Here is a 72,089-nt window from a genome sequence, read left to right as displayed (position 1 = left end):
AATGGTAATGTAAAATTAATAGAATTACTTTGACCATGCTTTACTTGATCGCTTACTAATTATATTGTATTCTTTACTTTGAGTATAAATGTTTCCTTTATTTAACAATTATATTGTAATTCTTAACTATAATTTTTTCATGTTTTATATTATATATATGTATACATATTTCAGATAATATTAAAATGCTCACAAATATTAAACAAAATTTAAATAATGATCTACCTAAAGTGCAACTTCATAATATTTCACTTGTTGAAAATTTTCACGCCAAGGTTATAGACAGTACATACAGATCAGTTTACACAGAACATACAGATCAAACACATTCTTCACAAGAAACAGATACAATTAGGTTCAATAATACTTGTGATGATCTACATGTAGACTCTACGTTATGTAGTATGCATAGCGATATGAGAAATGATAACTTGCTTTCTGAAATGCAAGAAATAAATTTGTCACAAGATGTTCTTAATTTAGACTCATATATTTTTAATAATAATATAAATGTAAATTCAGATTATAATAATTCCATTTTAAATGTAACAAATAATGAGAACTTAACAAAAAAAGATGATATACATTTTACTCTAAATTCGACCGATGATATATCATCATTCAATGAACAGTTTAGTGATTCAGATTCAAACATAAATGAAAATACTAATCTAAATTTTCAAGGTTGGAATACAACCAAAAATATATTATCATCCAGATATATTGGACAACAATCTAATGAAACTATAAATTCAAGAAAAGAAAGCTCTTCACTTTCTATAAACTTAGAGGTTGGTAAGTTTTAGATTATGTTCAGATTTCTTTTGTTATTTCTAATAATATTTATTTAATATTAATTTAATTTTAATTTTACAGAAGAGTTGAAAAATGACGTCGGAAAAGAAGCATCTATTGATACGATAAGTAGTACAATAAATGATTTGACAGATTATGAATTAAATGATAGTGATAGTTTAGAAAGTGCAGAAACTGCAGAAATTAATAACAATAATTCGGCATCAACTTCAAATAATAATAGTACTTTCTATAAATCTTCCAACAATAACACAACAATAGATACTTCTTTTGATACTATAAAACTTAACGTAGAAGGATTTTCTGCTTGCGATGATGCTCATTTGTATGTTGAAAAATCGCGAGGCCCTAAAGGTCAAGGCAAAACAAATTTTTGTTTCTTTTGTTATAAAATGCAAACAAAAATAGCTCGACATTTAGAAAATGTACATAAAGATGAGGAAGAAGTAAAAAAGTTTAGGTTTCTGCCAAAGGGTAATGCAGAGCGTAAAAAATTGATAGATCATTTAAGAAGAAAAGGGAATTTTATATATAATATAGATCCGCAATTCAATAATGGAAATTTAATAACATGTAGACGACCACAAAAAAAATTAAAACGTGATGCTACAGACTTTGCACCATGTTGCAAGTGTAAAGGTTTCTTTGCCAAAAATAGCCTTAGACATCACTATAGAATTTGTGATCCGAAACAAAGACAAACTGTAAAATCAACATTAGCTCTAGCACGTAAAGAAGTTGGTCGAATTCATAAAGATGCTTGTCAACAATTACGAGAGCATGTCTTCCCAGTAATGAGGGAAGATGATATAGTAAGAATAATTAGATACGATTCCCTTATTATTAAATATGCTAATAAAATGTGCAAAAAATATAGTTTGCAACACCAGCATGATATGATAAGAGCTCATCTCAGACTTCTAGGTCGTTATTTAATTGCTTTGAAGAAAATTAATCCTGAAATTACGGATTTTGCATCACTTTACGATCCAAAATTTTATTCAGCAATCAGAGCGGTAGATATAGTTGCTGGCTTAAATGAAACGACATATATATACAGAGCTCCCACTGTTGCTTCCACACTTGGCACTTGTATAAAAAAGATAGGTCAAATTTTAGAAAGTGAATATATTAAAGAACATGATAAAGTAAAAAAAGAATATGTTCATGACTTTATGTCTCTTCTTGAAGAAGATTATGGCTGTACTGTAAATAAAGTTGTACTAGAAAGTCGAATTGCGAAAAAGCGTAATGAAAAAGTGATATTACCATTGAAAACTGATATTACTAAATTGAATAAATATATAACAAATTTACGCGAAGCATCATATAAGATATTACAACATAAATTTACATATAAAGCTTGGTTAACTTTAGCGAAAGCTACTCTTATTTACATTCAAATATTTAATCGTCGGAGAGCAGGTGAAACAGAACGATTATTAATAAGTGATCTTAAAAAATCAGAGAAAATTAATGAAAGTGATGAGCAGTATCGAAAATTACTTCCAGAAGACAAAGATGCTGCGGCGAAGTATAGACGCGTCATTATTCGTGGAAAACTCACAAGATTTGTTCCAATATTATTAGATTTTGAAATGCGTAAAAGTTTAAAAGTTATTTTAAAATTTCGAAAGAATGCAGGTGTTTCTTCTGAAAATCCGTATGTATTCGGAATTCCCGGATATCATAACAAACGTCATAAATATCTCAGAGCTTGTACGTTATTGCGTCAATTTGCTCATGAATGTGGTGCTAAACATGCAAAAACATTACGTGGTACTACTCTACGAAAACACATTGCAACAACATGTGCGAGCTTAGATTTACCAGAAAATAAAATAGATCGTTTTGCAAGTTTCATGGGACATCATGAGAAAATTCATAAAGAAATATATCGTCAACCTATAGCAGCGGTTGATATTTTAGATATGTCAAAAGTTTTAGAAAAAGGACTTGGTATGCATGATGAGAATAAGGAGAATTTGCATATGAATGCTTCAAGAAATATAAAACAAAAAGACAATATAAATAATTTGAAAATGTTACATAATTTTAGTGGCGAGGCTAATTTAGATTTATTAGAGGAAACTGAAAATGTTGAATATGGTAAGCAATTTTTTGTGCTAATATAATTTGTAAAATTTTTTTATTTATTTATCACAATTATGAAATTATTTTGAATGTTTTATATAGATCTTTTCATTTTAATTAATTTTTATTTAAATAAATTCTCTTATATAAAAATTAAATTAATCTTTCACATGCTTAATAAGTTTGATTGGATGTAATGTTTATATATTTCAAAATATTGTTGATGAATATATTCAATAATATATATGTGTTAAATTAATCTTTTATTAAGTAAATATTTTAGTGACACTTAATTTTATATATGTATACATATATATATCTAATTTATAGAAGTAATTAAATAATAGAATCTTAACTGTTTTTATATATAATATTAAATTAATGTTTTTTAGATTTTTAAATATCAAAAAATAAATATTTTAAAATAGATATTATGAATAAATATTTAACAAATAGAAAAAAAGAAAAAGCAGTTATAATTGTTACTAAACGGTGAAATATATAAATTTGTTTTCTGCCCTGTAGAGTACATTGAGCGCACAAAGTATGATGATGATTCTGATTGCGAGAATTATAATATTCATAATGATTACAGATATAATAAATCAGATGGTAAGTACATTTTTATTAATAAAATAATGTTTATTACTGAATGTACAATTATAAGATGTATAATTTCTATGAAAGTATCTCTACAAATATTATATATAAGCTTTAATTTGTTTATGTGCTAAATATTGATATATTAAATGCATATTAATCGCATGGCTTTATGTTAAAATGCAGTTCATATTAAAAAATTTGATTTAATAAAATATTTAATAAAATATGTTACATAAAAAATTGGTTTTTTATATATATTGTGTAAAAGTCTTATAACTTATAATATAAATACTAATTAATATTATGCTATATATTCATAATACAGCGAATTTTCAATTTAGAAATGTATCATTCGAAATAATTTATATTATACTTATTAATATTTCTAATAATATAATATAAATAATATAATTTATTATTCTATATTATATTATTAATAATTTTTAAAATTTTTAAGATTTGTTCTTGTAACTCAAAGTAATTATTTTGTAGCATCGTAGATAGATTAGAATAAAACATTCTTGTTTTTGAATTTTACAGGTAAAAAATGTGATAAGAGTAATAATAATAAATATCCAAAAGCAACGCACGAAGAAAATCAACAAAAATTTATTATCAATTCTAAAAAGAAAAAACGCTCGAGTAAGTATTACATTTTTCCTTGTAATAATACATTATATTTAAGCCTTACAAAGAATTATATAGAAAATTGTAATAAGTAATAGTATTGTAATAATAACTTTTTATTTAACTTTTGTTGTTTTCATTCTATTTTAGCATTATTGTTAATATATATTGTAATATATATGTTCTTAATTTGATTTTTAAACATTTTTATTATTTCTGTTCGCAATTTATATTCTAATTGTAGTTAATGCTGGTGTCGGCTACGCTCTTAACTAGGCGCGAGACACTACCGTGTCTCTTGATATTCTAATTTCTTTATAAATTTTATTATTTTTAGCATCTCCTTTTGGTAAAACGAGAAGATGCCGCTGGACTGAGAAAGAGAAAAATTTAGTGTTGACTGCTTTCCGAGAAGATATTGCTAAAAAAAGGTTACCATCTTTACTTCGCATAGAAAAATTTAAATCACAAAATAAAATTTTACATAAACGAAGTGCGGTAGTTATAAAAACTTGGATTCATAATCAATTTAAAAAAAAAGCAGAATTCTCGCTAAAGGCAGATGATAAAACAACAGATAATAAAAATAATGATATATGCAGAGAGAATATTAAATCAATTTTTGCTAGTTACATCAGTAGAAAAGCTATACCTAGTATAAACGAATGCATAATTGCATATAAATCTAAAGCTTTGCAAAAATTTTGTCCAACAGATATACAAGATATGATTCTTAGAGAAATACATTATGACTTTTAAAACGTTTTCTACTAGTGTAACTATAGTAATGTTAAACTGTTAAGCAATATTATAATCTAACCTATTGTGCATAAAATTTAACTACATGGATTGTTAAAAATATTATTTTTAATATTAACATTAACCTTTAAAAACCAAAACAGAAGCTTTAATATTTTATTTTTATTTTATATTTCTATATGGTTATATATGTTTGTTTCTATATAAGTTGAGATAAATTAAATTGGATATAAATATAAATACTTAGGTATCTATAAAACGTATTGATACAGTGCAACGCTGTTATATATTCTGTGATTAATAATATATTTTATATTTTATATATTAAAGTTAAGCACAATATTATTACTGAAGATAATTTAAGTAATTACTTTTTTATTTATTTTTGTCAAACTAATGGTTAGCATAAACAGTTATTATTTTAAGCCGATATATTATAAAAGCGCTTCAAAAATTTTGATAAAAAGTAATATTAGAAATATAAAATTGTGAAACGCGATTCAAACATTTTTAACTATGTAAGTTTTTCGTTTATGTAACATTTGAAGAGAATGTGATATATTAATTTTAAAGCATGCAAAACATATAAGATAGTTATATAACATATGGACAGAAGTCTAATAATTATTATTTTAACTCGATATATTATATGTGAAAGCGTTAATAATTTTCAAAATTGCATTTATATTGTGTTGCAATCTATATGTTAGCTATTTTATAAATATATAATTATATTTATATACATATTTTATATAATTATTAGCTTACTTTTCTTTTAAATTTTTTATGATCATATTTGTTTAACTAATTTACATTCTGAAAATGAATAATTTTTTTATCATAATTTTCCTGTTACAATTATTGCGCATGAAATTGAGAAGTATAATGTCTACAAATATATATATTTCTAAATATTAATATAAACTTTATTTTATGTATTAAATATTGATGTATTACACATGTATATTAATAGCATGGCTTTGATAAAATACAGTTTGTATTAAAATATTTGATTTAATAAATATTTAATGAATTAAATTATATAAAAAAACTTGTTTTTTATTTATAGCTTACAGAAATCTATAATTTATAATATAAATATTAATTAATATTATGCTACCTATAATACAGCGAATTTTCAATTTAAAAATTTATCGATAGAAATAATTTCTTTGTTCTTGGCAAATTTAGAATTTAAGATAAAACATTTCCATCTTTATTGATTATAATTTTAAGAAAAGTTAAAATATTGTATACAAGAATTCTTTTAATCTATTATAATTACATAAAAAAGAGACAATTATTTACTTGTGTGTGTGTGTGTGTGTGTGTGGGCGCGCGCGCGCGCGTGTGCGAAAGAGAGAGAGAGAGAGAGAGAGAGAGAGAGAGAGAGAGAGAGAGAGAGAGAGAGAGAGAGAGAGAGAGAGAGAGAGAGAGAGAGAGAGAGAGAGAGAGAGAGAGAGAGAGAGAGAGAGAGAGAGAGAGAGAGAAGAGATGTAAGTTATACAATAATAAGATAATCAGTTTTATTTTTTAAAAATAAATGCTATATACATTTTATTTATTATTCTTAGCGATTCAAAAGAAATAAGTTGCACACCGATTCCTTGCGCTCGGCTCTCATTGTCAGTTAGCCCGTTCTTTCTTACTTTAGACCTAAGCGGGTGTCACTTTTCGGGCGTTAGGTAAGGGACGGCAAGGATGCTGGTATCCCATGCCGACTCGCTGCCCCCCCCCCCCCCGCCCGAATGTATTTTCTAGGAGAGCACCAGCCTCGAAGGAATGATGCTCTCTCTCGCCGTCGTGTAGCCATCCCGGTTGCGGTGCAAGGGAACACTACCCTCCCGCCGCGCCCTCCCAAAAAGTTTGGGGTGCAGGGTCACGGCTCGAGAGTACCCGCTTGAGCCGCCACCCTCCGCTTCCGGAATGGCACTCCCTCGCTACTTTCTTTAGACCTGGATATAATCATTTTATATTTTTTGATATTTTCTAGTGTATTATCAGGCCCGACCTGGAAACAGTCAATACATATAGCCCGATGTATTCCAGGACCTTTTTCTAATGAACTGAATTAAATTAAGATTTAATATTATTAATAAAATTAATATAGATCGGGCTAATTGAGAGCCGAGCGCAAGAAATCGGTACGCAAATGTTTAAATATGAGAATGCGTGGTTTGAATTTTTCAATCCTTTAATATACGTTTCGGTCCCACATGATTGAACCCCCTTTAGCTTGTTAACATCTTTATTCTTTACGTCGACCTTTGACGGATCATGACAAATTTTATTTTCCCGCAGTCTGCCATATTTTGATTCTAACCATAAAGAATGTTGTATTGTTTGTCGGTCTCTCAATAACAATAGTGCATAACATCTACAACCTGACAAACAGTACGTCCTTTACTGTTGGAACTGGAATATGACGGACTACGGAAAAATAAAATTTGTGATGATCTGCCGAAGGACGACGTTAAAGATACTAAAACAAAGATCGGCAAATGCGTTAACGATTTCTGATTGGGTCCCGTTGCTTGGGGTATAACCGGAAGTGTGAGAGAGAAAGATAAATATAACTGATAAAGAAAGCCTAGCCGACCTAACCTGTTACCTGTCAAAAGATATGTGTGTAAGCCTTTTCTTAAATATATTGTGTTTTAATATTCATTGTTCACGATTATTAATTAAAAATATCAATAACTACAAATAAAAACTATATATGTATATTGTATTCTTGCATTTACAATCAAAATAAACCGCCATCGAAAACATCATATCCGATATCCGGTTTTACCTCGCGACGGCACATCTGCCGATCTGTGTTATAATATCTCTAGTCGACGTAGAGAATAAAGACGGTAACAAGCTGAAGAGGGTTCAATCATATGGGACCAAAATGTACAAAGAAAGTATTGAACAATTCAAACCACGCATTCTCATATTTAAACACTTGCGCACCGATTCCTTGCGTTCGGCTCTCAATTAGCCCGTTCTTTATTAATTTTTTAAATAATATTGAGCTCTAATTTAGTTTAATTTATTTAAAAAAAAGGTCCTGGAATACATCGGGCTATTATGTATTGACTGTTTCCAGGTCGGTCCTGGAAAATATCAAATAATATAAAATAATTATATCCAGGTCTAAAAAAAGAAAGTAGTTCTGGAATTGACCGGTTTATATTGTATTGACTGTTTCCAGGTCGGTCCTGGAATTACACGTATGACATAAAAATTTTTCAGGACGGACCTCAAAGTTACGAAAAGACCTGGAACTAATCAGTGGATATTTAAAATGGACCTGGAAAACGCCCTATGACATATATATATATATATATTTATATGTATGTCCAGAGGTAGTTTTCGAGACATTTTGTGCGCCGTAATGGCAGTTTCCAGGACTTTTGTTGGTTTCCAGGACTGTCCCGAAAAAAATTATATATCTAACGGCAGTTTTCAGGGCGTCCCGAAAACTGTCTTTGGACATATAAAGGAGCTGTCTTGAAATGTACCTCTTGATATATATTGTTTATATATATAAATTTATTTGTATAATAGTGTATTTCAGGACATATTAAGAAAATTTAGAAATTAATATGTACTGATGTATATATATTGTGAAATACAATATATATTTTCAAAGAAGGATCTCTAGTAACGATTCTAGTAAATATAATCTTTATATATAACTTCTTATTTAATATATACTTTAAAAATACATAAATTTATTTGTATAATGGTTCTTCTCAGGACATGTTAACAAAATTACGAAATTAATATGTACCGATGCATATATATAGTAAAATCACAATATATATTTTCAAAGAAGGATCGCTAATAACGATTGTAGTAAAATAAGCTTTATATATAATTTCTTATTTAATATATTTCAAAAATACATAAATTTATTTGTATAATGGTTCTTCTCAGGACATGTTAACAAAATTGCAAAATTAATATGTACCGATGCATAAATATCGTGAATCACAATATATATTTTCAAGAAAGGATCTCTATTAACAATTCTGGTAAATATAAGTTATATATATATGTATATATTTCTTATTTAATATATTCTCAAGTAAAATACTTAAGTCCTGAAAAGTGCCTTTTTATATCAATTGCAATATTAAAGACCGTTACTTCTTTCTGTAATGAAATATACATCAAAAGATACATAATATGTAATACATAACATAATAATGTTACATATAGGGTGACTCATTTTAATTTATAAATTAAATAATTCGGAAATGACTTTGAGTTAAAAAATTGAACACATAGGTGTTAAAGAAATTCGAAGGAGTCGTTAAAATATCGCAGAAAAAGAAGTAGGTAAAGGAGTCTTGGAGATTTGTAGGTCATGCTCCGACATACGTGAGATTTTAATTGCGAAAGAGTACAGTACAATTCTCAATTATTTACAGACAGCATACCATACGAAAAACATCGATGTGCAATTTTGAAGATATATTTATTTTGATACCATATTTTAAGATATACATTATGTGAGACAGTACATACATACATATAAATCCTTGAGTATAATTATTACAATTATAATTATATATATTAGCTATACAGATTGATTTCTTTAGAAAGTTATATGTTTATACACACAGTCCAATTTAATTGTAAGATTGATTAATTGATTAAAAACAAAATATTATAAAATTTTTATCTTGTGACACAGAAATGTATATATACATATAATACATATAATATATATAATACAACATGCTGCCTATAAGTATGACATGTTAAGCATTACATTTCTTGACGTATTCACTAACTGAATAGCAGTACAAGTGATCCTTCAATCTTCTAACACGTCAACAATATAAAATCGTTAATATTTCACAAATCTCTGCAAATAAATCAATGAGCGTTGATTATTCCATTACATATCACAAGATTCTATTAGCGGAGACTATAATATTAAACTCTCGCTTAAAAGATTCTCATGCTTTGTAATGGATTCCTCCTTGACAATCGGTGGAACTTGGATCGATGGTTTGCACATTATCATTCACCAATCGTTATCTTCTGCCAAAATGAAAATAAAATGTGAATATGTAATAATAGACAGCACAATGAAGATTAACTTTGTACTGCATTCTTACGTGTAATTGTCAGCATAATAATTCATGCTTCCTTCAATTAAGTTTCATAAACAGTAAGAAATAGACAATAGACAGTGCTTGAAAACTTTTAATACTGTAGTTGCACAATAGTTATTCCAGAACTGCTATCGCAGAGACACCATCCACATTATTTTTAACAAAGATTCCACTGTCAATAAAAAAATTCATTAACTAAACAATTATTAGGCATATGTTACATACTCTTGTATTATTTATAAACTATGAAAATATAACAAAAGTACTCACTTCTAATTATAATGTGTCATATTATTACATACATCCACTTGTCTCACGTCGATAAAACACTCGAGTTCTTTCATGTTAGCAAAAATCATATTGTAAAAAGGGCAAAATTCCGTAAACTTACAAATGTTTAATACTAAAAACACAAAATATGATATTAATACAGGGACATACGCGAGGTTAGGATATCTGTCATATTTGAAGTAAACATTGTAGAAAAACGCTCTATTAGGATATTTTTATTTAAATAAAAATAAATAAAAAAATAATTTATTTTTATTTAAATAATAATTTAAATAATTTATTTAAATAATAAAATATCCTAATAAAGGATTTTTCTACAACTCCTACTGCACATGTGACAGATATTCTAACCTCGTGTGTTCCTGTTTTAATGTCATATTTTGTGTTTTAGTATTAAACATTTGTAAGTTTACGGAATTTTTTGCCATTTTTACAATACGATTTTTGCTAACATGAAAGAACTCGAGTGTTTTATCGACGTGAGACAAGTGGATGTATGTAATAATATGACACATTATAATTAGAAGTGAGTACTTTTGTTATATTTTCACAGTTTATAAATAATACAAGAGTATATAACATATGCCTAATAATTGTTTAGTTAATAAATTTTTTTATTGATAGTGGAATCTTTGCTAGAAATATTGTGGATGGTGTCTCTGCGATAGCAGTTCTGGGATAACTATTGTGCAACTGCACTAACTACAGCATGAAATGTTTTCAAGCATTGCCTATTTCTTACTGTTTATGAAACTTAATTGAAGGAAGCCTGAATTATTATGCTGACAATTACACGGGTAAGAATGCAGTACAAAGCTAATCTTCATCGTGCTGTCTATTATTACATATTCACATTTCATTTTCATTTTGGCAGAAGATAACGATTGGTGAATGATAATGTGCAAACCATCGATCCAAGTTCCACCGATTGTCAAGGAGGAATCCATTACAAAGCATGAGAATCTTTTAAGCGAGAGTTTAATATTATAGTCTCCGCTAATAGAATCTTGTAATATGTAATGGAATAATCAACGCTCATTGATTTATTTGCAGAGATTTGTGAAATATACTACCGTAAACTATTTATTTCTTGGTTATCCTACCTTTATAATTTTTTTGCCAAATAATCCAAGAAATCAATTTTAAAAAATTACAAAAATGTCAATACAACAGACTCAGTTCTTTATTATTAGATCTATTAAAAATAATAATGTTCCAGAAGTTGCAATTGTATAAAATATTGCAAATTTAAGGATTAATCAGAAAGAGCATAATGGATGTCTGTGTTTTAGAACAATTATTTCAGTAATTAGTGTCGAAATTAATTACTGATTTATTTCTTTCTACAATCTGGTGGATTTAAATGTTATGTAAAAAGTAAAAAATAGAAGGATAAAACATTAAACGTGCAGATAATAGGAATTGTAAGAATATATATTTTATGTATAATCGCACAAAAGAGTATTCTTTTATATTTATTTAAATCGATTTAAAATATATTTAGTAAAATAATATGAATATGAGCATATATATATTGTATATATAATAACACAAATCTAATACTTAAACGTATAATAGCATATTGCACATGTAATCATGAATACATAATATCAATGAAAAAATAAAAATAAATGGCTTTGCGCAGTACTGCTTCTCTACATATAATATAAGTATATGAAGAAATAAAAATAAATGACTTTGTGCAGTGCGGCTTCTCTAACTTTCATTTTTATAAAATTCTCGCAACAACGTGTCAACTTTTAGTTCAATGTGTTGAAATAATTAAAATGAGGTATTCTACTTATTTTTGCATTTGCTTAAATACAAGTAATCTACGTATTATTTTTGAATAAAATATTAAAATACTGCTGATTTGACTGAATAAACATTCTCTGAATAAACATTTATGCATTTAGTGACGCTTAATTTTGCCAGATATATAGTTATGGATCCATGATTTAATTTGAGCAACAGATCGATTAACTAAGCACTTATTTTTTTCTTTTACATAGGAAATTTGTTTGTTAGATGGCAGCTTTGAAGTGGTAATTTTCTTTTGAAATTCTTTAATTATTGTATTACGTTCTTCTTCCGTCCAACGTCTTCTTTTTGTTGGACCAAATGGGGATGCTACAAAATAAATTAATCATCTGTCAGATGAATAACACTTCTAAAAAGCAATGATTTACTTAAATTTTATTTAAATTTCTATTTATTTATACTACTAATGGATTACTTTAAAATTCTCTTCAGAGTACTGACAAACTTTCATTAATAATAAAATATTAAAATTATAATTATAAGAATGAAAAGAAATAATAATACAAAAATAAAAAAATATAAAATAATATAAAAATAAAAAATATAAATAATATAAATAAATATAAATTTAAATTAAGCTAATATGTGTGGGATCACTATCATTTATCATTATTATTTTTTTAACTAAATATTGTTATTATGTACATTAACGTTGTATCAAAATGCATTATACTCGTACATAAAAGCTCAATATATATACTTTGACATAGCCATATGAAAACACAACACTAGATAATATTTAAGAGAATTCACTCTGATTTGATAAATTTATAAAAGTTGAATAAAATATGTAAAAGTGGGAAAATAAACTTACTACTGCGACGTTTCTTTATCTTTGGGGAATAAGTTTCGTCAGAATCATTGTCGTTATTCACAATTGCATGATTTTGACGCATAATTTTCCTTTTTACAGATTTTTGTTGTCCATCTGTTATGCAAATTTTAGGAATTTTGCTTCCTGTTTGTACTAAAGGAGGCTTACGTGAACTTATCATACATGTTTCGGCATCGCTTTCCGATTCTACACTCGAGGTATCTTTGTTTGTACCTTGCATCTCTTCTTCTTCTGTTAGTAATAATACAATATTATGATAATTATTATGTAAATATATATAAACCAATTCTTGAAACTATAAGGCTATTATGTGCCACAACCGTGGATGTTGATGCGTAGAAATTGAGTAAAGCAGAATGAACGCAATAATGAAACGTATCATTCTCAATTTGTGCCCATTTCAGTAAACAAAGTATGAATATATCATATTTATACTTGACATATTCATACTTTGACTTAATAGGATTCAAACGTAACGTTTTATTGTTGCATTCATTACTACTCCGCTCGATTTCTACGCAAAGACATCCATAATCGTGGTACACATTAGCCTTAATTTCCTAAATCTTGGTTTATAGGTACTTATTTTGTCCGATTTTTTCTTCTAATTAAATAGATATATTAAAAATACAGAAAAATTGAAAAAAGGAATACAATAATTAATATATATTATGAAAAGAACTTGTGTACATATATAATAATAAAATAAATAGTGCATATACCTAAATCACTATTATTCGATTGCTGTTGCTCATTTTCACCTAATGCTGCTTGAAGAAATTTCGTCATACGAACGATCTCTATAGCTGCTATTGACTGCCGATAGTGGCGTTTATGAATTTTCTCGTGATGTCCTATAAAGTTCGCCAAATCATCCACTTCATTTTCAGATAAATTCAACGTAATGCACGTTGTAGCAATATGTTTACGTAATTCAGTACCTCTTAATGAATGTGGTATTTGTGCACCACATTTTTTAGAAAAATATCGCATAAGGATACACGCTCTTAAATATTTGAAATGGCGTTTAGTGCTACTAGGTATGCCAAACACATATGGATTTTTTTCAGGAACATTTGCATCCTTTCGATGCTTCAAAATTAGTTCAATACATTGAACTAATTCAATGTCTAAAATCACAGGCACTGTGCGTCCCAATTTCCCACGAATTAAGAATCTTACGTATTTATCAGCAATACATATACATATATACAAATATACATATATACAAAAGTTATAGATTATTATTTTACATATTATTATTTTGCATTATATACCATATTTTGCGTAATTTAATTATACACAAAAATAATATTTATATATAAATAATAATTAATAACAATACTAATACTAATACTAATAATTATTATAAATAAATAATAGTAATACTAATTTTTACCTGCTGTAATGCCTAATGATTTGTATAAATCTAAATGAGTTTCTTTCGTTATACCTTTGCGAGTATGAAAATCTTCGATAGTAATCCGTTCTATTTCTCCTGCTCTTCTTCTATTAAAAACTTGTGCGGACGTAAGTGTAACTCTTGCAAGTTCTAGCCATGTTTCGTATTGAAATTTCTTCTGAAGTTTTGCGTATAATAATTTTCTTTCGCTATTTAGATATGAGTGTAACTTTTTTATATCTTCCATAGATGGAAGCGTAACTTTTTTCTGTCTTTTATTTTGTGTTATATTTTCTTCTACTGTTTTGTTTATAGATATCCCATAATCTTCTTGTACTAATTTCAAAAAGTTTTCTGTAGTATTTTGCTTTTCTATATCATTAGCTTTTATGCATTCTGTTATTAACAAATTACCAATTTGTTTTAAATTTGTCCCAATATTTGACGCAACTGATGGTGCACCGTATTTTCTATTAATATCATCAAAATGAGCTACTTTATTTACTGCTTTAAGACAATCATCATATATGGAAGGATTATATATATCAGAAAACTCTGTTACGTTAGAATTATACTCTTTCACTGCGATAAAAAACCTTCGTAATAATCGAAGTCTAGCACGTATCATATCTTGTTGGTGTTGATGATTATACTTGATACATAATTTGTTTGCATATGTTATTAATAATTTATCGTATTTAATACATTGTGTAACATTATCTTCCCTCAAAACTGGGAATAAAACTTTTCTTACTGTCTCACTTGCACATTCATGGATTCTTCCCATCACAGCACGTCCTAAAATTTGTACATTTCTGCCTTTGGATACACCTACACATTCCTTAAAATGATGCCTGATATTATTTTTAGTGAACCATCCTTTACACTTTGCGCAACTCGTAAAATCTTGTACTGTTTTGCAACTATTTTTGGCAGGCCTTCGACAAACAATTAATTCTCCCGTGTTTAAGGAAGGATCTGTATTGTATATGAAATTCCCTTTCTTCCTAATAGACTCTATAATTTTTTTTCTTTCTAAATTACCTGCAATAAGAATAATATTAGATAATGTATATTAATAAAAATTATAATATATTAATATATTAACAAAATAAATTAACAAGATTATTAATATTTATAAAAAATATACAATAAAATTTTATAGAATTCTACAGAATTAAAAAATATGATCACCTTTTGGTAATAATAAAAATTTTTTTACTTCAGGTTCCAATTTATGCACGTTTTCTAAATGACGTGCAATTTTACTCTGAAACTTTTTGCAATAGTAGCAAAAATTTTTTTTTTGAAGTCCCTTAGGTTGAGAGAATGGAACATATAAATTGTCTTCTCTACAACCAAATGTATTTATAGAAGAAAGGTCTATCAGTGACTCTGAAGAATTTTTATCATTAGCTGTAGAAACGTTATTGTGGATGCTTTCATGTTCTGTAGTTTCTTTGTCAATTGTAATTTCCGATGCTGAAGGTAGATATTCAGAAGTACTTGATATGTTTGTACAAGCAATGTTGTCATTAATATTTTCATCATCACAGGAAGTCATTATATTATTATCACTATCATTATAATTCATAGAAGTTTTGGCGTTAGTGAGATCATTTAAGATACTAGAATTATTATCATCGTCAAAGGGAAATATCATGACGTCATTGAGAACAACACCAGTTTCAGACACATTGGAATTGTTATTGTCACAGGAAAATGTCACATTATTATAACAATTATTACTATTCATAAAATTATTGATATTAATATCAGTATCTACATGACAGTTATTGTCATTATCACAAAAAAATATCACGTTATTATCAAAATCAGTGTCATTTGTAGAATTGTTGGCATTAATAGTACTATCTACTACATTATAATTTCTGTCATTACAGGAAAATGTAACGTTAAGTTTGGTAGCCTTTATTCTATTCTGCTTATTATCATTGGAAAATCTCATGGCATTATCACAACCAACATTTTTCTTAGGATTATTATTGACACAACTTTTATCATTTATTGCACTGTGATCATGTTCATTAGAAAATGTAACGTTCTCATCTAAATCAGTACCATTCGTAGAATTATTGGTATTAATAGTATTATCCACTATGCTATTACTTTTATTATTATCGCAGGAAAATAATATATTATTATCAGGATCATTATTATTCGTAGAATTATCGGTATTGATATCATTATTTACCGTTTTACAGCCACCGTTATCATAAGAAAATATCACATTATTATCAAAATTAATATTATTTGTAGAAGTAATGGCATTAGTAGTACTATCTATTATATCATTATCTTTGTCATTACCGCAGAGAAATAATATATTATTATCAAGATTATTATCATTCGTAGAATTATTTGTATTAATATTAGTAGTTACTGTTTTATATCTATTGCTATTATCATAAGAAGTAGTTAAATTAAGATTCATTGTCTTTACTGTACTATGCATATTATCATAGTCCTTCGAAAATATGGCCTTATCACAATCAGCATGTTTCTTAGGATTGACACAACTTTCATCATTTATTGCACTGTGATCATGTTCATTAGAAAATGTAACGTTTTCATCTAAATCAGTATCATTCGTAGAATTATTGGTATTAATAGTATTATCCACTATGCTATTACTTTTATTATTATCGCAGGAAAATAATATATTATTATCAGGATCATTATTATTTGCAGAATTATCAGTAATATCACTGATTATCGTTTTACATCCGTTGTCAGAAGGCACATGTTTTATAAGATTATTGACGTCAGTTTCACCATTTAATGCATTGTCGTCGTATCTATTATCAAGAAAAGATACTAAATTATTGTCAAAAGCAATAGCATTATTCAAACTGTTAGTATTAATATTCTTATTAGTATAATTCATATTGATAGCACAAGCATCTTGTGGTATTTCTGTAGTTCCTGCAAGGAAAAGTAATTACTGTAGAAAATAGAAATGCAATATATTGCATGTAATTTTAGAATTTTAAACTGTAATACTTACTGTTATTATCATTGACAACTAATTTTACATTCTCCAAAACAATACGTGGATTATTTGCATTTAAACTTTTAGCAATTGCAGAAAGATCGTCTTTATTTTCTGTAAAAATATATAAAGTAATTTAAATTATTTGGATACAATTAACCAGAAATAAACGCGTTTGATGCAAGAATTTAACTGAAAAGAAAATTAAAAAAGTGGTGCTGTGCAAAAACTTTTTTTTTTTTTTATATTAATATTAACCTGTCAAAAATCAAATAAATGAGTTATGTGCTTAATATGCACAATACTAGAGAACCGAGGTTCTCTACACAATACTATTGCGACGAAAACATTTTATATTACTTTAAATAAATATAGAGTGGTGATACTTACTATTCTGTGCAATTGTACGTATAATACATGTTTTTTTACGATTCCTATTAACTGGACATTTAACGTGTATTCTCCCGTGTTTTATATTTGTCACATGATATTTATGATAATTACAAAAGAATAATATATATTGTGACATTTTTCACTTAATGTGATTCAATGTACAAACTAAACGAAATAATTTTTATTAAAAGTAAACCGAAATCTTCTTAAACATATCAAGCATCTCATGCAATGTTGTCAAATTCGGAGGCGTAGTTCCTGCCAAATCACAGTAGAGAAGATACTAATCGAAAGCCGCGTATACATGAACTCGACGCTTCGTCTAATGGCTCTGGCAGACCAGCGCAATTTCGCGACACGCGACGCGCGATATCCAATGAGCGTACAGCTTTTCGAAAAAAGCCATAAGTTTCGGAAAAGCAAAAGAAGATAGATGTATGATTTTCTATCTCCTTCCCACCAAACCGGCAACGATATGATATTTGATATGTGTGACATGTTACAGCATTACATATTTATAGCTTTACATGTTTTTTTGCAGCTTTTTTGTATTATATATTTATATTACAATTGGAAGAAAATAAATTACTGTATTAAAGCAATACAGCTTTAAATAATATTATTTTTATTTAAGTATATACAAGGTGTCCCAGAGCACTTGTGCCAACGCTCGTGAGCAGATAGGGCACAGTAACTGAACAGAAAAGTCTTTATACCATTTTGCTAAATTCGCAATAATTATTGCGTTATTAATTAAAATATTTGAGCGAATGAGCGAATGGAAAGCGGTAGGCCGGAATTGGTGGGCATGTAAGATGACTTATTTGTTTACGTCGCTTAGTAACAAAAGCAGTATCTGAGCGAGCGGCAAGCAATCTCACCGCGCCGAGAAATATGATACTGCTTTTGTTACTAAGCGACATAAACAAATAAGCCATCCCACATGTTTACCGATTCCGGCCTACCGCTTTCCATCCGCTCATTCGCTCAGATATTATAATTAATAACTCAATAATTATTGTGAATTTAGCAAAATGGTATAAGACTTTTCTGTTCAGTTACTGTGCCCTATCTGCTCACGAGCATTGGCACAAGTGCTCTGGGACACCCTGTATATACTTAAATAAAAATAATATTATTTAAAGCTGTATTGCTTTAATACAGTAATTTATTTTCTTCCAATTGTAATATAAATATATAATACAAAAAAGCTATCGCTCACGAGCGTTGGCACAAGTGCTCTGAGACACCCTGTATATTATTTTATTTACTGCACATAAAAGTATTCGCATAAGATAATCAAAATTTTATTAAATTAATTAATTTGATTAACTCAATTTATTTAATTTTTTAAAACATTTTATATAATTTATACCAATATATTTTTTTATATAAAATATTAAATATTTATCTAAAGCACACTTTATAATTCTAGATTATAATATTTTTCAAACTCGGAATGGAAAAGAATTGATAAACCGCGTCCAGACTTGTATCGTATCACCGTATCGTATCGTGATCAAGCCGCGTATACATGAATTAGGCCCTGCGCACAATAGACAAAATATTAGGAATAAATATTAAATATTAGGAATAAGAATTATTTTAAAATAATAAAATAAAAAAACTCTGATATAAAAATACAAATTCGGGTATAAAGGGCTCTTATTAGCTTATTAACTCTTTTACTAGTCCTTTATATCCGAATTTGTATTTTTATATCAGTCTTTTCGAGTTTATTATTTTACAATCTAATATTTAATATTTATTCCTAATATTTTCTCTATTGTGCGCAGGGCCTTAGGCCGAGTTTCCACTGAGCGTGTCACGCGTCGCGTCAACGAGTTATAACCAATCAAAACATTCCATTGTAATAACATTATTCAGCGCTCAGTGGAAATTCGGCCTTAGCCGAAGCGTCGAGTTCATGTATACGCGGCTTTCGATTGATATCTTTTCTACTGATTTGGCGGGCCTGTGCCTTCCGAATTTGGCAACATTGCAAGAAATGCTTGATTAAAATTTCGGTTTATTTTCAATAAAAATCATTTCGTTTCGTTTAGTTTGTACATGATTGAATCACATTATGTGAAAAATGTCACAATATATATTATTCTTTTGTAATTATCATAAATATCATGTGACAAATATAAAACACGCGAAAATACGCGTTAAATATCCAGTTAATAGGAATCGTAAAAAAACATGTATTATACGTACAATTGCACAGAATATTAAGTATCACCATTCTATATTTATATAAAGTGATATAAAATGTTTTCAGCGTAATAGTATAGTGCATTGAGCATAACAGTACTATTTATTTGATTTTTGTGGTTAATATTAATATAAGTCGTAAAACTTTAAACGTAAAAGTTTTTGCACGACACCGCTTTTTTAGTTTTTCTTTCAGTTAAATTCTTGCATCAACGCATTAATTTCTGGTTAATTGCATCTAAATAATTAAAATTATTTTATTTATTTTTACAGAAAATAAAGATGACGATCATTTTGCAATTGCTAAAAGTTTAAATACAAATAATCCACACATTGTTTTGGAGAATATAAAATTAGTTGTCAATGATAACAACAGTAAGTATTACAGTTTAAAATTCTAAAATTACATGCAATATATTACATTTCTATTTTCTACAGTAATTACTTTTCCTTGCAGGAACTACAAAAATACCACAAGATGCTTGCGCTATCAATATGAATTATACTAATAAGAATATTAATACTAACAGTTTGAGTAATGCTGATTTTGACAATAATATAGTATCTTTTCTTAATAATAGACACGGCGACAATGCATTAAATGGTGAAACTGACATCAATAATCTTATGAAACATGTTGATTCTGATAATGTCATATTTTCAAAGGACTGTGATAATAAACATAGCGCAGTGAAGGCTGTGAATCTTAATATAATAGTTTCTTATGGTAATAGCAACATAATCAGTAACTACTAATAATTGTATCAATATTAATAATTGTACGAGTGACAATAATTCCAAAAATAATATATTAAATCCCTGCGATAATGATCATAATAGATAATACTACTAATGCCAATAATTCTACAAATAATACTGAATTTGATAATAAGGTGATATTTTCTTATGATAAGAGCAATGGCTGTGAAACGGTATAGATGGTGATATCAATACCACTAATTAATAATAATTAATATTTCTATGAATGATAATGATCCTTGTTCAGGCGGAATCACGCATTACAGGTTTAGTTGTCGGGAAAACTGTCTCGTAAAATCATGAGCTCAACTCGCGTTTAGTATTGTCCGCGTCAACCTTGTAATTCGATTCGAGCAATATCGAGAGACAAATAAAGCGAAAGCGATAAACAGGGCCACGCGTCCTCCAAAGAGAAGAATCGGATACAGAACCGTGCTAGAGCAAATCAGCTGACGTAAACATGCCGCGTATAGAAAAAAGGGGATCGGTTAAGACCGACGACAAAGGCCTCGCTCTGTTCGTTGTATACCTCTGCCGAAAACGGACACGACGCGCTTTTAGACAAGAGAACCGCTATTCCTGCTGTCGCTCACAGAACACGAATTCATCGTGAAAATTATCGCGCGCTATCTTTTAGAGTCGCTCGCTCTGAGATACTTCCGGTGACGACAGACTCGATCCGAAGTCGCTCGCTTCGGTTCACGCGTCATCGCGCCTAATTACAGATTGTATTTTTTTGTGTTTTTTTTAATAAACGTGTGTTTTTCTTTTCACTACACCTTCGATTTGTGCTTCACTCGTTCCTCACTCATCGCGCGAATATAATTTCGTCCACGACGAAACATTTTGGTCCTTCGAGCCGGATCGCTTATCCGGTGTTGTGCAAGTGCAGTAAACGAGTGAACAGTGGTTCTCAGTCGACACCATGAGTATGGATATGGACTACCTTATCCGCGCTCAAGACGAGTTGCAAGTTCGCATCGCAAACACGGTGGAAAATCTCAACAAATTGGGAAAGGCGAACATTACGGTCACAGCCATCGATGCGCGCCTCAAGAGATTGGAAGACTGCTGGGCGAAATTTGACCGGCAGCACGACGACCTCCGCTCTACGTTCTGGGAGAAGCTGAAGACGCACGATTACGTTACGGGAGACTTCGCGGGACACACTGAGGAAACCTACCTAAACCAGAAGACGCGACTCATGACTCTAAGGAACGCACTGCCTGTGCAAGCGACCGGAAGTGCAGCGACGGTTACCGAGCCGTCGTCCGTCCGACAGCGCACGACTCTCCCGCGCATTCAATTGCCGCAATTCTCCGGCAAATACGCCGACTGGCCGCCGTTCCGCGATCTCTTCCGATCGGTCATCGGGAAGGACACCAGCATTTCAGACGTGGAGAGACTGCACTACTTGAAGGCGTCCTTGAAGGGAGAAGCGGAGTTGCTCGTCCGCAATCTATCCACTATATCGGAGAATTACCGACGGGCCTGGAACATTCTCGTCGATCACTACGAGAACAAGAGAATTCTCGTGCGGTCGTATTTCTCGGCATTCACGACGCTGCCCAAGATGAAGGGCGAGTCGGCGAGCGAGTTGAAGCGCATCCTGCAGTGCGTGATCTCCACCGTCGGCGCGCTCGAGAGCATCGACCGGCCGATTTCAAATTGCGAGGACCTGTTCGTCCACCTGGTGGTGGAGCTCCTTGACTCGCGGTCGCGTCGAGACTGGGAGGACGTCATCGGGGGAACATCGGAACCAGCGTCATACGTCGAACTCAAGGGATTCCTGGAAAGACGGCTCCAAACCTTGGATGCCCTTCACCCTCAGAAGCCAGAGTCAACGCCGAACAAACCAGGGGACGGTGGCGCTCGATCTGCGCGATCTCACCACGCTCAGAAGCAGGAAGCGAGGCGCGGCAGATGCTCGCTATGCAAGAGAGACCACTTCTTAATGCTGTGCGACGGCTACCAGAAGAAGTCGGCGGAGGAGAGGAAGAAGCACGTTGAGACCACCCAGCTGTGCCTCAATTGCCTTGGCAGACATCAGGTGGGTGAATGCCAGTCGAAGAAGAATTGCTCGGTCTGCCGGGGCAGGCATCACACCTCGCTGCATGACGCCTGTCGCGGGGTCACTGCTACCTCGCACGTGGCACATCAGCCGCGCCTAGGAAGAGGAGCCGTTCTCCTCGCCACCGCGCGCGTTCGAGTCGCCGACAAGTTCGGCGGCTTGCATTCGGTACGGGCATTGATCGACCAGGGCTCGGAGGCTTCGATGATTTCCGAGGCGTTGACGCAGCGGTTGCGTCTGCACCGAAACTCAGCCGCAGTCACAGTCTTCGGCGTCGGCGGAACGCAGACGGGCACCACGAACGGGCGCGTATCCCTTCGAGTATTGCCTCGCGCCGCAGGGTCGCCGATGACCATATCGGCTCTAATTCTCCCGCGTCTCACTGTTTACACTGGAGTGACGACCATGAGGGAGGAGCCGTGGAATCACCTGCACTCGAGCTGGCCGATCCAGAGTTTCAAGCCACCGATCCGGTGGACCTTCTGCTCGGCGCAGACGTATACGCCGCTATTCTCGATTCCGGTGTCATCAAAGGAGGTCCGCGGGAGCCGGTCGCGCAACGCACGTCACTTGGGTGAATCCTCTCGGGCGCAATCGAGGACTCGAACGACAAGGCCGCTGCCCATAGCCATTCGTGCGTCGTCGACGAGACGCTGACAGACATGGTGAGGAGGTTTTGGGAGCAGGAGGAAATGCCGCGCAATCCGCCACCGTTAACATCAGCAGAACGGGAGTGCGAAGACTTGTTCGCGCGAACGCATTCACGGGATCAGCACGGGCGTTACGTAGTGCGACTCCCGTTGACCGACGACGCGACGGGTTTCACCGGGAGTCGAGTTTCCGCGATGCGGCTGCTCTCAGGCATGGAGGGCCGATTTGCGCGTGATCATCAATTACGTGATATGTATCGAGAGTTCATGCACGATTACGAGGGGCTCGGTCATATGTCGCCGATAGACTCGAGTGAAACTGCGCGACAGGCCGTGTGCTATCTCCCACACCACGGAGTCTTGAAGAGCGTCGATGGAAAGACTAAACTGCGCGTGGTTTTCAACGGTTCCTCGCCCTTGCCAACCGGTATCACCCTCAACAGTCAACTGAGCATAGGACCAAACCTACTGCCAACTCTACCAGACGTTTTGACGCGCTGGCGACGACACAAGTACGCCATGGCAACGGACATCGAGAAGATGTATAGGCAGATCCTCGTGCATCCTGCGGATCGCGATTTGCAGCGAATCGTCTGGTGACGCGACACGATAGAGCCGATCCAAGAATACCGGTTGAACACGGTCACATACGGATTGGCGTGCGCGCCATTCCTGGCGATCCGCTCGCTACGTCAACTAGCCGCAGACGAGGAAGAGCGTTACCCATTGGGATCAGCCGTGTTGCGCAGCGACGTCTACGTGGACGACATATTGGCCGGAGCTGATTCATTGCCAGAAGCACAGGAAGTCCAGCAGCAGTTAGTTGAGATCTGCAGGGCGGGCGGCTTCCCGCTGAAGAAATGGTCCGCGACTGACCCGGAGCTCCTCAAGGACGTCCCCGCAGCAGACCAAATGCGTGCCGATCTCCGAGCCTGGGACCCGCAAGAGAGTCATTCCATGCTCGGACTACAGTGGCATCCGGGCGTGGACCAATTTTCATTTGTCACCCGACAATCAAAGCCGCAACCGACCACGAAGAGGACAGTTCTGTCTGTCACGGCGCAGCTCTTCGATCCTCTGGGATGGATCGCACCAGTGGTCATTCGAGCGAAGATACTGATCCAGTCAGTCTGGCTTCAGGGACTCGACTGGGACACTCCGTTGACGACGAGATATGCGGAATTCTGGACGGCATTCAAAGCAGACCTCCGGAACCTTGAGAGTGTGCGGGTCCCGCGTTGGCTCGAACATGGCCCAGAGGACAACATTGAGCTCCACGGCTTCGCCGATACCTCAGAACGAGCGTTCGCCGCCGTGCTGTACATCCGAGCCGTCGGTCGCGACGGAACGGCCAGGGTCTCGTTGGTGGCCGCCAAATCCAAGGTCGCTCCAGTGAAACAGGTGTCACTGCCGAGACTAGAACTATGCGCAGCCGCTCTGTTGGCGACGCTTGCGGCACATCTTCAAGCCGCCATCGTGCTACCAATCGCGGGCACGCATCTCTGGTCCGATTCCACCGTGACCTTGTCATGGATTCAAGGACATCCATCGCGCTGGAAGACGTACGTGGCCAATCGTGTCGCGGAGATCCAACGCATCACATCAAAAGCGAGCTGGCATCACACGCCTGGAATCGACAACCCAGCTGACTGCGCATCGCGAGGCATCGCTCCGAGCGACCTGACGAAGCACGACCTGTGGTGGAAGGGGCCGCCGTGGCTGACAACGACGCCAGGCCCATGGCCCGCCGGTCCGGCATTGGAGACCACAGCGGAGTTACCGGAACAACGGACGAGCCACCACGCAGCGTCGCGACAACGTCCGGACGAGCCTGCTGACGAGGTACTCTTCCTTGCATCGCCTTTTGCGCATTTCAGCCTGGTGTAGAAGATGGCTGAATCCACGGCAAGTGCGAAGCCTCACCCTGTCCGCGGACGAACTGCGAGATGCCGAAGACGCATGGATCCGCGTCGTTCAGGCATGGGGATACCCAGACGATCTCGCCGCATTGGCAAGCAGTAAGGAACTAGCAAGAAGGAGCCCGCTTCTCAAGCTGAACCCCTTCATAGACGGCAAGGACATCTTGAGGATCGGAGGTCGACTGAGGAACGCCTGCCTCTCGTATGACGAGAAGCATCCAGCAATTCTGCCGAGTGAGTCTCAGCTGACGAGGCTCGTCATTAAGGCCAGCCATCACCGGACCCTGCACGGAGGCGTGCAGTCGACGCTGGGACTACTACGTCAGCGCTTCTGGATTCCGAGGGGAAGGACACGAGTCAAAGAGGTCATCCATCGCTGCGTGACGTGCACTCGATGGCGGGCGGCAGCGAGTCAGCCACTGATGGGTGATCTCCCCCGGCCTCGCGTGACTCCGTCGAGACCTTTCCAACATACCGGAATCGATTATGCTGGCCCGATATTCTTGAGGACCACCAAGGGGCGAGGTCACAAGAGTTACAAGGCGTTCATCGCAGTGTTTGTCTGCCTGAGTACCAAGGCCGTACACCTGGACGTGGCGTCCGACTATACGGCCGACGCGTTCCTCGCAGCGCTGCGCCGTTTCACCGCCCGCAGAGGGCTCTGTGAAGCAATGTACAGCGACTGTGGTACGAATTTTGTAGGGGCTGATCGGCAACTCCGAGCACTCTTCACCGCTAGCAACAGGGAGGGACGCCACATCGCCAATGAGATGACGAGCGACCGCATTCGATGGCGGTTCAACCCCCCGGCAGCTCCGCACTTCGGAGGACTGTGGGAGGCGGCAGTCAAGGCGCTCAAACGGCATCTCCGTCGGGTGCTTGGCGACACAACCTTGACATTTGAGGAAATGTCCACGCTGCTCGCTCAAGTGGAGGCATGCCTCAACTCTCGGCCTCTCACAGCATTGTCCGAAGACCCGGACGACATCACCGCCCTGACGCCGGGGCACCTTTTGATTGGGACCGCACTCAACGCTGTGCCGGAGCCGTCACTCTTGACGACCCCGGAGAACAGACTCACGCGGTGGCAGTTGGTGCAAAGGATGCGGGAGCACTTCTGGGAAAGATGGTCGCGAGAGTACCTGCACTCGCTAAATTTCCGCCCGAAGTGGTGGAAGTCCGACACCGCTCTCAAGGTCGGCCGACTCTGCGTGCTTCGCAACGAAGCATCACCGCCGAACAAGTGGCCATTAGCGCGCATCACCGCTACGCACCCCGGAGACGATGGCCACGTACGCGTCGTGACCGTGCGAACCGCGTCGTCGACCCTCACGCGACCCGTAAACCGCCTCATTCCGTTGCCGGTGAATGACGATCACGAGCCCAACGATAGCAAGGGATGCGAAGCATGAGACCTCGCTGTCAATTGCATGGTTGGAGTAAAATCAGTGTCTTATGTTCCGTAATTCGCGTCTCGTTATTTCAATTCATTGTCAGTCATCTCCCGTTCTCGCTACATTGTAATCGTAATTTTGTTTTTTTTCCGTTTCCCGAGTTTCGTTTGAATTGTTCCAAACGAGGCGGGCAGAATGTTCAGACGGAATCACGCATTACAGGTTTAGTTGTCGGGAAAACTGTCTCGTAAAATCATGAGCTCAACTCGCGTTTAGTATTGTCCGCGTCAACCTTGTAATTCGATTCGAGCAATATCGAGAGACAAATAAAGCGAAAGCGATAAACAGGGCCACGCGTCCTCCAAAGAGAAGAATCGGATACAGAACCGTGCTAGAGCAAATCAGCTGACGTAAACATGCCGCGTATAGAAAAAAGGGGATCGGTTAAGACCGACGACAAAGGCCTCGCTCTGTTCGTTGTATACCTCTGCCGAAAACGGACACGACGCGCTTTTAGACAAGAGAACCGCTATTCCTGCTGTCGCTCACAGAACGCGAATTCATCGTGAAAATTATCGCGCGCTATCTTTTAGAGTCGCTCGCTCTGAGATACTTCCGGTGACGACAGACTCGATCCGAAGTCGCTCGCTTCGGTTCACGCGTCATCGCGTCTAATTACAGATTGTATTTTTTTGTGTTTTTTTTTAATAAACGTATGTTTTCCTTTTCACTACACCTTCGATTTGTGCTTCACTCGTTCCTCTCTCATCGCGCGAATATAATTTCGTTCACGACGAAACAATCCTAATCGATATATCTTTTTCCTGCAATAATAATAACGATTATAACATAGTAGATAGTACTATTAATCTCAACAAATTTTTGAATAATACTGGTTTTGATAATAACGTAATATTTTCTTGTGATAATGCCAATAACTGCAATGTAGATAGTGATACTAATATCAATAATTTAAGAATAGTAATAATTCTTATAATGTGACATTTTCCTGTGACAATAACAATACCAATGTTTCTGAAACTATTGTTCTCAATACTGCTATATTTTCCTTTGACAATAATAATAATTTTAGTCTCTTATATAATCTCAGTAACGTCAAAACATCTATGATTTATAATGATAATGATAATAATATGTTTTTCTGTATGATGAATATATTATTAACAACTTTGCTTGTGTAAACATCAAATACTTACAAATATCTACTTTCAGTATGGGAAATTACAATTGACAAAGAAACTACTATTCTCTCAACTTAAGGGACTTCGAAAAAAGAATTTTTGCTACTATTGCTAAAAACTTCAGAGTTAAAGTGCACGTTATTATATTTATTTATAAAAGGTAAATAAATTAGAACCTAAAGTAAAAAAAATTTTATTATTATCAAAAAGTGATCATATTTAATTCTGTAGAATTCTAAAAAATTTTATTGTATATTTTTTGTAAATATTAATAATCTTGTTAATATGTCTTCTTAATATAATATTAATAATTTGTTATAATTTTTATTAATATACAATATTTAATATTATTTTTATTGTAGGTAATTTAGAAAGAAAAAAAATTATAGAATCTATTAGGAAGGAAGGGGATTTCATATATAATACAGATTCCTTCATAAACACGTGAGAATTAATTTATTAGAGGCTTGCCAAGAATAGTTGTAAAACAGTACCAGTTGCACAAGATGTAAAGGATGGTTTACTAAAAATAATATCAGAATGTTACACCCATTTAAAAAGCAAAAGAAAATTATTGTATGCAAAGCTTCAGGAGAAATTTATGCACAAAACATGGCTGAAATTTGTAAAAGTTACACTAACGTCCGCACAAGAACTTACATTTAATAGAAGAAAAACAGGAGAAATCGAACGTGTTACTATAGAAGATTTCCATACTCGCGAAGGTATAACAAAAATAACTCATTTAGATTTATACAAATCATTATACATAAATTTACAACAGGTATTAATTATTTTTTTATGTGTAAGTAATGCAAAATATAATATACAATGCAAAATAATAATCTATAACTTTTGTATATAGGTTGCTGAATAAATACGTAAGATTCTTAATTCGTGGGAAATCGGGACGCATAGTATCTGTAATTTTAGACATGGAATTAGTTTAATGTATTGAACTAATTTTGAAGCATTGAAAAGATGCAAATGTTTCTGAAAAAGAATTTATACATATTTGGCATCTAGGAGTATTAAGTGCTATTTCAAATACTGACCTTATGCGATATTTTTCTAAAAAAATGTGGTACACAAATACCGCATTCATTAAGGGGTACTGAATTACGTAAACACTGCTACAACGTGCATTACGTTGAATTTATCTGAAAATGAAGTGGATGATTTGGCGACATGGGGGACGTCACGAAAAAATTCATAAACGCTATTATCGGTAATCAATAGCAGCAGTAGAGATTATTTGTATGATGAAGTTTCTTCAAGCAGCATTAGATGAAAATGTGCAACAACAATCCAATAATAGTGATTCAAGTAAATGCACTATTTGTTTTCTTATTCTATATGTATTGTTTATTCTATATATATTATTCTATATGTTAATTATTCTATATATGTATTATTCTATATAAATTATTCTAAATTTACGAGTTTTTTTTATAAGATACGTTAATTATTGTATACTTTTTTTCATTTATCTGTAATTTTATTATATCTATTTAATCAGAAGAGAAAATTAGGCAAGACTACATAAACTGAAATTTACGAAATTAAGACTAATGTGTGTCACAACCACGATTGTCTATACATAAAAATCAAGCGAATTAGCAATAAATGCAACAATGAAACATTTCGTTACCAATTTGGATATTCTTAAGTCAAAATACATTGAATGTCAAATATAAATATGATATATTTATACTTTGTTGACTAAAAGTGGTCCAAATTGAGAACGATACATTTCATTATTGCGTTCATTCTGCTTTGCTCAATTTCTATGCAATAACACCGCGGTTGTGGCACATAGTAGCCTTAGTTTAAAAACGGTTTATATATATTTATATAACAATATATATATTTACATATAACAATTACATATATTTACATAAAAATTACATATATTTACATAAAAATTACATATATTTACATAATTATCATAATTTTATATTATTAAACAGAAGAAGAAGTGCAAAATATAAATAAAGATATCTCGAGTGTAGAATCAGAAAGCAATGCCAAAACATATGATAAGTTCACGTAAGCCTTTTTCAGTACAAACTGGAAGCAAATTTCCTAAAATTTGCATAACAGATAGGCTATAAAAATTTGTAAAAAGGATAATTATGCGTCAAAGTCATGCAGTTGCGAATAACGATATTGATTCTAATAAAACTTATTCCCCAAAGATAAAGAAACGTCGCAGTAGTAAGTTTATTTTCATTTCTACATATTTTATTTAGCTTTTACAAATTTATTAAATAATAGTGTATTCTCTTAAATATTATTTAATGTTGTGTTTTCATGTGATTATGTCAAAGTATATATATGTATAAAGCTTTTATATGTAATACATTTTACTACAATTTTAATATACATAATAACTATTTAATTTAAAAATGATTAATTAACATTGGTCCCACATTAGTTTAATTTAAATTTTCATTTATTTATATTATTTATATTTTTTATTTTTATATTATTCTATATCTTTTTATTTCTACATAGATTACTATTTTCATATATTCTTATAATTATAATTTTGATATTTTATTATTAAATTAAACATTTTTCAGTACTTTGAAGAGAATTTTAAAATAATCAGAAAAGTTACCCAGTGAGAAATGATGGTCGAATTGATGTCGATTCGACGTCGAATCAACGTCAATTTGGTCGAATTGATGTTGAATTGACGTCGATTCGACCAATCATTTCTCGCTGGGTAATATAAGTAAATGGAAATTTAAATAAGGTTCAAATGGACCATTACACACATTGTAGAAGTCTTATTAATTATAATAGATGATTAATTTATTTAGTAGCATCTCCATTTGGTTCAACAAAAGGACGTGGGATGGAAGAAGAATGTAATATAATAATTAAAGAATTTCAAAAGAAAATTATCACTTCACATTTAACTGCCATCTAACAAGGAAATTGCCTATGTAATAGAAAAAAATAAAAATTTGTATTGTTAGAAAAAAATATATATAAGTTCTTTGTTAATTGATCTGTTGCTCAAATTAAAATATGGATCCATAACTGTATATCTTCAAAATTAAGCATCACTAACAATAAGTGCATAAATGTTTATTCAGAAGTATTTTATTCAAAAATAATACGTGGATTACTTGTATTTAAGCAAATTCAAAAATAAGTAGCATACTTAATTTTAGTTATTTCGACACAATAAATGAAAAGTTAACTCGTTGTTTCAAGAATTTTATAAAAAAGAAAGTTAGAGATGCAGTATTGCGCAAAACCATTCATTTTTATTTTTTCATATACTGATATTATGTTTTCCTGATTACATGTATAATATGCTATTATATGTACTATTAGATGTATGTTATTACTCTTATGTATATATATATATATATATATATATATATATATATATATGCTTATATGCATTGCTATTTTTTATATATAATATACATATATATACAAATATGTACAAATATATTTTAAACTACTTTAAATAAATATAAAATAATACTCTTTTGTGCGATTATACATAAAAAATATATTTTTACAACTTCTATTATCTGTACGTTTAATGTTTTATCTTTCTGTATTTCTTACCTTTACATAATAACATTTAAATTCATTAGATCGTTGAAAGAAATAAATTAATAGTTATTTTTTGAGATAGATGTTGGGAATCACCAGTTAATAAAAATAATAATTAATAACAGTAGTAATACTATGAGAGTTCTAACCCATGGGGCTCCGAGGGGGGTGCGGGGCGCGGGGGGTTCTCCGCGGCGAGGGGTATGACGTCACGCGGGGCGGGGGTATCTCGTAGGCGCGGGGGCTGACGTCACGCGGGTGGAGGGGGATGTTTCGACAAAAGAGGGGGAGTTTTCTGAGTGCAATATTTGTAGATGGTATCTTTACGACTTTTTTATGAGGGTTCTTAGACATTTTCCCCAAAAAGGTATAGAACAAGCGCCAATGATTAACAATTTTGTACCCTCGTTAATATAATTTTATTACGGAAGCGCCGATGTCCGGCTGCTCGTCAACGGAGCGTTCTAGAATCCATTAAAACTATGTTTTTCATTTTATAGACATTTTATCATTAGGAAAGGAATGAAGATTTTAGGGCCGACGCTGCGACGAACATGTCTAAACGTGATTTAATAGGCCTCTACCTATTTGCGTTGACGTTCGGCAGCTTTGTACCCTCGCGGAAAATCTCACATAAAAACGAGAGCGAAACATTTTTCTTAATATTTTTTAAGGAAGAATGCAACGTATCGGCGCCAACGTTCGGCAGCTTGTGTCCTTACTCCTCTATCCATAAAACCGATATCTCGGGAAACTATCTTTTGAGATACGCCAAATGTTAGAAAAGAAGATAGAATTAGGTGAAATATATATAAGGAGGATGAGAGCGCGTCAAACCATAGTACGATTTGAAAGCGCATAGATGCAGCGGTGAAAAAAGTTTAGTGGTTACTTTCTTGTATTAGAAGTGTTAGTGGTATAATAGTGAATAAAAGAAATAATGGAAAACATCGAGCAGAACGAACGCGACCTGTTGGAGCGGTCCCATCAAATCACCACCTTGGGCGAATATTTTGAATGGGCGCTGCGCTGCGAGGACTTTATCAAACTGCTCGAAGAACGCAGTCGTGTCAAGCGTCCGCGACTCTCCATTGGATATAGACAATCTTTGGTTGCTAGAATCGCGCGACTCGAGGGTGCAAAGACTCGATTGCAGAGACAGTTTATACCCAGTGGTGGTAATTACAGTGGCGGTAATTACAGTGGCGATAATAACACGGGAAGACTCGTTTGGCGAGAGATTGATACCGCGTTCGAAAATCGGATACTGACAGGTGCGGTGATTAACGCAGACTATATCGAACCGCGACAATTTTTGGAAGACGCTAGTAGTGTAGTACTCGAGCAAGTGCAAGATGTTATAAAAATACACAACTGTGCAAAAGTAAATACCGTGTTCAACGGTGAATTTGTGACAGGTGATAAGCGCTCCAACAAAAGCATTAACACGCGAAATTATGAACTCTTTCGCACGTCCGATTTACACGAGTGGTATGAGCGGCATGTCATCGAATCCACATTGGCGTCTCTCGAAGAGTTTCAGGAACGTGATAGCGGATGGGCATTGTCACGAATCCTTGATCTTACGGTCAACGTCAACAAGTGCAATCCTATGCGCGCGGGGTGTTATCTAAACTTACCGCGAGAAATTGTGACAAAGAGAGCGGTGGTGAACGTGCGATCAACGGACAATGCATGTTTCGCATGGTCAGTGGTGGCCGCTCTGCATCCAGTTGCAAAATATAGTGAGAGAACATCGTCATATCCACACTATACGACAGTGCTAAATTTACAAAACATTGAGTTTCCGATGACGTTGAACCAAATTAAAAAGTTTGAACTGGCAAATAACATCTCAATCAACGTCTACGGCATTGAGAGGAAGAAGGAATTATCTATTCTTCCGATACAGCTCACCGATCGGAAGAGAGAAAAACATGTAAATATGCTGTATGTGGAGGAGGACGACAGCGTTGGGCATTTCGCGTATATAAAAAATCTATCTCGGCTTGTCAGCACGCAACTGAGCAAACACAATGGTCAAAAATATATCTGCGATCGGTATGTATATTTATTGCAAACTATATAATAATTTTAAATAAAATTGTAAATAAAATTGTAATTTTTTTTTCACAGATGCTTGCACTTCTTTAATTTGAGCGAAAAATTGGAGGCTCACATTGCGGACTGTCGAGAAATGAACGACTGCGCTATCCGATTACCAAGCGATAAAGACAAGTGGCTCGACTTCGACAACTACAACAGAAAGGAGCGATTTCCCTTCGTGGTGTACGCCGACTTGGAGTGTGTGCTGAAGAAGACGCCGGAACATGCGTCATACTCCCAACATCACGAGGTATTTAGCGTTGGGTATTACGTGCAATGTTCGTACGACAACTCGTTATCCGCGTATAATTCTCGCCGTAGTATCGATTGCGTTTCATGGTTCGCCGAAGAACTTAAAAATTTAGCGCATCGCGTAAAGGGTATTTTGTCTGATAATGTCCACATGACAAAATTAACGCAAGATGAATGGGAAAAATTTCATAGCGTCACGCAATGTCACATTTGCGAAAAACCGTTTGCGCCGGATGATACACGCGTACGCGATCATTGTCATCTGACCGGGCGATACAGGGGTCCCGCGCACTCAAACTGTAATCTAAACTACAAAGACTCTTATGTCATTCCTGTAGTTTTCCATAATCTATCCGGCTATGACGCACATTTTATCATAAAAGAAATAGCTACCGCGTATGAAGGACGCGTAGATGTGCTTCCAATAACAAAAGAAAAATACATTTCATTTACGAAGACTGTCAATAGTACCGACGACGATAAAGATCGGAAAGCTTGCATGAAATTACGATTCATCGATTCATACAAATTTCTCAATGCTAGTCTTGACAAATTGGCATCTTTTTTGAATAAGGATAAGTTAAAAATTTTGCGTTCCAATTTTTCCGCATTATCCGCTAACAATTTTGAATTATTAACGCGAAAAGGTGTCTTTCCGTACGAGTACATTGACTGCGTGGACAGGCTGCAGGACACGCGTTTACCACCACGCGAATCGTTTTACAGTTCTTTAACCAGTGACACTGTATCCAAGAGCGACTACGCACACGCCGTCAACGTGTGGCAGCAGTTCTCCATTCAAACCTTGGGTGAATACAGCGATCTGTACTTAAAAACTGATGTCTTGTTGTTGGCAGATATATTTGAAAACTTTCGCGACACTTGCATCGCGAGTTACGGACTCGACCCTACGTATTATTATACTCTTCCTGGGTATACATGGGACGCCATGTTAAAACATACATGCGTAAATTTCGAACTGCTTACCGATATCGATATGGTTATGTTTATTGAACGGGGTATACGCGGCGGTCTAAGTCAATGTTCAGGAAGATACGCGCATGCTAATAACAAGTACATGCAGTCATATGATCCGTCGAAACCATCGTCGTACCTTATGTATTTAGATGTAAATAATTTGTATGGATGGGCAATGTGTCAACCACTGCCTTATGCCGATTTTCGATGGGTCGACGATGTATCTAACTTTGACATCTCGTCAATAGCGCTCGATTCACCTACAGGCTATATCCTCGAAGTAGATTTAGAATATCCGCAACATCTTCACGACATGCACACTGACCTACCGTTTTGCCCGACACGTGACAAACCGCCCGGCAAGCGGGAAGATAAGCTTCTCGCAACGCTATATGATAAGAAGCGTTACGTCATACACTACCGCAACCTGCAGCAGTGCACGCGTCACGGTCTTCGCGTTACAAAAATACATCGCGTATTACAATTCACTCAATCCGCATGGCTCCGCGATTACATTGAACTAAATACAAAATTTAGAACACAAGCGAAAAATGATTTTGAGAAAAATTTGTACAAATTGATGAACAACGCGGTATTTGGCAAAACGATGGAAAATGTGCGTAATCATGTAGATGTAAAATTATTGACAAAGTGGGACGGACGATACGGTGCAGAGGCGATGATAGCGAAACCAAATTTCCATAGCAGGAGCGTCTTTTCAGAAAATTTAATTGCCGTAGAATTACGTAAACTAGAAGTAAAATTTAACAAACCAATCTATGTTGGTATGTGTATACTCGACATATCGAAAGTGTGTCTGTACGAATTTCATCACGAGTACATGTCACCGCTCTATCGTGACAGATGTCGGGTAATGTACACCGATACAGATAGTTTAATATATCATATTAAATGCGAAGACGTGTATGAAAATATGAAACGCGATATCGCTAGATTCAATACGAGCGATTATCCAATTGACAACGCGTACAGTATACCGCTTGTGAATAAAAAGGTGCCAGGTCTAATGAAGGATGAAAATAATGGCGCGATAATGACTGAATTTGTAGGACTTAGAGCAAAAATGTACGCTTTGCGAGTAGATGGTAAGAAAGATACAAAAAAGGTTAAAGGTGTCAAAAGTAACGTTGTCGCGAGAACGATAACATTCGACGATAATACGCGGTGCCTGAACGACGAGATTGAAATGACACGTAGTCAGTCATGTATTACGTCGAAATTGCATGAAGTATACACCATCTGCGAGACAAAAATTGCTCTAAGTCCGTACGACGATAAGCGGTATATCATACCTGATTCGACCGACACATTACCATGGGGACATTATCAGATACCCTTATAAAATATAATGTAATATAATGTAATATAATGTATGTGCGATATGTTATGTAACATATGTGTATGTATTTCATATATTGGAACGGAAAGGATGTATTAATAAAGATTTTGTATTTCACATATTTCATGTATATTGTAATATTTCAAATACTTTTATTTGTTGTACACATTATATATTTTTTAATTTTTGAGTAATTAATAAATACAATTTGTATGAATTAAATTGCATTGTCCTTATGTATCCAAGAGTTGTGCGAATTGTCAAATCCCAGCCATTTTACGTAAACCTCGTCACCCCTCCTGCGCAGTACTTTCTCTACGAGATATACGTCCGGATAATTCGCGCTATGCAACTCGTGCTCGTAAAACGCTCCAGCGACAGATGTTTTGCGATAGTCCTCGAGTAGATAGGTTACGGGATTAGTACGCTGCACTTTAACAATTTTAAACACTTCGGTTGTCCAATTTGGTGTGTAACCCTTCTCAAAAAGTTTCTTGTACTTGCTAACGCGTACCGGGTCACCTACTTTGAACTTTGCCGGAACGGCAATCTTTATGTTACTATATACCGTTTTTAAAAGTTTATCAGCGATCGCGGGGGTGACGTCGACGGGTCGCATGCCGATCGTTCGATGCTTGCGCGCGTTGTAATCCGATACGAGTTCCGCCAACGCGTCGATCCACTTGTAAGTTCCGTTCAGCGTAAACATCTTCCACATGTCGTTCTTCAGCGTGCGATTGAATCGCTCCACAACCGATGCCTTCAATACCGAATATGTAGAATAGTGATTGATGTTATGTTTCCGTATAAGCCGTTGCACGTCGGCGTTAAAAAATTCTTTCCCCATATCGGTTTGCATGTTTCTCGGGCATCTCTTGCTATCTCGAATTATCTCGGCGATAGCGTCAGCCGTCTCGCTTCCAGCTTTACTCTTGAGTGGTATGGCCCACGCGTACTTGCTCAACACATCGATGACGGTGAGTATGTAGTGGTAACCTCTGTTGAAACGAGAGTACGGACGCATCTCGACGATGTCAGCTTGCCACATGTCATCGTATCCCCGCACTATGACGTGTCTTCGGGGAAAATTTTTCCTTGCCGGCGCGTGCAGTTCGTTCACCAACTGCCGTTTCTCCAAACTATGTTGTTTCATCGCTTCGTCGGTTTTTCTCGATCGCCGTTTGTCGCTCATTTTATGATTCATTTTCGTTTGTCGTTCTTCAATAGCCGTTCCTGACCCGTTCTTGAGCCGTTCCTGACCCGTTCTTGAGCCGTTCCTGACCCGTTCGTAGCCGTTCCTGACCCGTTCGTAGCCGTTCCTGACCCGTTCTTGAGCCGTTCGTAGCCGTTCCTGACCCGTTCTTGAGCCGTTCCTGACCCGTTCGTAGCCGTTCCTAACCCGTTCTTGAGCCGTTCCTGACCCGTTCTTGAGCCGTTCTTGAGCCGTTCTTGTGTTGTTTACTTCCGTTCTTGACCCATTCGAAAATCGTTCTTGATTCGTTCGCTGCCTTGTTCACAGTCGTTTCTAACCCGTTCGTAGCCTTTCCTGACCCGTTCGCAGCCGTTACTGACCCGTTCGCAGCCCTGCTTGAGTTGTTTGTAGCCTTGCATGTAGCCTTTAAAGACTTGTTCGTAGCCTCGTTCGCAGCCCTGCTTGAGTTGTTGGTAGCCTCGTTCGCTGTTGCTAGGCCGTTCATAGCCTCGTTCGCAGCTGTTGCTAGGCCGTTCACTACCACTCATTGTAGTTAGATAGTAGTTCGATAATCCTTCGTAGCTGTTCGATAATTGTTCGTAGCCGTTCGATAACCCTTCGTAGATGTTCGATAACCGTTCGATAGCCGCTCCTAACCCGTTCACTGCTGCTCATTCAGGTTGATAGCCGTTTCTGAGTTAACGTTAGCCGCGCGTTGAAGTTCGTTTATCACAATCTGTATTGCCCGCACATCCTTCTCGAACGAAGTCAGCTTCTCATCTGATTCTTTCTGTTGATTCATCAATCTTTTAACGCAGGATTCCACATACAGTTTGTTGACGGCATCGGTGTCAGCCTCAGGTTGCGCTACACGACGAATCTTCCTCGACCTTGCGTCATAGTCCGTAACGACGCGACACAGAGCGTTTCCATGCACATAACTTTTCACCAATCTATCCCAAGAACCGCTTGTGCCGGTTGCATCATTTCTTGGTTCGAATAATCCAAATTTGTTGATAGGCATTTTTTTTTTCCACCGATGAGTGACGCTGATCGACTGATTAGATTTGTCGAGACACCATTCAATTTATAATAATGCCTGCTTCGCGAAGTTCCTCGATGATCGACAGGATCTCATTGTCGTGAGCGTTGTGGCCAGCTTGGCGCGAAGCGTCCAGCAATCGTACCCGATCCACTAGCTCGTTGGGGTCATCCCAGTGTATGTAATCGATCTTATTGTCGGTTAGTGCCATCGCGTGAGGCATGAATACTCCCTTTCCAGATTTTTTCTTTTCAATCGATATCAATGGTGCGATTATATGTTTGTACTTGTATCCCCTGTTGCTTCGTAATTGGCCTTGTGTGTCATAATTGCGTTTATGCGCGTTCGTCGCCAATAATATACTCTTGTATTTACGCATATCATCCTCCGTGTAAATGTCATCATCGGGAATTCTCTTGAAGATCAATTCGTATAATCCTGGTGTACCAATGTACCTCACTTCATCTATAATTATAGAGTCATATTTGTCAATGTCGAATCGTTTGTTACCGAGACGCATTTCATCCTTGTCGAAATAGACACCGTACACGTGATCGATTTTCCTTTCTTTGTCGCCACCGAGGAGAGTGCTCATGTACTCTTGTCCCAGTGGTCCCAAGTGCTTTCGCAACATTTCTTGACCTTCCAGCGTTTGTAATGTGTTTCGAACAAACGATGTTTCGAGCGTGCTGCCCGAGGTTTCGAAAACATTTTCGTTTGCGAGTGTTTCGGGTATCATAGGTTGTACGATTCTCGTTGTCGCGAACGGTGTAGAGCTTATCATCGGTTCATCCAATAAAGCATTCGATGTACGCGGTGTCGATGAGCGATTCGGGTTTGACCGTTTCCTCTTTTTCGGTGTCGCATCATCCTTCTCCTCTTCCTCCTCTTCCTCCTCCTCCTCCTTGTACCGCTTGATGGGTAAGATTTTAATCTTTGCGGTACTTTCCGGCTCGTTTTTCACCGCGATCGAGTTGTCGACAATCTTTTGTAGCGGCTCAATAATAGGTCTAAAATGGGTCTTGACCGCGATATCGTCATCGATCTTACCGGTCTTCAAAGCGCGATGTTTCTTGCGGATTGCTTCACTCGTTTTCGCAATCTCCTTCGCTATCTTTTCACGTTCGCGAATATTATCGTTCTCAGCCATGTCGGTAGAGTGTCGAACGCTCGTGTTTCACCTCTCTCGACAGAACATCGGCAACGACTAATTGTTTTGCGGTATCGCGAACACGTTAAATCCGTTTCTGTATCGGCCGTTCGTAAGCGAACTATCCTTATCTATCACTAGAAATCCATACTTTTGCTGCCAACAAGTACGACATAATTCACTGAAATCCTCGTATGACATGTCAGTATTCACGTGATCATTGTACACATGTTTCAAGTTGGTACCGTCCTGTTTAAACAAGATTAGCAGGTTTGCGTTGTCGCGTATAAGATGTTTCGGTATTCTTGCGTATGTCTGACAGAGATAGAAGCAGTCGACGTTCGAGTGGCGTCCCATTGAAAAGTATTCTCTTATCGTATTTTGTTTGTCACACGCCACGTCATCGAAAACGAAAATCGAGTTTGGACATGCTTCGCTCGGTGGAATGACGTCACTGTTATTGGAGAATGTAAAATAGCCGATTTCATCGATCGACGTCAACAAATTCTCCAGATACTGATATTTTGGCTGTTGCAGTGACATTGATTACACGTACACGTTTTCAAAGCGGACGCCGTGCGGGCTTTCTATCAAATTAATCAACACGTTAGTTTTACCGCAATTCGAGGGGCCGCAAACGATCGCGCGTATAGTAGTCGGCAGTATCGTACCGTGCCTACGCATCTCCGCGTTGTCCCCCATCGATCGTAATCTGGCGTCGTAATTCGTCACGCGTATCGCGAAAGGTTGTCGCACGAATCTCATTTTCCCACTCCCCGATTGAATCGAACGCTTGCCTATTTATAGCTGCGCGGAACCACGAATCGCTCAGTAACGAAAAAATGTTTGTCTTGCTATCAAGTCCTTACGATATTTGTAATTTGAGCGCCGAACAGCTACAATTTGTGTCGAAAACAGTTTTATTGCGAATGTGTGGCAATTACGTCCACTGCGTGTGGGACAAGCTTCCGGAACATATAAAGGCGGATTTGGAGGTTCAAACTTATCGCCGCTGTTTCGAACATTACAATCGACCGTGGCAGCAGACGCACATCGACGGTCCAGCGCCGATGATAAAGGATTGCAGCGAATGTCAACGAAAATAGGTAGAGGCCTATTAAATCTCGCGATAAACGCACTTCCGATCGAATTCCATATCCCCGGCTATCAGTTCTGCACGCGACTACAAAAGCGATTAGCCAGAGGCGATCGAGGTATCAACCCATTGGACGCAGCGTGCCGTGAACACGATATAGCGTACTCTCGAAGCAACGATCTCATCGAGAGACACGCGGCAGATAGGATACTCGCCAAGGAAGCGCAAACTCGCATCATTGCGAGAGATTCGACTCTCGGTGAGAGAGCCGCCGCCACAGCTGTCTGGGCAGCGAATAAAGCCAAGACGAAGTTCGGTATGGACCTGAAGACGACAAAGACGAAGACGAAGAAAAAGATGGCGAAGAAGCGAATACTTCCGGTAGCGAAACGTGGGGGTGTATTGCCGATTCTACCAATGTTGGGCGCGCTCGGATCTCTGGTCGGTGGAGCGGCTGGTGTAGCAAAGATGGTGAACGACGGAAAAGCCGCACAACGTCAGTTGCAAGAGATGCTACGTCACAATCGCGCCATGGAAGGTCACGGATTGTATCTCGCTGCATACAAACGCGGACGAGGAGTTTCAACGAGAAAAAAGGGGAAAAAAAAACGTCAAAGAGACGCTAAAAATGCCACAGGGCGTAACTACCAACATACAATTGCTACAACTGGCAAAACGTATGCACATTCCGTATTTTAGAGGTGTTTTCATGCGTGATTCATTACCGATCGGTGGTATATATCGAAACGAGAGCGGCATCGTAAATTTGGATAACGCTAAAGGATCGGGTACTCATTGGGTAGCGTATGCAAAGAGGGGGGATCGCGCTATATATTTTGACAGTTTCGGCAATCTTCGACCGCCGAATGAATTGGTGCGATATTTAAATGTGACAAAGATACAATACAATTACACACCTGTTCAAACTTACAATCAAAGCATCTGTGGACAATTGTGCTTACAGTTTCTCCGAGCGGTCGATGCATGTGAATTTAAAGACTGGCATTGCGCTATTTAACTCAGTATTCGTTAAACAGTTTTGCCGATATGTCTATGACATTCACACTGACCGGGAAGAGTAGTGTTCTCGCGGCAAACTACTTTCCCGCCGTAGATTTGAGCGACGATGAATACGAGCTAGGTCTAGCGGATTTTGAGACTTATCACACGATATCGAACGTGAATTCCTCGAATAATAAATTTTACTTTGGCAAAGATGACGCGGAAATTACGATTCCCGAGGGATCGTACGAGCTGCAAGCGATACATGAGTTTTTGAAACATGCAATTTTACGAAAACGTCCGCGACACGCTATTCATGACGATGATAAAAAACACGCTGACACCACGCATATTCGGACGAATGACGACGGTGACTTTGAAGATGGAGAATATCCGATAGTGCTCCGCGCTAATTATAATACGATGAGGGGCGAGATCAAATGCGCCTACAGAATGAATTTTAGCAAGCCTAACAACATTGGATCGCTGCTGGGATTCTCGAACCGTATACTGCAGCCGCGAAAATGGTATAAGTCGGACATGCCGATTAATATTATCAACGTGAACATTATCCGCGTAGAATGTAATGTGACCGCGGGCGCGTACAGCAACGGCAAACTCGTTCATACGATACATGAATTTTCACCGAGGGTACCACCAGGATATAAGATATCGGAAACATTCGGCGCACATCATTTACCTGCCGATCATCGTGCGGAGCATTACGGATTTAACGTTACGCGTTGTCGACCAGGACAGACGATTGCTCGATTTTCGAGGAGAAGAGATCACCATTAGATTGCACGTACGACGACGACAGCGATAACGTACGTGTGTGGCGTATGAGATGCTCGTGTTGAACGGATCGAAAGATACGAGAGATAACACAATCTTTACGGAGCCAGCGACAACAACAACAACGTCGACATTCACTAATATCCAATCATCCGGTTGCAGTAAGAAAAAGAAACTGAACGCATCAAACGTTGCGTTTTTACAATCTTTGGGATTCGCGGTGCGAAACATCTGAACAATGACCGACATCCTCAACATTGGAGACGAGCCAATCTTCGACGATCGCATCGTCAAGATCGAGACTCACACGTACAACCCGTTCGCTAACACAACATTCGGACACAGTGATGAGATAAGAATACCCATACAACAACAGGATCTGTATACGTTGCCGTATGAAAGTTTCCTATACATCGAGGGAGAACTAAAGATAAATAAACCAGCCGAAGGATCTGCTGTGATACTGGGAAATAATTGTGTCGCATTCATGTTCGATGAGATTCGATACGAACTCGATGGCGTGGAGATTGATCGCAATAGAAACGTGGGAATAACAAGTTTGCTCAAAAACTATGTAACGATATCATCCGATAGAAGCGTGATTATGAGAAACGCCGGCTGGACTGATCCGACTACTGCGAATGGAAACTTCAATTTTTGTGTGCCGCTCTACATGTTATTGTGATTTTGCGAGGATTACAGACGAGTGGTGATGAACGCTCGTCATGAGTTAATCTTAATACGATCGCGCAACGACAACAATTGTCTGATTGGAGATTCGACGCTGGAGCCTGTGATCAACATATTCAAGATACAATGGCAAATGCCGCATGTGTTGTTGAGCGAGATTAAGAAGCTGTCGATGCTGCGCGCTCTGGAAAGCGGACATTACCTCAGCATGGGTTTTCGCTCGTGGGATCTGTATGAGTATCCGCTATTGCAGCGTACAACCAAGCATTCATGGGCCATTAAGACAGCGACTCAGCTGGAGAAGCCACGATATGTTATCTTCGCTCTGCAGACAGTTCGGAAAAACATCATGTCTGAGGATATGAGTCGATTCGACGATTGCAAGATGACCAATGTGAAACTCTATCTGAACTCGGAATGTTATCCGTACGACGATATGAATCTGGATTTCGATAAAAACAGATGGTCGATTCTGTACGATACGTATGCGCGTTTCTGCAAGAACTATTATGGATACGAGTATCTCGAGCCGAGTCTCACCGTCTCAATGTTTCTACGTAACGGTCCGTTCGTGATCATCGATTGTTCTCGACAAAACGAATCGGTCAAGAGCGCAACCGTGGATGTGAGATTGGAATTCGAGTGTAAGGAGAATGTGCCGATGAATACCACTGCGTACTGTCTCATCATACATGATCGCGTGATCCAGTACAACCCGTTGACCAACGTTGTGCGCAAAATCACTTAAACGCACCAACAATTTAGAGAGAGGGGGAAGCATAGCAGAATATAAATCAAAGTGTTATGAGATAGTTGCCATTCTTCTTTTTAACTGATACATCGAAGAGAGAGATCTCGTCATGTCCGTACCAACGTTTGTGGATCTACAGGGGTTTATCCTCAATAAACAATTCATTGTAAAGGAAGCGGCAATCCTGAGAAGAGGATTTATTTTGTCACATTATTTTTTCGCATGTCCTGTACCATGGGGTGTGCTCATAAAATCGGAGAGACACCAAGCCTCATGGTTGACTCGAAATCATCATGGATTGCAATGGGAAGATGGAAACGTTCCATACAGCATGGCTCAGCGTTTGATTACAACAGCTATCGTTGGTGGACCACATGAAGAAGAAGAAGAATCCATTCTCGTATATGTAAAAGGACTTGAGAAGCGAGAATGGTTAGCCGATATATTGGATGATGCGGGAAACGGTTTCATTATTGAGACCTTGGATGCTGATTACGACGATATTGAGTCTCTAAATAATCTAGATGTTAAAAACACTATGCGATGTGGAAAACATGTTAAGAATTGCGCATTACAAAATGTATTCAAAATATTTAACTGGTGGTCGCAACGCCAGAAAGAATTGCAAGATTTGGAAAAATAAAATATTTAAACATTAATGTGTTTTATCTCTTATTCCCCTTCCCCAATCCTTTCCTCACGAATCGTTTCTAAGAATTCTTTTTATCCGAGTGCCGTTTCCCCTTCTCCTAAATTTCATAGCGCCAATAGTATTCTAGAATCTCCCACCACATTTACCCCACTACTTTTAAAAATAAGCGTCACGTATATTCTTAATTTTATACGATCAGTGTAGCGTTAACCGTTCATACTGGTGGTTCACTTTTAAAATCTGGAAATATGTACTACGCTAAAAGAAGCAGTGGCTCCGGCAGACCTGTGAATAATTACGTCCCGAGTCGTGATGACACTCCATCGTTTGAGAATAAATGTGACGAGTAAGTTTAACTTCTTTCTATCTTTTTTTTTTTTTTTTTTTTTTTTTTTTACAAATTGTATTATTTTCAAACTTATTTCATTTTTACAGCATTTCATTGGAGCGTCGTGCGGTTCGTATACTAGGCAGACGATACGCATTGACAGCTACGGAATTTAAATTCCTCGAAATTGGTATCAAAGTGGATCCACCGAGTTACGTGGAAATCGCCATAGGAGATCATCGAGGAAAGGAACTGATACTATCTCTCGAAGCGTGGAAAGGACTCTACGAGCAACGTCACAATATTCAGAATCTGCTTCGAAACGATTTTAAAGATGCCTACAGTTTTATAAGCGTTGGACCGTTAACAGTGCGAGTTCGTACGATTAACGACGCCAAGTTAATAAGTCTTGAATCTTCAAATGTATGCATGATGATGATCGAATCGACGTTACACCGTATGTTCGATCTCGATCCTTGCATTGATGTAACTTTTGACCGATTGGTTAAAATTACCAATACAGTCGATATCAAGTTTACGCAATTTTCAAATATCGCGTCCAATGTAACGAATCCTAAAGAAGTATCAAATGTAATACGCGCTAGCGACGCCTTCAACAAGCATCAGCTCATCGATTGCGAGCTGGCAGCTTTAGTTTTTAGTCCATAATATGTAAGAAAAAAAATATTTATAAGAAGAATAAAGAGTTTTTAAGTCTAAATTATGACGTAATTTCTTTGCATGCATTTCCATTCTCCATCTTTCTCCCACCCGTAACCAGTCCCAGCTCTCATACGTAGCTCGTTGCACGGTCTTTGTGGGGGATGACGTCATGCGGGGAAGGGGGAACGTGACGCTAGAGACTGAGAGGCTAGGGATCGCGAGACTAGGGACTGAGAGGCTAGGGATCGCGAGGCTAGGGACCGAGAGGCTAGGGACTGCGAGAGAGGTAGCGCTTAGGAGAGAAAGAGAGAGCGCGAGGTGAACGCGAGAGAAAGAGAGGGTGTGAGGCGAACGTGAAGGAGAGAGATGTTGCGGCGAGGAGAGAGAGAGAGAGAGAGAGAGAGAGAGAGATGACGCGAGGTTAGGGACTGCTAGAGATAGCGCTTAGGAGAGAAAGAGAGAGCGCGAGGTGAACGCGAGAGACAGAGATAGCGAGAGGCGCATGCGAGAGATGACGCAGTGAAGGAAAAGAAGAGGAATTTTTAAAATGAATATATTAATTTAATATTAATTATTTTTAATTATGAATAAATGTGTATTATACATTTGTGTGTGTGTGTGTGTGTGTGTGTGTGTGTGTTTAAAAGAATATAAATGGATATAAATGTATATAAATGTGAATATATAAATGTGAATATAAAATGGATATAAATGTATATAAATGTGAATATATAAATGTGAATATAAAATGGATATAAAATTTTAAAAAATATATATAAATGAATATAAAGATAAGAATATAAAGATGAAAATATAAAGATGAAAATATAAATGAATATCATAATATATAAAAATTGTCGGTGATGGAGGTGGCTATGGTAAAGCCGACGATTGTGGATGCGAGGCGGTGAGGCAGCTGAATGCTAGGTGCTGTGAGAAGCGGAGGCGACGGCTGGGCGGGGACTCCTGCATAACAGAAAATTTTTATTAATTATTTTAATAATTTATAATTAAAAAGAAATACTTACTAGTTCCAATTTTCCACCACAGGTTCTGGTGGATATGGCTCTAGGCCAAACAGTTCCCGAAGAGCATACATGTTCTCCCATAGCCAACTGTTATTGGTATCCATTTCCCGCGCCTCTGCAGTTTCGCACCACATTTCTGCAAACATTTGTCGATGTTCCCACCTCAGCATTCTCACCCACTCTCGTTCAGTTAAACCTTGCTCCACCACGTGTTGCGACCGTAAATTTTGCACAATGTTATAGATCATCTGAAAAATATGAATATTTAATATATATCTAAACATATTGCAATATTCTGTACAATAGTTTTAAATAAATTGTACAACTTACTATTTCGGGGAGCGTACGGCGCAGAAAACCTCCAGTCATTTTTTTCACTATTTTTTTACACTCACTTCGCTCGGCGACTGTTCGAGACTTTTTGATGTGGAGACAGACTCTCTCTCCATAAGCTTCAACCCCATCCCTCTCAAAATTATCGCAATTCTTCCTTAAAAGATATTTAGGAAAATGTTTCGCTCTCGTTTACGACCGATTTTCCGCGAGGGTACAAAGCTGCCGAACGTCAACGCTTTTACATTTGCACCCCTATAAATAACGTTTGACATGTTCGTCGCAGCGTCGGCCCTAAAATCTTCATTCCTTTCCTAATGATAAAATGTCCATAAAATGAAAAACAGTTTTATGGCTTCGGGTAGCCATAAATCACAAAGATAATCAGTTGCCGAACATGCTTAGACCCCCCCCCTCCTTTGTCGAAACATCCCCCTCCACCCGCGTGACGTCAGCCTCCGCGCCCCCGAGATACCCCCGCCCCGCGTGACGTCATACCCCTCGCCGCGGAGAACCCCCCGCGCCCCGCACCCCCCTCGGAGCCCCATGGGTTAGAACTCTCATAGTATTACTACTAATAACTCCTTTTCTCTCGTCCAAACTGGCAAATTAATAGTTAATTTCGACATTAATTACTTACAATTAAATAATTGTTCTAAAACGCAGACATCAACTATGCTCTTTCTGATTCTTATCAATCCTTAAAACTGCAACATTCTATACAATGGCAACTTCTGGAACATTACTATTTTCAATAGATCTAATAATAAAGACTGAGTCTGTTGCATTGTAACTTTCGAAATAGAATAATGCTATTAATTATTAAAACGATGTTACGTATAAATTAATAGTAACATAAATCAATAGTAACAAGTATCATAAATTTGCTTAATTTAAATTAACTTAATTTAAATTATGAAAGTGTAAAGAACATAATATGCAAGTATGCATTGTAAATTTAATATATAGCTATATGTATACAATGGCAACATTTATTTGTATAAAAATGTGCTTATCTTGAAAATTTTAGATGTTTTCAGGTCCACATATGGTCAGATATACATTAAAAACAAGTCATTTATTTTTAAGAAAAGTCTAGTTGTTAAATGTAATATTTAATTGACACATTATATATATTTATAACATTAAATCATTCGTAAAAGTAAAAATATTATTGTTACAACTTCTAATTCGTACATACATATACAATACACATTACCATCATTCATATAATTTGCAATTGATATTCTTTTATCATTAATATAATAATTAATATAACTTTAATTTCGTATAAAACAAACCGTTCGCAAAACTGACTAATATAAACCCCAATAATGAATGTTGACACATAAAAATCGAACATAGCAGCTGGAATACAACTCCAAAACGAATTGCACATTATATTTTTTACACTTTCATAATTGCACTACCAATAAAATAGATTGAACTGATATTTATTGTTATTGTTGATGTCTATACCTAACCTAACATCCTTTAATAACTATTTTTTTATATATACAATAACTATTTATACAACTATATTAATAGTCATTATTCATTTTCTAAAATCACATGTGTATGATTCGATTATGTAATATTATACATCTTATTATACTTATGTATTGAAAATAATTATGTCCCGGAGACTGCCATTGTATGATAATGTGGCAGTTTTGAGGTCTTTAGATAAATCATAGTCAATGCCTTAAAAGTTAAGAATAATATTAAGACAATTAAATAAATGACCGAAATTAATGTTTGGTAATCTAACAACTTTTACTTTCACTAATAACTTCATAATCTCTAGTAAATAGACCCAGGTACCGCAATTGACTGTTACAGATACATGTGGCAGATATATAACAATTATATAAAGAGAAATTCCTTAAATTATCAAATATTAATTATTTAAGTAACTATTTGTCTTCATATTACGCTTATTGTTAGTGTTCCAAACACAGACATTGTCAATGATTTTTCGGTCCTCAAAGCTGCCACATACTATATATAGTGGCAGTTTTCGGAACATTATATAATAACTTTCAATAGATTTAGTATTAAATAACTGAATCTCTTGCAATGTAATTTTTGAAATTGAATAATGATTATTACTATTATTAAAAAAGTTACAGATATTTCTATTGTATAACAATAAATATCAAAAATATTATTATGTCCTGGAAACCGCGGCTTTATATAAAGTTGTATAGTTACAAAAGGGCATATTTCAGTACATTATTATATTTTGCCTTTGATAAATATTAAACGCAATTTCTTATAATTAAAATTATTAGATTCTATTTCCTAAATGTATTTCTATTGATGGAAAGTGATTCTGTACCGTTTGTAGCGTAATATATACAAAATAAAAGAAAATCCGGAAAACTGCCCATCCATATATAACTAAATTGGCCAAAGAAAATACAGCATATAAAAATAAAAGAGAGATATATATAGGTATCTATTAATGCTCTGCGTAATATAAGATAATAAAATCAGGTAGTATAAAAATGTCCTGAAAACTGCCTCTGGACATATATATATATATATATATATATATATATATATATATATATATATATAGTTATATGTTGCAAATAATAATTTGTTAAATTATTATAATTATATATTAAATATTTTTTTTTAATTGTAAAGGTTTTAGCAACGTTAAGTTTTATAAGCTTAAGATCCTATCAAAGAAGAGTTGGACAAGATTTTTTAAGCTGTATGTGCCAGGCATCTATTAGTGGAGCAATACATGAAATAGTAAATGCGATAAATGCCATAATGCCACAATGGATAAAATTTCCTGTGCAAGCTAATGAAATTGAAGCAATCCAACAACAGTTAGCTTACAATCTATTTTCAATTTAAACTATTAAATTAATATATTATTAAACTTATTTTTTCATTTAGTAAAGATTAAAAAAGTTTTTAATTTTTTTGTTATCCGATTTTTGTTAAGAGTATTTATAATTTTAAAAATGTTTTATATTATAAACATTAAAATATATAATTATATTACAGATTCTGGATTAATGCCAATTTCCCAAACGTAATAGGAGCCATTGATGGAACACATATTGCGATTTGGCCACCTGATAAGAGAAGAGAACATTTATATATAAACCGAAAACTATATCATTCTTTAAATGTCATGATAGTAAGTAAAAATTTAATTAAATGAAATTAATATAAAATGAACTACAACAAGAAGCGACATAACATTGCAGCACGGAAACATACAATTTTAATAATATATAAGATAAAAAAAAATTGGAAACATCTATACAACTCCAATGTAATAATCTATAAATCTTCCAATTATCTAATATATTATTTAAACTGTGAAATCTTTTATAATAGAGAGCAGAGCAAAGCCGCACACAATTTTCTTGTTTACTTAAGATTTATATAAATAGAAATCTAGTCGAATTAAAGATTATTGTGATAAATAGAAATATTAAAAATTTCGTTGGAATCGACGCATCGACATCCGCGTACGGCTCGAATAGCCTATCTATTACCGATTTATATAAAAAATTTCTTTTTTTAATTCTTTTTATTAATTTTACATTTTAGGTTTGTGATTATGGGATAATATTAGCAGTGATAGCAAATCATGGAGGTCGGACACATGATGCCAGAGTTTGGAATTCATGTCGGTTATCGAGACACATGTTAGACCAGTATGAAAATGGAAGGAGAAATGTATGGTTGTTGGGTAAGGCTTCTCCATCAATACACACACACACACGTATACATATAGAGTTTATATAATTTTTCACAAATTTTTTACTATCATAAGATTTGTGTTTATTATGTAAGTATATATTTCTTAATTTTTGAACATATGTTTTCTTTTTTAGGAGATTCCGGATATTCATTGTTACCTTTTTTAATAACGCCAAAATTAAATCAACCACCAAGATCTCCAGGAGCGTTATATACAGATGCTCATGCTAGAGCGCGATGCTCTGTAGAGAGAACAATAGGAGTATTGAAAGGGCGCTGGAGATGTTTACGTAAAGAAAGAGGTTTACATTATTCTCCAGAATTTGCAGGTAATTTGTTCATAATTTATATATAAGAGAATATCTTTACAATTACTGTAGAAATTTATTATCTTTATTTCAGCACTTATAGTAAATGCGGCTTGTGTACTGCATAACAATGCCAAACATCATAACGTTCCAGATGTTGAAATATATAGAGAAGATTTTGAAGAGGAACATTTTGAAGTAGATGACATGCATGCAAGAGAAATGCGTGCAAGAGGAAATGTAGTGCGAGAAGCAATAATCCAAAGATATTTTACATAAGCACTATTTTATTCTATTTTATTATTTTATAATATCACAGAATAAAAACTTAAAATAGTATCACACATATTTATTTATTTAAAACTAATATCACACATATTTATTTAAACTAATATCACATTTTATTTATGTGTAATCAGAACATAATCAATAAAATAAAAATAAAACAAAGAAATAAAAAAAAAATATAAGTAACTCAAAATTAAATTAATATTTTATTTATAAACTATATATCAATATGTGCGAACCAATAATCAACTAATATTGCAAAATAATATTCAAGTTCTTATCTATATATTGGAATCTTATTAAAGTATTTTATGTTTTTTATAAAGCCTCAGTTGCAGCCCATGATTGCAATGCTGTTTTTATTTCTATTAGCTCGGATAAAATATTTTTTTGTACTTTTAATTTCTTAATTTTCAGTTTTACTTCCTTTTTCTTTAATTTTACTTTTATTTCTTGTAATTCTAACATTTCATGCGATATTTTTTGCATTGAATTTCCTAAAATTTAAAGTTAATATTTATTAAATTAGAATTTATTATAAGATTTTTTTTTAGTAAGATACATACATATATTAATATATATAAGAAAATTTTTATAACATAGATTACCTCGTGTTGTATTATTTATTTTTGGTGTATTAACTTTTCCTCTTTTTTCTGTATTGTATGGTGGTATATTTTCAGAGTTCCCTTCGTTTATATTATTTTCTTCAACGATCATGTTATTTTGCATGTCTTGTTCCGCTTCAATATTTTCTACTTGTATGTCTTCTGAAATAGGATTTTCTTCTGTATAAATTCCACCTTCTGGAATGTTTTCTAGTCCGGCTGCTTCCGGTGTCAACAATTGTAATATTTCGTCTTCAAAAGGAGAGAAAGCTATTTTAGGAGGTGGACCACCACCAGTTCCTTGAACGTAACTGCGTCTCTTTGCTTCTTTCTTTAAAATATAACTCTTCATATCTTTCCATGTCTATAAAAGTATAATAACAAATTTACTTTTTATAATAAATAAATTTGTTATTTAATGTAATAAAACTAAATAATACAAATAATATTATATAACCTTTGCCCATTCTTTCCCACTTTTTTGAGGACCATCGAGAATTGAATTAATACCTTGTGCAATTTCATCCCACAATTTAGCCTAAAAATGTTTTTAATAATTATTATTTCTTAAATAATTATTTACTTTTTAACAATTTATATGATACATATATTATTTTAAACGTTACATATATTATTTTAAACCAATTTTAGTCGACTTTCGCATTTCCTATCTACTCTACCCGTCACTAATTCGGGATTGCGTTTTAAAGAATTTAATAAAGCTTCCTTTTGTTTCATTGTCACATTCATGTTTGTCAATATTTTTTTATTTGTAAACTTATAATTATAGCGACACAAATGACTAGCTGGAAAACAGGTTATGTGTATGCTTTCCGCGCATCCAAGTTATATGTATACATAATCGCCATGCGTGAAAAGTTTCACGAGAAATCTGGATAAGTGAAAAATGAAAAGGGAAAAGTAAAAAATGAAAAGTGAAAAGGAAAAATGAAAAGTGAAAAATTTCACGTGAAAGTTCATGATCGATGCCCTGGGGGTCTATTACGGTTCTCGGATTGGGTGAAAATGACGAAAGTGAGTAACTCACCCAATTACGGTTGATCTCACCTCGTGAAAATACGAGATTGTTCGCGTGAGCGGGCTCGACACGAAATTTTGAAGTGAAATAGTGAAAAAGTGAGATGAGAGTTACAATATCGAGCAAAATGGAAATGTTAGCAGTGATGTTAATGATGCGCCATCGGGAAAATGCGATGCTGAGGATCCGTAGGAGACTACGAGATGCCTCAGATCCCATTTGCATTGCCAGAAAACGAATTTAGGAGTATTTATAGGTGAGTGACTATATATAAATAAAATATTTTAAAAAACATAACCTGATATTGTTTAATATAAAAAATTAAAATAGGTTTTTTTTATAAAATATTATATATTATATAATTTAAAAAATATATATATAATTATAATATTAAATAATAATATAACTTCTTAGAATGTTTTTCACATATTGTTTTGGAGCAACTTTATGTTTTGGAGCAATTTTATGTTTTGGAACAATTTTAAATAATATACACACGAGTCAGTATAATCTATTATAAGTAAATTTTTACATTTCTACAGATTATCCAGAGAAGCGGTCTGGATGCTTATTTAAGAATTACGTCCTCTACTGCCTGCTCCAAGAAGACGCCATGCAGTTCCTGTGGAATTACAAGTATGAATTATATGTTATATAGTTGTAATAGACTCAATATAAATAGACTCGATCAGTTCTGTTAATTTTTTATGCTAATTTTATGTTTCAGGTGTTATGTGCATTAAATTTTATAGCGGCTGGGTCATACCAAAAGTGAGTTGGTCAAGACTATTTGACTTGTATTAGTCAACCAACAATTTCCAAGGTTCTTCGCAATGTCGTTAATGCATTAAATGTATTAATGGACCGATGGATCAAGTTTCCCATCGAAGATGATGTTCAACGTATTAAAGAAAGGTAAGATCATAAATTTATTTTTCTAAAATAACTTTATCTTAAATATAATATAAATTTTTTTTAAATTTTACAGTTACTGGAGACATACAGAATTTCCTGGTGTTATCGGAGCTGTTGATGGAACACATGTAGCAATTGTTCCACCAAGTGCAGAAAGGGAACATCTTTATATCAACCGGAAGTTATACCATTCATTGAATGTACTTATTGTACGTATAACTTGATTAATATAATTGTAGTAATTCTATACTTTTAAAAATATTTAAAATATATGTAATTATTAAGAAATTTTTCAATTTACAGGTATCTGATTATGAAGGCAGAATTTTGACAGTCAATAGTGCTCATGATGGAAGAACGCATGACGCAAGGGTTTGGAGAGCATCTCTTGTATCTAACCATTTGGAAGAGATGTACGCTGCAGGACGAAGAGATGCCTGGCTTTTAGGTAACTATACTTTTTAGTTGATAATTTGTTTTTACTTGTTTCAGCTTTGAAAATGTCTTTAAGTAGCATATTTTAAACAGTATGCTTTTTCTAGGTGACAGTGCATATCCGTTGCTCCCATATTTGATGACACCTAAACTCCATGAGCCAGAGGGAACACCGTCCGCAAGATACACGCAACATCATGTCCGGGCTCGGTGCTCTGTGGAGCGATGTATAGGTGTTTTAAAGGGGAGATGGCGATGTCTCAGGAAAGAAAGGGCTTTGCATTATGCTCCAGAAGTTGCAGGTAAAATATAAATTGAATATATATATATATATATGTATACATGCAGATGTATATATTTATGTTATATTATATAGATAGATCGATATTCATAATCCCCGTTCCAATTTCAAGACCGTTTTAAGTAATGTCTTATTAAGACGCTAATACTCTGCGATTGGTTTATGACATCTTAAGATTGTATTTAAGACGGTCTTAATAAAAGAACCGACCATAAATATCTATTATAATTAAATTATATTAACATAATTTATTTCAGCCCGAATAGTTAATGCTGCATGTGTTTTGCATAATATCGCAGTTCATTGGCGGCTTCCATTACCACAATTGTATTACGATGAAATAGACCAGGAAATTCCAATAAGAGATATAAATGAAATGAACTTGGAAACTGGAAATGATGTTCGCGAGCGCATCATTCGTACATATTTTGAGAATTAAAAAAATATGTGTGTGTGTTTCACTCAATTTATTCTGCTTCAAAGGAAATATGGTAATAATAAATTAATAATATATTAAATATAATATATTTAATGATATAATTTAATGAACAATAATTTAAATATTATTTTATTAAGCCTATAATAATCTGTTAGTTAATACACATTTAATTTGATTTATTATATATTTAATCTGCATTTTTTTAGGATTATGATCTTTGACAGGAGAACGACTTGTCATGAAACTCGTCTCGGTAAAAATGCAGGATCTCGGGTTGTTGAGTGATACGATCAAGGAGTGGTCGCCAAAGAGGGGTTTTTTAGTGGGTATGCTCAATAGAGAGAGCCTCACACTACCCAGCCTACGGGCATTGCACATTTTTCCCCTCCTCGCACTAAAAAAAAAAAAAAAAAAAAAAAAAAAAAATTGTCATCAACTATGCGTCTAATAATTTTTTGATATGGACTTTATATATTTTGTAAATATAAAAAAAAATGCATGTGGATTTAATTATAATCTTTTATAATGATACTTTTTTTATTGCAGTTAACAAATACAAGTTTTATATCAGTATTTTTCTGTGCTGTATACAGGTGTACTTAATTCAAATAATAGGAGAGGAAAATTATATTCTATATACATTACAAGATAAATATATTGTATATTGTAATATTTAATTTTTAATTATACATTTGTACTTTTTTTATCTTAGAAGTGTTTTATATTTGACTCGCATCAAATTAAAAATGTTAATAATATTCAAAATATAAAAACATGCTAGGCTACAATTATAATGCCTGCATTAATAAAACGCAAATCTGTATATATTATAAATAAAAACTTCTTTTAATACAGATTATTGTATATATATTAGTATAAGCTTTTGCTTAAAAAATAAAAAACATATATATATATCACAATTACTTTTAACACTTATAAAAGAAAAACTTTCTGAAAGACATAGTATATAATGTAATGCCTGCATTAATGTAATGCCTGCATTTGCAGCAGTAATTGATAAAACTGCTGCTAAGCAATTATCGCATTCCTGAAATCTATCAACTTGGTGTTTTCTTTGCTCCGGACTAGTTTTGCCATCTATTCTTATATATCTGTGGAAATTCACATCATTATAATATACTATAGATAAATAAAAGAAAGAATTATAAAAGAATTAAACCTTTCAATAAGTTTATATGAGAACATAAATTATAGATTTACAATTATTAAGCACTTACTGTATCCCCTTAGATTCAGCAACTTTGCAAATGGCATCCAAAACAATCTGATGATGAGCATACAAAAGGCACTTTCTCTTTTTTTCAAATAAATTCGTAACATAATTGCTATAAAGTCAAAGTGAAAATTGTTGAAACAGATTGTTAACATATTTTGAAAAAATATTTAAGTGTACTATATACATATGTACATAGTATGTACATACCGTATTGCTTTAAGTCTTGCGAAACTGGACTCTCTATAATATTCCAGTAGAGTATTATGCCTGTCCAAACCCGTAATCTTCCACTTTTGTAATTCGTTTGACATTTCGTGAGCAGCTTGAAATCTTGCAGTCTTATTGCTCTTCAACGCATGAGATTCATCCTATGATATATTCATAAAATGAAATACTAGCAGCATTTGTGTTATTGATATAACGATTAAATATAACATACCAGAATAACAAATCCATACATGTTTCTCTACAGTTTTTACAGCTCGCACTAATAAATCATACGAAATTATAGTAATTTTATCATCTCCAATACAATCCTTTGTACTTGCAAAATGATGAACGTAATGCATAGGTATAGATGGTAGGAATCGATATATTGCTTCAGACCACTGATATCTAAATGAGAAGTATCTTTATAATATCAATATCTTTTCATTATCTTCATTGCATATCTATTCATTACAGAACATTTACCTAACTGATGAAGGAACTACAATTAAAAGTGGCCAGCTTTCTTGAAAGTAATGTGCTATACCTAATGCTTGTATAGTTTTTCCTAAACCCATATCATCTGCAATCATGCAACGACCACCTTTTGATATGCCAAAGCTGGAATAAAATATTACATGTTTCAATAAAGATATATATATATATATATATATATATAAAATATATATTTAAATATATAATTGCCACAAAGAAAATTTACCAAATGCCTTCTTGTTTAAACGGCATTAAACTGCTTATTAATGTTTCATCTATTTTTGATAGATCCTGTTCAAGTATATTTTCTTGCTCTGCCTTTAATCTTTTTTTGAATATCTGAAATAAGAATGTTTCTAAAATCTATGCTTTTTTATAGTTATTGTATTAGACTTTGCATTAGTATTATCAAATTATCTGGAGAATATTCTGTGGTATTCCTGCGACAGATATGTTAGACTCATGATTCATCAATTTCTGCATCAAACTGTTATAATCATTGATATGAAAATCCCATATTCTAGTTTTTACGTCTAAAAAATTAAATATAAATAAATATTACAAATGCATTATTAAGATGCACATTTGTGTGTTCAAATTAATCATAATTTATATAACTACCATATGATCTACTTGGAAGCGTTTTGAATGTATTAATAACTGTAGGTTCAAATGCAGATATTTCTATTGCAAATCTCTCACTGCTGATCATATAACAGTTGCCTGTTAAGGGGTAAAACCACTCTAGGATTTTCAAAAAATCGATATTTTTTTTTTTTGCTTAAACGATACTTTAGGGTCATAAAAACAATATGCCATTTGATTTATAGTGGAAAACAAATTTTAAAAGGTTCAATTATCGATTTTGCCGCAGCGCCTCAGAGCGCGCGCTGAGCACTCACGCGGCGCGCTGTGATTCATCGCTTTTGTACTACTTTTACCTTTCGAAATAATAAGTTTACCTGTTACTTACTAAAATACTAAAAGCATCTAGGAAGGAAGAGGAGGCGAACATCGACCTGGTTGGCCAAATGTATGGTGCAGGCATCGCAGATTAGAGGTAAACAAAAATTTCAAGGATTAAAGTGTTCATAAAACTTTAAACGCGTTTTTCTCGAAACCACTTTTTTCAAACTGGGAGGACGGATTTCTCGGAGACTATTGCATGGATCGATTTGAAATTTTTACAGTAGCTTCACAACAATATTCTCTTTGGAAGTACGTAGCCGTTTTTTGATTGAATGTAAACTTTTTTTTTTATAAACAATTTAATGCTCATTTTTAGGGCAAAAAATTGATTCATTTCTTAAAAAGTGCACCATTTCCACAAAAATTGATTTAAAAAAAAAATCTTACGTACTTCCAAAGCCAATTGTATATTATAAATTGTAGATTATAAATTTTTTTTGTTTTTTGTTCCAGGACTCATACATGCCGAGAAATCCGTCCTCCCGTGGCGGTGTTTTCAAAAAAGCTGTTTTCGACGACGGGCTCTGTCGCCGCCATTTTGTATGAAAATGACAATAAAAAAAATTGTTTTTCGTACTTCAATATGTGTTAAATAAACCCTCTGAAAAGAAATTCTATTCCGTTTGTCATACTCCCAAAATAAATTGTCAAATTTAGGTCTTTTTTCTGCCTCTAGAGTGGTTTTACCCCTTAAGTTAACTAAAGTTCGACTAAAAAGATTCTTTGCTTCCATAGGATTGAAACGATTATTCAACTTATTTGGTTTCAAAACATTTGTACTATCGTTAATGTTGATTGCTGTATTGGACTACTTGTAGGTAATTGCCACTTTGGTATCGCAAGCGGCCTCTTGCAAAATCTTCATTTTTTTTCATATAATTTAATAAAATTATTTTTTGTTTCTCTGTAACGTTCATTTTAATTAATTTTTTAAATACTTTTTCAAATAAGTACTAAGTTTGAAGTCTCTAAGTTTTTATGCTTAACCTCACTTTTTTGATGGCAGAGAATGAGACGTAAATTTGTGTCGTTCTCTGCCATAACCTTACTTTCTTCGGCGTGAAAATGTGAAAATGTGAGATCACTATCCCGGAAGTGCCTAGTGATCTCGCAGTTTCACTCGACACAACCGTAATTGGGCGAACAAAGTCACGTGAGATGAGAATGTGAAAAGTGAGTGAGCTCACCCAAAAACCGTAATCGACCCCCTGGACGAGAGGGTCAGGCGGAACTTGTGTAGCCTGCAACGGACTTTTCCTTCTAGTGCCGCGCAACTTCGTCACTTTCTCGGTATCTCTGAACGCCAAAAATCAGATTACTTGGGCGCCAGGTACGGTCAGGCCGCACCACTCAAAATAACACGATAATTAATTCTACGATAGTGACGGCTTACGCTCGGTAACTCAGTTTCTTAATTGGCAGAGGGGCGGGGTTCTTAATGCGAGGAATCATGCTCGGGGCTTCGGAGAGAAGGAGAGTCATTGAATCGGCACATGGAAATACTTAAATAAAAGTTAAATAAATATATTTCAGATTAGAAAATGGATTGAAGTTTCACATTACTTATTTACGGCCTCGTGACTCGGTAGATCCTCGACACTCGAGGTAGTACAAAACAATTATGGTTCGAGATTTATCGCTACCGAGGGGAACACATCCCGTATTACATTTCAATCGAGGAGGCGGGGGAGAAAGACATTCCCAAATTACAAGACTCAAAGACTCGACACAAGATAATCAGAAGAACGAAACTTGATAACTAATTAGTCTAACATTTATGTACAAAATTCTGGACTGTCGACTCGGTACGGCTCTCCACGGAGAGAGAGAGGCTGCGCTGTTCTTACGTTAATGGCGAATCTCGGTACGGGTCTCGCGTTTCGTACACTCCCGAGTGCTCGGTAACGAAAGTAATTAACAATGCATAGATAACAATTCTAGCCGTGCCCTTAGAGACGCGAGTCCCTGCCGAGTTCGCTCTTACCGAGATTTCGAAGTGGTGGCCTTACAATGTATGGAGGTCCGTCGGTGTCTCACGTGGTTCGCACGCCGCAGTCTCGTCGAACAGTCTCCGACTCTGGGCTCACGGCACGCCGGTAGCCGGCGTCGGTGGCGCTGCGCGCGCCGCCTATAATCGATCCTTGATCCTCTGTCGACGATAGTCGATCCTTGTGGGCCTCGTTGCCCCGGTATTTTCGAAACTGCTCTCGATACTTTTCGGAATGTTGGTGCGGATAATGTGGCTGCTCGCTGCACGTTCCGAATAACTGCTTCTTTCCTTCTCTAATGGCTGTCGACTTGCTGGGGAACCCGCCGAGAGGTGATCAGTCTCCGACGGTTCCGCTTTCTTCGGGACGATGCCGGCGGCCCCACTGGAGTAGCCATCCCTGTCTCGAGATGTCGGTACCTTTTTATGTGCTCCTCCGCTTAGTTCCGTCCGCTATCCGAGGCTGTAAAACGTATCCGGCAGTAACGGGCCCTTGCGTATTTATTCTATTTATTTGACAATAAATACCTTACTTGACCGCGTTACCCGGCGTCCCCGAGCGCACCGCTTCCACCCACGTCGTCCACTCTTGCTGCGTTTTCCGCCATCCCACGATGGCTGCTCCCTTCGATACATTAGGGTCTTCTCTGACCACTCACTTCCACTCGGTAAATCTACGGGACTTAAATAACTAAAGACGAGTCGACGAAGAAAAGTTCGTCGCTCGCCGACCAAAATCCGCCCTCTCTCGACCCTTCCTCGGCCGGGCCGTGCCGGCCCTGTGACGGGCGTAAAAACGTCACGTCACAACTCCCCCCTTCCCGGGGAGGACCGAGGCGGTCTTGGACACCGACGCACGTCGATGACCACCAATCCGAAGCCAAAACACCAATTTCACCAGGACGTCCAAAACTAAGCGCTCTCACCAATTCTCTCCGGGAGCTTCCTGTACCGTCTAAGTCCCTATACTTACTACACAGAGATTCGAGAGCACGACCATTCTTATTTAGACGAGTCAGGAGGGTCTAGGGTTAAACACAACAACTGCAGAATACATTTTTATTACGCCTCCGCGTAGATCGTACAAACTACAAAACATAACTATAGGTACCTTTAATTGACTCTATCACAGCCGAGAGAGAAATAGAAAAAAAACAAAGGCTTAGACTAGAGGGGGAGGGGCACGAAACAAAAAAAAATAAAATGACAAAAACAAAACAAAAAGAGAAACGAAGTAAAAGAAAACAAAAACAAACAAAAAAAACTCTCCCGTAAGGGGCCGCTTTGTTTAGGGCCAGGAGGGGCAGGGCGTGGGGCGCGTGTCCCGTCGGCGACCATTCCGCTCTTGAGTTCGTCGCGGGCCTCTCTCGTCCTGCGAGGGTGCGTTCGGCTCATAAGAGGGTCCGCACCGCGGGCAGGAGCGTACTGTCTCCCCGACGCGTCCACACCCGTAACAGAAATCTCTCCGCGGCTGTGGACAGGCGGTATAGCGGTGGCGGCCCCCGCAATTCCAACAACCGAGGGGCAACGCCTCGGTAATCGGCGGCGTCCTGGGGCCTCCCGCCCTCTCCCTTGGTACTGGGGGGTTCGTCTGCGTGGCCTCGGTAGCGGGTGGTCGGTCTGGGCGGCCCTTTCGGTGCCCCCAGGCGGTAAACGGACCTGCTGTCCGACATGGCGCATTGGGGGACGCTCCCGGATTTCTCCGGAGATGCGGGTTTGCGTCCCCGTTTCTCTTACAGAAGGGAACTCCCGGACTACCGCTCCCCGGGTTGTCACCACCATGCTCCGGATGGTCTCCTGGGCGTCTGCTACGTCCGTCCAGAATTCGGGGCAGTTCCCCTCGATATACTGCACAAGGTGTTCGTGCCGTTGGAGGAAGCGGGCCCATTCCGTCCTTGCGGGGTCGCCCATATCGAAAAGTAGCTAATCGGGATCAGGAATGTGATATGGTTTTAGGTCTTGTATATGTATTTTGCCTACGGCCGACCCGTCTAAGCGAGTCAGCTCGTAGACTACGGAGGATAGTTTCTTGCCGATCCGGAAGGGACCCTCGAATTTAGGTGCCAGTTTCGCTGCGAAGTTATGCGCGGCGGAGGACAGAACGTGCTGTTTTTTCAGTACGAGCTCTCCCGTACGGAAAACACGGGGCCGACGCCGCAGATTATAATGCGACGCTTGCCTCTGGTGTGCCCCCTCTAAATTCTCGGTAACCCACTCCTGTATAACCTTTAGGCGGTTCATCCTATCTGACCAAGCCGCGGGATCTGCTGCTTCGACCTGAGTCATACTGTTACCTCGGTCTCGCAACCTTGCCCTCGGTACTAATTCCCGCCCTAGATTCAAAAAGGCCGGCGATGTTCCTATCGAGGAATGCACGGCTGTGTTATAGGCAAATCTAAAATCGGCAATATGTTTATCCCATTCTCTATGGTCTCTATCGATAAACGCGACGATCATAGTTTTTAAAATCCGATTCACCCTCTACGGGATTCGCTTGAGGGTGATACGGGGGAACTGTCGTGTGAGTTATCTTATGATTGTCGGCGAAATCCTTTATGACTCGATTCACAAACTCGGTACCGTTATCCGTTAATAGAAATTTTGGAGTTCCCCATCGCGAAATTACTAGATCTTCGAGAGCCTCCCTTATTTTTGGTCCGTTCGCCGATCTAAGCGTCTTACACTCTATCCATTTGGTGAATAGATCTTGAATCACCAAGAGATACTGAAATCCCGATTTACTCCGGGGTAACGGCCCCATAATATCCGCTGCGACTATCGTCCACGGCGCTTCCGGGATCCGTCTACCCATAAGTCCCGCAGGGTTGGCTTGCTCGATCTTAGTTCTTTGGCACGTATCGCATCTCTTTACGTATTTGACTACGTCTCTAAACATTTGCGGCCAATAGTATGATACTGCCAGACGCTGATAAGTTTTATCGATACCTAGGTGTCCGGATTGGGGAACATCGTGCGCTTCGTGTAACGCTTCCCCCCTCAATTCGCAAGGTAATACCAGCTTCCACCTATCCAAATCCTCCACGATCTCTGAAATAACCGGTTTCGATCTTAAGAAATACAATCGCTCGTCTAGGACTCTCCACTGATTGTATCGCTCCGGCTCTTGTACTACTGTACGTACCGTTGCTTGTACCATTTATCTGTACTCTCGGTATCCGGGATATCGACTATTTCGGCCGGCGCGATCAAAGCAACATTAACTTCCCCCTCGTGGCTTCGCGATAAGGCGTCAGGCACATGGTGTAGTGCGCCTTTCCTGTGTACGATCTCGTAGTCGTATTCTAGCAACTCGAGGGCCCATCTCGCTAGCCTGCCCGTGGGGTTTTTTAAATTATGGAGCCATCTCAGGCTACTGTGGTCGGTTATGACTGTAAACCGATAGCCCTCTAGATACGGTCTAAATTTCTTAATGGACCACACAACGGCTAGACACTCCTGCTCGGTAACAGAGTACTTTTTCTCGGGGTCCACGAGGGCTCGACTCGCGAAAGCGATCACTCTCTCCCCCTCCCCAAAAGATTGCGTCAAAACAGCTCCTACTCCTACCGAGCTGGCGTCTGTTTGTAACACGAAAGGTTTTTCGAAATCCGGACATGCTAAAACCGGGGCCGTTGTGAGGTGTTCTTTAATAGATTGCACCGCGTTAGACTGCTCTATCCCCCACTCCCATCGCTTATTTTTCTTAAGTAGACGGGTCAATGGTTCCGTAATCGTGGCTAACTGGGGTATGAATCTGCGGTACCAAGAGGCCATTCCTAGGAAACGTCTGAGTTGTCGGATGTTTCTCGGTATCGGGAACTCTAAAACGGGTTGCGTCTTTTCCGGATCAACTGTAAGTCCCTCCCTCTGAACGATAAAACCAAGGTACTTTACTTGGGACTTGCAGAACTCACACTTCTCCGGATTGATCGTCAAACCCACTGCAGTTATTTTTGCTAAGACTCGCTTCAGCCAAACCAAATGCTCTTCAAAAGTAGGAGTCGCGATAACTATATCATCCAAATATGCGAACGTGAATGGTTCCATCTCCGGACCGATTAATTTATCCAACAATCTCTGAAACGTGGCCGGGGCTCCGGTGAGCCCGTACGGCATCCGTTTGAATTGATACAGCCCCTTACCCGGTACGCTGAACGCGGTGACTTTCCTACTTCCTTTCGCTAAAGGGATCTGAAAGTAGGCCTGACTGAGATCGAGGGTCGAAATGTAATGTGCCGCTCGAAGCTTATCCAAAATACTATTCATGTTAGGCAGAAGGTATGCGTCTTTTTTCGAGATCTCGTTTACCTTTCTAAAATCTAGACAGAATCGGTACTTCCCGTTAGACTTCTTCACCATCACCACTGGGTTTGACCATTCACTGAACGAAGGCTCGATTATACCCGCGCGTAACATCTTATCTACTTCTTCGCGTATGGCTTCCTGTATTCGCGGAGAAACTACATAGCAACGTTGTTTGACCGGCCTATTAGATCCGGTGTCGATACGGTGTTCTGTAAGTGATGTTACTCCCGGATTTTCGCTCGGTATCGGAACGGTCTCTTTTAAAAATTCGTCTAACTTTTCTCGTTGGGTGATGGTGAGTTCGGGTAGTCCGCTGCACATATAATTGGTTCCCTCGGTAGAATCGAACTGATGGCGGACGGTAGGTTGCCGCGAAAAGAACCACTCGGATCTTGCTAAATCTAACCCTATGCCGAATTTGCACAAAAAATCCATCCCGACAATACAGGAAACTGCTAGATCCGGTAGCAACCCTACCATAAGTTTATGCTCGACGTCGCCTAACCGGAGGGGTACTTCGCAAATTTCGCCGATTCGCGCTATTTGACCGTTGGCTGTCCTTATTTTTCCGTCTCGGTATCGCGATACGGGTATCTTGAGAGACTTGATCAATTGAATTCCCTCACTCCCGAAGAGCGTTCTACTAGAACCGGAGTCTACCAGGCGGTCAACGGTTTTCCTCGTATTTGTATATTGAAATACTGCAATGGCGGAAACTCGGTATCATCTAACGTAACGTACGACTGAATGCCTGCCGAATTTACATTTTCGCGGGTCTTCTCCACTGGAGCCGTTAGGACCCGTTCTACCGACTCCCGCTCCCGTTTCCCGAACAGTTAGGACAGGTACGCAGCGTGTGCTGTTTCTTCCCACACCGATAGCAGTGGAGATTTCGCGCCTGCCTACAGTCTCGCGATCGGTGTCCCTTCCCCTCACAGTTCCAGCATTTTAATTCGGCTAACCGGGTATTATTCGCGGCGAAAGTTGAGGGTTTAGGCTCGAAATTGGCGTCCGATATCACGTTCGCGGAGGGCTTCCCTCCCGTCTCGGTAGCCCCGCCTTTCTTTCCTTGTTGTTTCGGTACGGATATTCCTGCCGCGGTCATCGTCTTAGAATTTTTCGAGGATCGTGGGGTTGCGCGGTAGGCAAGTTCCGGGAAAATAGAACGCGTCGCGATCGGTAGCTTGTCTAGGTCGTAGCATTCTTCTACCTGAGAGGCCAACGTTTCCAACGAGCGAAAGTCGTAAATCTCGGTACGGCGTACCGCGACGCGCAATCTCGGTAGCATATTTCGGTGGGCGTAGTTCAGTTGCTCGCCTAGATTCCATGTGGGGTCTAGGCGTTCGAATAAAGCCTGCATACAGGTTATATAATCCGCCATCGGCTCGTCTTCCCCTTGTTTCCGGCGCATTATTTCATCCCTCAACATGAACTGAAAATTTGGACAACCGAAACGCGAACGCCATGCGGCCTCAAAGGCTCCCCAAGTATGCCAAAGATGTCGATTCAATCGGAACCAGTGAGCCGCGGTGCCCGATAGAAAGAAGGGCAGACATTTAAAAATTTCCTCATCGTCTAAAGGAATTAATTGACGACCCTGCTCTATTTTAATTAGGAAAGCTTCCGCTTCTCCATCCCGGGCCCCGGAGAAGTTGAGGTTCCACTTCCTCATAATATTATACGCGTCCATTGCCGTATTTGCCCTACCGCGAAGTAGTCGTGGGTTAAGGGCCCTTCGCAACTCTGGAGGTGTCGGGACCTCCACTCATGTCAGGGGTCTCGGTATCTGCCTAGGCTCCCCCCCGACCGCCCCCTCTTCCTCTTTCTGTTCGTCATCGGAGGAATTATCGGATATCTCGGGGGTAGATACGTGTTCCTTCCCGGCTAAGTTCGCGGCCTCGAATCTAAGCAGTCTACTCCGGAGGGTGGGGAGAATCCCTTTTACTGATAATCCCCTAGCCGCGAGTTCCCTTTTCAGCTCGTCCACCTTAAGAGCGCATATCCATCCCAGGCTCTCCTTAGTGGTCATTATTGCGAAATATCGCGAGAGAAAGAAATATTGTCGATAGTCAACGCGTATCTCTCGTTATTAAACCCAGCACGGACGTCACCGAGCGATAAGAGACGGAACCAGTACGCTTTAAATATTTTGTCGTCCCGCGAGATCGTCGAGTTCCGACTCTCAAATAAATATTATCTCCCTATTATGCGACCTCGCCAATACTACGCGACTCAATACCTATCAAATTCCACAACCGCGACCTTGATCGTTCAGTTTCAAAATGTAAGCAAACAGCTCCTCTGTCTCGAGCGTCTAAATATTACGGGAGTATCCTTGGTGATTCATTCAAGGACTCTCGATAACTCACACATATAGTACCCAAAAGAAATTATTATGCCTAACCATTCCAATGTATCCGATCAAGTCGGAATGCTCACGAAAACTGTACGCGCGGGGACACACCGAAAGAGAAAAAAAAATCGTGAGAAAAGAAAACATATAACACCCGAACGAATCCCTCGATTCCACTGTGTTATTCTAAATTTTTTACTACTAAAGATAGGATTCATATAAAAGAAAAAAAATTATCGAATGAAAAGATGTAACGTTATTCCAAACAGAAAATAGAACTGAAGCGAGAGAGAAAGAAAAAAAAAGTATATATATATCCTTTAATTACCACGTCCCCGTTAGGCGAATATTCTTGTCGAAAATTTTATTCCTAATACTATACAATCGCAACGACTTTACTCGAATCCTCTATATAACACACCGAGTCGCAAAGAAACATATAAGGACACACAATATTATTGTAGGTAACCGATACGCGGTGTTTACCGTGCCGCGCGCGAGCTTCAATGGAATGCGTGCTCGAACCCGCGCAGCGGTTCTCCGCCTCGAGGGAGAAACAATGTATACGCGATGGTACTCTAAATTCGGAGTTTATTCGTCTCGGCAAGAACCGTCTCACAGGAAAATCTTTTTCCCAGCTCAAAATATATCAATCAAATAAATACATACGAAAAATACACATAAATAACACATAAAAAGAAAAGAAAGAAACGAGGAAACAATAAAGTAAACGGAAAATGTTCGGGGAATATGGAACGGCTGTGCGATGGCGATAGCCAACACAAAGAAATCTCCTATCTCTCTCCTGACTTCTCTCCTTATCTCCGTCGCTTAAGCCAAGTCTCAAATTTCTTAATTAACCGAGGTTAAAATAATTTTCCCTCGGGCCCCACGTTGGGCGCCAAATTTGCAACGGACTTTTCCTTCTAGTGCCGCGCAACTTCGTCACTTTCTCGGTATCTCTGAACGCCAAAAATCCGATTACTTGGGCGCCAGGTACGGTCAGGCCGCACCACTCAAAATAACACGATAATTAATTCTACGATAGTGACGGCTTACGCTCGGTAACTCAGTTTCTTAATTGGCAGAGGGGCGGGGTTTTTAATGCGAGGAATCATGCTCGGGGCTTCGGAGAGAAGGAGAGTCATTGAATCGGCACATGGAAATACTTAAATAAAAGTTAAATAAATATATTTCAGATTAGAAAATGGATTGAAGTTTCACATTACTTATTTACGGCCTCGTGACTTGGTAGATCCTCGACACTCGAGGTAGTACAAAACAATTATGGTTCGAGATTTATCGCTACCGAGGGGAACACATCCCGTATTACATTTCAATCGAGGAGGCGGGGGAGAAAGACATTCCCAAATTACAAGACTCAAAGACTCGACACAAGACAATCAGAAGAACGAAACTTGATAACTAATTAGTCTAACATTTATGTACAAAATTCTGGACTGTCGACTCGGTACGGCTCTCCACGGAGAGAGAGAGGCTGCGCTGTTCTTACGTTAATGGCGAATCTCGGTACGGGCCTCGCGTTTCGCACACTCCCGAGTGCTCGGTAACGAAAGTAATTAACAATGCATAGATAACAATTCTAGCCGTGCCCTTAGAGACGCGAGTCTCTGCCGAGTTCGCTCTTACCGAGATTTCGAAGTGATGGTCTTACAATGTATGGAGGTCCGTCGGTGTCTCACGTGGTTCGCACGCCGCAGTCTCGTCGAACAGTCTCCGACTCTGGGCTCACGGCACGCCGGTAGCCGGCGTCGGTGGCGCTGCGCGCGCCGCCTATAATCGATCCTTGATCCTCTGTCGACGATAGTCGATCCTTGTGGGCCTCGTTGCCCCGGTATTTTCGAAACTGCTCTCGGTACTTTTCGGAATGTTGGTGCGGATAATGTGGCTGCTCGCTGCACGTTCCGAATAACTGCTTCTCTCCTTCTCTAATGGCTGTCGACTTGCTGGGGAACCCGCCGAGAGGTGATCAGTCTCCGACGGTTCCGCTTTCTTCGGGACGATGCCGGCGGCCCCACTGGAGTAGCCATCCCTGTCTCGAGATGTCGGTACCTTTTTATGTGCTCCTCCGCTTAGTTCCGTCCGCTATCCGAGGCTGTAAAACGTATCCGGCAGTAACGGGCCCTTGCGTATTTATTTTATTTATTTGACAATAAATACCTTACTTGACCGTGTTACCCGGCGTCCCCGAGCGCACCGCTTCCACCTAGGTCGTCCACTCTTGCTGCGTTTTCCGCCATCCCACGATGGCTGCTCCCTTCGATACATTAGGGCCTTCTCTGACCACTCACTTCCACTCGGTAAATCTACGGGACTTAAATAACTAAAGACGAGTCGACGAAGAAAAGTTCGTCGCTCGCCGACCAAAATCCGCCCTCTCTCGACTCTTCCTCGGCCGGGCCGTACCGACCCTGTGACGGGCGTAAAAACGTCACGTCACAAGCCAAATTGTCGAGCTCATCCGACAATTGAAGCGGTGCGAAAGGCTGCAGAAAGCCCTCCTCGTAATCATGCGGATTTTGCACACGCAATTTCGGCACTTGTAATTTTTATCCATTTTTGGTGCAGTGCAATAAATAAATTATAACACAACATTTTATCGCCTTTTTTATTATTTTTTCTCCTTTTCCTTGTTTTAAGTGTTTTCATAAATTTCAGTACATTTTACTAAATTCGAGCAAATTTGGTATTTTCTGGTAAATTCTGGTGAATTTTAACAATTTAAAAGAGATTTAGTTAAATTCTATCAAATTATGAATTTTCTAACTTTATTTTATTATATTTACAACAATTTTCATTCATTTTAGTACATTTAACTAAATTCGAGCAAATTTGGTATTTTCTGGTGAATTCTGATGAATTTTAACAATTTTTACGAGATTTTGTTAAATTTTATCATATTCTGCATTTTCTAACTTTATTTAATTATATTTACAACAATTTTTATTAATTTCAGTACATTTAACTAAATTCGAGCAAATTTGGTATTTTCTGGTAAATTCTAGTGAGTTTTTAACAATTTTTACGAGATTTTTTTAAATTCTATCAAATTCTGCATTTTCTAACTTTACTTAATTATATTTACAACAATTTTCATTTATTTTATTACATTAAACTAAAAGGCTCGACTCGGCTGGGAGCTCGGCTCGGCTAGGCGGCCCGCCAATCTTCACTGCTATGACCACGGCGTGTTGCACGTTCCGTATATGGCAATGAGTCAGCTGTTGTGCAAGTGTGCTTCTTGGCGATCCACGTTGCCGTTTCTTTATAGGTACGTATGTGTAATATAAATGCATGTTGGGTTTCATTGCACGTGGTAGGAAAATAGGTGAAGAATGTGTTAAACTATTTCATTTAATGGGAATGCATGTTGCTTTTTCTCTTACGTTATGTAAAAATATAGGTTATGATTCTGTGATAGGTTTTTGTAGCAAGTAGCTATGTGTAATATTGTTATTAAATTTTACCTACTTTTCAACAATTTAAATAAATTGTAATAAATTTTAGTCAATTTTGTTAAATTTTGTATTTTATAATAATTCCTACTAAATTTGGGACAATTGTACAGAATTTCAGTTTATTTCTCAAAATTCTACTAATTCTATCAAATTTGGTATCTTGTTATTTAATTCAATTAAGTTTTCAACAATTTAAATAACTTTTTATAAATTTAAACTTATTTCTGTAAAATTTTGTATTTTATAGTAATTTTTAGTAAATTTTGGACAATTGTAAAGAATTGAAGTTTATTCAAGTAAATTTGACTTCATTCTATCAAATTTGGTATCTTGTTATTTTATTCTATTAAGTTTTCAACTATTTAAATAAATTTTTATAAATTTTAATTCCGAGCCTTCTAACTCGTCAAAGGTTAGAGATAGAGGTCGGACCCATATTACCTTTCTCGTTCCTCTCTCGGAGCTCTACAAGAAAGTATTACGACTGTTCGCTCCAAGACTTATAGTTTCCGAGTTATCGCATTTTTTGTAAAAGTAAACAAGTTTCCGAGCCTTCTAACTCGTCAACGGTTCGGGATACGAGGTCGGACCCGTATTACCTTTCTCGTTCCTCTCTCGGAGCCCTACAAGAAAGTATTACGACTTTTCGCTCCAAGACTTATAGTTTCAAACTTATCGCATTTTTTTTAAAAGTAAACAAGTTTCCAATTATCTTAACTCGTAAACGGTTAGAGATACGAGGTCCAAACTTATACCTTTCTCGTTTCTCTCTTCGAGCCCTGCCAAAAGGTATTACAACTTTTCACTCAAAGAGTTATAGTTTCCGAGTTATGGAATTTTTTCTATAAGTAAACAATGACTCGAGTCGTAAACGGTTACAGATTCGTTGATCTTGTCGAGTCCTACAAAAAAGTATTACAACTTTTCGCTCCACGACTTATAGTTTCCGAGTTATCTAATTTTTGAATTTTCCCCCTCTTTTTTTTTACAAGATTGAGCGCACCCCCTGGTCCAGCACACATTCGTCGGCACCCGCAGCGCGTACAAAAAAGGTAAGTACCCCGTGAAAGTCGAATTTTCGTCTTTTCACTACTTTTCACAACTTTTCACTATCCCCATTCGATCGAGTACAATGTACCCGGATTTCCCAACTCGTAAACGGTTACAGTTACGAGTTTGGACAAGATAACCTTTTTTGTACATCTCGTGGAGATGTACAACAAAGTATTACAACTTTTCGCTCCGCGACTTATAGTTTTCGAGTAATGTAATTATCTTACTTATTTCCTTCTTTTTTTAGGTTTCCAACACTGTTGAGCGCACCGGCTGGTGGAGGACATCTTTCGAGTACACTTGGAGCGTCTAGAAAAAAGGTAAGTACCCCGCGAAAGTGGAATTTTCGTTTTTTAACCGATTATAGTGAGTAAATATACCCGGATTTTGCAACTCGTTAACGGTTACAGATACGAGATCGGACAAGACGACCTTTTTTGTACATCTCAAAGAGATGTACAAGATAGGACTAACGTCGATCTCGTATCTGATATCGTTCAAGAGTTGGGAGATTATTTATCGTTTATTATCTTTTAATTCTCATTTCAGTAATCCTGCAATCATGCCGGTTAATCCCGACGGACGGGCACGTCTCAACGTTCCGGCGGAATGGTTGTGGGAGGACGCGGAGATGGAGGAGACCGCTAGGCAAGCGGACATCGCGGAGAGGGATACTGCGAGTGTTGGTACGTAGATGGAATAACTTATTTTTGGCTTACCCTTAAAATATTTCTTCAGTTTCAGAAAATACTCCGGATGCCGAGTTCATGGACTTCCTCGACAGTATCCCGAGGGAAGTCCGCATGGAGCGGTGGAGCGAATGCGGCGAGCGGAGGGAGATAGACGTCCGAGTCGTAAGTACATATTTTTTTACATTGAATCCCATCCCTTCGCGGTTAAATATTTAATAATTTTTTTATTTTTCAGCAACAAATATGGAGAGTTCGCGCCGC

General features: G+C 37.0%; 4 protein-coding genes, 1 long non-coding RNA gene and 2 pseudogenes across 5 annotated transcripts; 4 read left to right on the top strand and 3 right to left on the bottom strand.

The window, feature by feature from the left end:
* Window positions 1-12,219: 12,219 nt before the first annotated feature.
* Window positions 12,220-17,907, bottom strand: LOC145934075 (uncharacterized). Its single transcript, XM_083034298.1, has 4 exons — window positions 17,769-17,907; window positions 13,686-13,904; window positions 13,126-13,191; window positions 12,220-12,437 (listed from the first exon to the last, which is right to left on the bottom strand). Exons 1-4 carry the CDS (start codon window positions 17,905-17,907, stop codon window positions 12,220-12,222), a joined length of 642 nt encoding a protein of 213 aa, XP_082890424.1.
* Window positions 17,908-21,672: 3,765 nt separating this feature from the next.
* Window positions 21,673-23,475, top strand: LOC145934189 (uncharacterized). Its single transcript, XM_083034562.1, has one exon. It carries the CDS (start codon window positions 21,673-21,675, stop codon window positions 23,473-23,475), a length of 1,803 nt encoding a protein of 600 aa, XP_082890688.1.
* A 5-nt stretch (window positions 23,476-23,480) lies between these two features.
* Window positions 23,481-26,799, top strand: LOC145934188 (uncharacterized). The gene is made up of 3 exons (XM_083034561.1): window positions 23,481-24,064; window positions 24,218-25,287; window positions 25,346-26,799. Exons 1-3 carry the CDS (start codon window positions 23,481-23,483, stop codon window positions 26,797-26,799), a joined length of 3,108 nt encoding a protein of 1,035 aa, XP_082890687.1.
* Window positions 26,800-26,976: 177 nt separating this feature from the next.
* Window positions 26,977-30,097, top strand: LOC145934187 (uncharacterized; annotated as a pseudogene).
* A 2,408-nt stretch (window positions 30,098-32,505) lies between these two features.
* Window positions 32,506-33,450, top strand: LOC145934186 (uncharacterized; the record flags this gene model as incomplete). Its single annotated transcript, XM_083034560.1, has 1 exon — window positions 32,506-33,450. A coding segment is annotated over exon 1 (945 nt), but the record flags the coding sequence as incomplete, so codon positions are not given.
* Window positions 33,451-52,181: 18,731 nt separating this feature from the next.
* LOC145933350 (uncharacterized) lies at window positions 52,182-52,578 on the bottom strand. The gene is made up of 3 exons (XR_014424845.1): window positions 52,565-52,578; window positions 52,380-52,460; window positions 52,182-52,286 (listed from the first exon to the last, which is right to left on the bottom strand). It is a non-coding gene; the product is annotated as an uncharacterized LOC145933350 (long non-coding RNA).
* Window positions 52,579-55,412: 2,834 nt separating this feature from the next.
* On the bottom strand, window positions 55,413-58,761 carry LOC145934185 (SNF2 related chromatin remodeling annealing helicase 1-like; annotated as a pseudogene).
* Between the last annotated feature and the right edge of the window lie 13,328 nt (window positions 58,762-72,089).

Source organism: Prenolepis imparis, unplaced genomic scaffold (assembly GCF_030444845.1).
Source record: "Prenolepis imparis isolate NDT839.2.m4 unplaced genomic scaffold, iyPreImpa1.0 SCAF_3, whole genome shotgun sequence".
NCBI classification, from domain to species: Eukaryota; Metazoa; Arthropoda; class Insecta; order Hymenoptera; family Formicidae; genus Prenolepis; species Prenolepis imparis.
This window is presented reverse-complemented; position numbering and strand designations above follow the sequence as displayed.

Excerpts from the sequence above, each read along its gene's own strand:
- LOC145934188 (XM_083034561.1), top strand. The coding sequence starts at position 23,481 with ATGGTGAGGAGGTTTTGGGAGCAGGAGGAAATGCCGCGCAATCCGCCA. Across the intron at positions 24,065-24,217 it reads GATTTGCAGCGAATCGTCTG|CGACGTCTACGTGGACGACA; the intron begins GTGACGCGACAC and ends CGTGTTGCGCAG. Across the intron at positions 25,288-25,345 it reads CCACGCAGCGTCGCGACAAC|CCTGGTGTAGAAGATGGCTG; the intron begins GTCCGGACGAGC and ends TGCGCATTTCAG.
- LOC145934189 (XM_083034562.1), top strand. The coding sequence starts at position 21,673 with ATGAGTATGGATATGGACTACCTTATCCGCGCTCAAGACGAGTTGCAA.
- LOC145934075 (XM_083034298.1), bottom strand. The coding sequence starts at position 17,907 with ATGTCACAATATATATTATTCTTTTGTAATTATCATAAATATCATGTG. Across the intron at positions 13,905-17,768 it reads ACGTACAATTGCACAGAATA|GTACTGAATTACGTAAACAT; the intron begins GTAAGTATCACC and ends ATTCATTAAGAG. Across the intron at positions 13,192-13,685 it reads ATCGAATAATAGTGATTTAG|AAGAAGAGATGCAAGGTACA; the intron begins GTATATGCACTA and ends TACTAACAGAAG.